The sequence below is a fragment of the Chlorocebus sabaeus genome, chromosome 13 (genome assembly GCF_047675955.1).
Source record: "Chlorocebus sabaeus isolate Y175 chromosome 13, mChlSab1.0.hap1, whole genome shotgun sequence".
NCBI lineage: Eukaryota > Metazoa > Chordata > Mammalia > Primates > Cercopithecidae > Chlorocebus > Chlorocebus sabaeus.
Window position 1 is genome coordinate 88,918,728 of NC_132916.1, and position 72,089 is coordinate 88,990,816.

General features: G+C 39.1%; 2 protein-coding genes across 3 annotated transcripts; both read left to right on the top strand.

Annotated features, from left to right (window-relative positions):
- The first annotated feature begins 8,530 nt into the window (after window positions 1-8,530).
- CGA (glycoprotein hormones, alpha polypeptide) lies at window positions 8,531-25,081 on the top strand. Of its 2 annotated transcripts, XM_073022596.1 has the most exons (5): window positions 8,570-8,640; window positions 18,342-18,529; window positions 22,214-22,320; window positions 24,111-24,295; window positions 24,751-25,081. In XM_073022596.1, exons 3-5 carry the CDS (start codon window positions 22,221-22,223, stop codon window positions 24,826-24,828), a joined length of 363 nt encoding a protein of 120 aa, XP_072878697.1. In that variant the 5' UTR covers window positions 8,570-8,640; window positions 18,342-18,529; window positions 22,214-22,220; the 3' UTR covers window positions 24,829-25,081. The 2 variants fall into 2 exon arrangements, with proteins under 2 accessions (XP_008004721.1, XP_072878697.1); XM_008006530.3 differs by lacking the exon at window positions 18,342-18,529 and having other exon boundaries at window positions 8,531-8,640.
- A 13,943-nt stretch (window positions 25,082-39,024) lies between these two features.
- Window positions 39,025-39,200, top strand: LOC119625374 (small integral membrane protein 30). The gene is given in 2 exon segments (XM_038002241.2): window positions 39,025-39,046; window positions 39,049-39,200. Coding segments are annotated over 2 exon segments (174 nt in total).
- Window positions 39,201-72,089: the final 32,889 nt, after the last annotated feature.

Here is a 72,089-nt window from a genome sequence, read left to right on the forward strand (position 1 = left end):
TATGAATGTGCTATACTTTATATCCACTTTCACTAGTTGAAGAACAATTGAATTATAGTTGGCCCTTGAAAAACACAGATTTGAACTACATGAGTCCACTTATACGTGGGTTTTATTCCACCTCTGTCACCCTGAGATAGCAAGACCAACCCCTTCTCTTTCCCATCTTTCCCAACCTACTCAATGTGAAGATAATAAAGATGAAGACCTTTATGATGATCCAGTGCCATGTAATGAATAGTAAATATACTTTCTCTTCCCTATTATTTTCTTAATAACATCTTCTTCTCTCTAGCTTGCTTTATTGTTAGAATAAAGTATGTAATGCATGTAACATACAAAATATTTGTTCATCAACTCTTTATGTTATAGGTAAGGCTTTAAGTCAAGTGTAAGCTATTAGTAGTTGAGTTTTTGGGGAGTTAAAAATTTTTTTTCACATTAAAAATATTTTCAAATGTGCAGGGGTCAGCACCCCTAACCCTTATGTTATTCAAGGGTCAAATGTATTTTCAGTTTTTGGTTATTATGCATAGAATTACTATAAACCTTCATGTGCAAGTCTTTGTGTGAACATATATTTTAATTTCTCTTGTATAATTACCTAGGAGAGAGATTGCCAGATCATAACAGAAACTTATGTTTATATGCATGTATATTTAACTTTATAAGAAACTGTCAGGCCAGGTTTGCTGGCCCATGCCTGTAATTCCAGCACTTTGGGAGGCCGAGGCGGGCAGATCACCTGAGCTCAGGAGTTCCAGACCAGCCTGGGCAACATGGCGAAACCCCGTCTCTACAAAAAATACAAAAAAATATCTAGCCAGGCATGGTGGCGCATGCCTGTAGTCCCTGCTACTCGGGAGGCTGAGGTGGGAGGATTACTTGAGCCTGAGAGGCAGAGGTTGCGGTGAGCCGAGATAGTGCGGCTGCACTCCAGGTCTGGGCAACAGAGTGAGATATTGTCTCAAAAAAACAAAAACAAAACAAAAAAAACCTGCCAAACTGTTTTCTGAAGTGATTGTACAATTTGCATTTCCACCAATAATGCATGAAAGTTCCAGTTACGCTGCATCCTTGCCAGTAGTGACCGTTTTGGGTGTCTACTCTCTTCCTCTCATTTATTGCTCTAGGGGAAGTCAGATAATGTGTTGTTAGCAGCCCTGTGGAGAGGCTGATGAGGTGAGGAACTGAAGTCTCTGGCCAATAACCAGTGAGGAACTGCGGCTTGTCAGCAACCATGTGAATGAGTTTAGAAGTGCATTCTCCAGCCCCACTTGAGCTTTATGATAACTGTAGCCCCATATGACAGCTTGGCTGCAACCTTTTGAGTGACCTTGATTCAGAACCACCCAGATAAGGGGCTCCCAGATTTCTGACCCTCAGAATCTATGTGAGACAATAAATGCTTGTTGATTTAAGCTGCTGTGTTTGGAGTAATTGGTTGCATAGCAACAGATAGTTAATGCACTGAATGAAGACACTGGCATGAAGCTCAAGGGAGATGTCAGGTCTGGAATAGAGATTTCATGTGAAGCCATGAGACAGGATAAGTTTTGCATGTTTTGTGCTTTAGGCCAGAGCTTCCAACCCAATTTCTGCATCCAGAATGTCTCTGATTATCTCAAAGAATATAAACAATTCTCAAAACAAAATTCACAATAGAAATGCAATATTTTTGGGGTAGGGAGAGGGGGTCATATAGTTAAATAATGATAATGTTGTCTCAATTCTCTAAAATCTAGGAATCAGTCTCCGTATGATTTCTCTCCATCTCTTTATTGGCAAGTTTTATTCTGTATTTTATGGTATTCTATTCCTTTGGAAATTTTCAGATATATACAAATTATTTACCTCCCACTCTTTCTCCTCTTTCTTCTTTTTTTTTCTTGTGGAATCCAGCCTTAGCGTTTCAAAGAATGACCCAAGTTAAAACCACTCCCAGGGAGAATGGATTTAAACAGCCTGATACGGCATGGTGGCCTTTGAAACTGATCAGGCATAAAGAAAAAGTGGGAAGCCTTTATTCCTTTCTCCCATTTGGCCCCCAACTCTCAGAAAGTACATTTATCCTGGAGATGTGAGTGTGGGGAATGTACGGGTATGGAGAAAGTGTCTTAGTCCATTTGTCTATTTGTGTTGTTATAAGGGAATACCAGAGGCTGGATAATTTATAAAGAAAAGAAGTTTATTTGGTTCACAGTTCTGCAGACTGTACAAGAAGCATGGTGGCTGCATCTGCTTTTGGTGAGAGCTTCAGGTTGTTTCCATTCATGGCAAAAGAGAGGGGAGACATTGTGCAGAGGTCATCTGGAGAAAAAGGAGGTAGAGAAAGGGGAGGGAGGAGGTACCAGGTTCTTTTTAACAACTAGCTTTGGGAAGAACTCCCATGGGAACTAACAGAGCAAGAACTCACTCATTCCCATGAGGATGGCACCAAGCCAGTCATGAGGGATCCACCCCCATGATCCAAACACCTCCCATTAGGCCCCATCTCCAGCACTGGGGATTGAATTTCAACATAAGATTTGGCAGGGCCAAACAAAGCATATCCAAACCATAGCAGAAGGACTGCTGGCTAATGGCTCATTCAGACTGCATCTAAAAATGCTGGAGAAATAGGGAGTTACCTTGGTGACAGAGAGCTTCCCACTGTCTGAACAGTGACTGGGACTTGCTGCAGTCCCACTGAGGCCTGGGCTGTACTTAGAGGATGAGGATGGACAAAATTCTCCCACACTCCATTTCAGCCAGAGCCCAGGGATAGGGAGGATATTAGTGGAGAAGGGGTGTTGAGATAATGTTTGTGATTAGGTTTCATTCTTTCCCCTTAAACGTATTTTCCATTGAATAGCAGCCAAGATTTTAGATGAGGGCAAGTGGCACTACTGCCCACTCCTAGAAGGAACCATGGGACTCCTGTTATCCACACTGTTAGAGTGAACTAAATATGGCCTGAGAAGGACTCCGTACTTCTATATTTGAGTCTGTGAACTAACCGTAACCTAGCTTAAAAGACAAGATAGGAAACCTAACTTGGGAATACGCGCCTGTAACAATAAGTGAGTCTTGGCCATTCCCAGTGGCCACACTTCAACCACTCATAGACTGTTGAGTGTTCAAACTGTGTTCAAATAAGGCAAATGCCAACCTGCAAGCAATCCAGCTATTTCTGTACCTCACTTCTGATTCCTGGACGTCACTTTACTTTTTTTTGTCCATAAATTTGTTCTGACCACGAGGCACCCCTTGAGTCTCTCCAAATCTGCTGTGATTCTGGAGGCTGCCCGACTTGTGAATCATTGCTTCTTTTTGCTCAGTTAAACTCCATCAAATCTGATTTATCTGAAGTTTTCTTTTAACAACACCAAAAGCATCATCCAAAGGAAATCTCCTTCCCTTAATAAAAGTGGCTTTGATTCTCTCCCACCAAGTTCTTCCACTATCTGTAAAGCTCCACATGGCCATTTATACAGATACTCAGAGAGAATACCCAGAGGTTCTGAATGTAGTACCCTTACCTCTCATGGCAAAATAGGCCAGCTTTTTAAGGATGAATATCTTTAGGCAAACCCATGCAACATGAAAGATCTCATAAGACTTCCCCTGCAAAATTAGGGTAGGAAGTTATTTCATCATCTACTCTTTCATCTCCCCATCCTGCAATATACATAAAACTGAACAATTCTATCAATACAATTGCTTCTCTTTCCTTCTTGTACACAACCTGTTTCTCCCATGAATCCTTTCATAGTTCATTACTGAACGCTTTCTGAAATGGAAGTGGGAGGAGACATGTGCAAAGCAAAAAGAAATGAAAAAATGTTAAACAAATTACTTTTTGCCTGTGAGATTTTTCTCCCTTTCTTGGCAGTATTATTTGCCTAGTCTATTGACATTTCAGACTGGAGAAAGATTAACTATAATTGTACCAGCAGTTTCTTTATCTCTCTGAGGGTTCCAGTGACAGAGATTGTTAGCTTGAGAAACAGGATGTTTGCATTATTGATTAGACCACACTGTTTTGACTGAAATAGCAGAGAATATTCTTGGCTGCTTTACATGTGTCAAGTCAGTTTGCTTGTTGTCCATCAGTTGTAGGGAGCTTTTGTTGCTGCCACTGTGTTAGACGTCACATCTCAGGTGATTCTTTCTGACTGTCAGTCACCTTATCTGTTGCTGTTGATTAAAAACCTAATCTCAATCAAGAAATTTTCTGTTGCCTGTTTTGGTGTTTGTGACCAGGGGATAGTTGTTTCGGTGCTTTGAGCTGTTTCTCATAGATTCTTAGAGCAGGATGTTTCAGCTGCTTGTACAGAGGGGAGGTTCACAGAACTAAACAAATAACTTTACCATTTTCGATTTAGTTGTGCTACAGGGGACAGTTGAAGATTAAAACAAACCACATTGCTCCTTACTTCATTCCTGTATTGTTTAATAAAACAATGTTATGCAGTCACGGTTCTCAAGCTGTGACCGATGAAATGCAAATTTCTGGGATCAACTGAGAGAGGTTTTGGTCCAGAAGGACCAGGGTAGGATGGGACCCAGGAATCTGTATTTTAAACCATACCCTAGTAGTTCTGATTTTAGACAAAACATGAGATGTACTTCAGGAAACACAGCTACACACCATTAAAGAGTCAAGTAAAGATTAGAAAATTAGGGTGTTACGAGCCTCAGGACAAGTCAAAGAAAATGTTGAGGGAAAATTTCAGTGCTTCTAATTTATAGTAACCAGACTGTTAGCAAGTTAATGATATGATTTATGTCTAATTTCTCAACTTTGGTTGATACACTTAATAAAGAGACACTAGATAATTACAGCTAATAATAATCTAAGCAAATTTAAAATATTTAATTATCATTGATTGAACATTTTTATTAATATAGATCACAACAATAGAGAATCCAAAAATAGACCTCAAAATATTTAGGAAGTAAGTAGCATTCCAGATTAGTGGAGAAAGAAGAGTTGATCATACCCATTATGTTATTACAACAACTGGCTTGTCATTTAGGTTTAAAAAGAAGCTAGATTTCTACTTCATTTCCAAAATAAATTACAGATGAATTAAAGGGCTAACCCTAAAATAAATAAAACTGTGTACAGTCTAGAATAAAGTATGGGCACTTCTTTTTAGTATCTTGGCATTACATAAACTTTGCAAGTCTAAGAGTAAAAGATACATGAATTTGACTACATAAAAACGATTGTAAAACTACCATAAAAGAGTCAAAAGTCAAACTTAAAATTAAAGACAGAATTAAGAACTTGAGAAAGATTTTTGAACAGGCAGTTCACAGAAAAAAATTCACAAATGACCACAACTTATGAAATGATGTTCAGTCCTGCTCAAAATTATTTACGTGCAAATAAAAATAAGGTATTGTTTTTCATCTGTTAGTTCAACAAAAATTAACGTATTTCGTAGCATTAACTTTGAGGAGGGGTGGAGAAGAGTGAGTACTTGAGCAACTTCTACTTAAGTTTAAAATACTCATATTCTTTGATCCAACAATTCCACTTCTAAAAACTTATTCTAGAACTATAATTATATATGTAACCAGAGCAAGATGATAATTATAATATTGTTTATAATATTTAAAAACTGGAAATGATGCAAATGATCATTACTAGAGTGCTAGTTAAATAATTAATGGCCCCTTATATTTTGTAATATTCAAAAGTGGGGTTAGATCCGCACATTTGGATATGAAAGAAAGCACCAAGATACAGTGTTATGTTTTTAAAAAAAGAAAGAAGGCAAGGCACTAAACACTGTGTATCTTGTGTTTCTATTTGTATACAGCAAACCTTCAGAAAACGTATGTATATACATAGTAAATTTCTGGAAACATTAAGAAATTTTTTAAAATAAATACCTTTGGGAATGGAATTAAAGATTTTGGAGTAAGAAGATGACTTATTTTTCATTGTATATACTTTTCTACTACTTGAAAACTTAAAATTGTGTAATGTATCATTAAAACTACCAAAGAAAAAGCCACTTGGAAATGCAAGGATTTTACATACCTGAGCTGTTCTGATTACAGCATAATGTCTGTGATAATCATGTTTTGCTATTAGAAAGTTCAAATTATGTTGAATAAAACAAACCAAGTAAGCATATGAAACATTTACAGAGATAGTTATTTAAAAAAAATTCAGCATGTAAATGACAAAACTTCATTACGAAAAAATTCATGTATTTAGTGTAGCGTGTACATATTTAACTGTGTCATACTGCTTTGCAAGAAGTCCCTGACCTGTATACTCTACAGGGCTCTCAGGACTTTGCCTAGTAAAGGTGCTGAGTTGCCCTGTGTCATCCCAGTTTTTCAGCCAGTCTATCGTTTTGGTGACAGACACTTCAAACTTTAGCTGCTGGGAGGCAACTGTCAATGACTGAGGAGTGGTATTTGTATCCTTCACCTACTAAACCTACTTTTATGCAGAGTAAAGAAAATAGAACTATCAGATATGGGATAAAACTGTCAATAATAAATGGAAGCAGCCACATGAAATAGTGAAACTTAAAAACATGTTTTTGTTTTTACTTTCCCCAATTATGAAAGTAATATATGTTTGTTATAGAAGTACAGAGAAGTCTAATTTATACCATACTAACAGAGATTCTCTAAGCACAAAGGCAGGGGTTCCTCTAATTTTTGTATTCTGTTTATTTTAAGGAGAATTTCAACAGGGATGAGGACTTAAATATAATTTGTTTATACATACACAGAGTACAGAAACGTAAGAAAGAAACTGGAAACATTGCTTCTGAGTAGAAGAATTGAAGGCATGGGGAAGATAAGTCAGGTGTGAAAGGAACTGACTTTTGTGTTATTTATGTAGCCACATCATTAAAAAAAATTAAAAAACACTAAACTGTAAAAACTATAAAAATTTTCATAAGAATTCCCTAATATTCAAAATTCTTATATAGAAATGTGAAATAAAAATAAAATCCACTACAAAATCATAAGTCAAACAAAATAATTTAATAAGAGCATCCTAGAAACAATGTTTCTACATAGTCGTTCAGATAAAAAAGAAATAAAAGGATGGAAAGAAGGCACGAATGAAAGAGAAAGAATAGAACAAAGAAGAGTGAAATGCCTAAATGGAAAGATTGCCAAAATAAGTCTGCTACATTGAAAATATACTGCCAGTTGGTTGATATTTAAATGATAGAAATTCTTGAATAATGGTGACATCAATCATCACTAGAAAGGCCCGGCACGGTGGCTCACACCTGTAATCCCAGCACTTTTGGAAGCGGAGGTGGGTGGATCACTTGAGGTCAGGGGTTAAACCAGTCTGGCCAACATAGTGAAACACCCGTCTCTACTACAAATACAAAAATTAGCCAGGCGTGGTGGTGCACACCTGTAGTCCCCGCTACTCAGACTACAGGAGAAGCGCTTGAACCTGAGAGGTGTAGACTGCAGTGAGATTGTGCCACTGCACTCCAGCTTGGGCGACAGAGCAAGATTCTGTCTCCCCCACCTGCCCCCCAAAAAGAAACATCACTAAGAAAACATGAATGGTCGGGGGGCATACTGGAAGGAAACAATGAAAATCTGAAAAGGTGTAAGAACCTAAACAAATTTGTTTATCACAGAAAATAAATCACAAAACAACTTTGCTTTCTCTGGTAAGTTTCTTTATGTTAAATAAGAGTTACTTTTTGCATCACACAGACCTTCAAACTCTTCGCTGAAGAGGTCCTTGGTAGTTTGTATGTAAGCCAGTTCCTTGCAGAAGTGGCACTGAGCAGAGTAGATAAAGATGGGAACTTTTGAAGGGTTATAATCTTTGTGTGCAAAAAAGAAGCCACAGTAGTCTGAAGAGCTGTGCAAGTTTCAGGATGACACTGGGTTGGGAACCTTGGAACTAAGTGTCCCACACCTGGCAAGCCATGACATATACATTTTCTGTTCAGGCAGAAACTGAGCTTTAAAAGTGAAATGAGAAAACAAAACAAAACAAACAAATAAACAAACAAAAAACAGGCATGTATATTGAAAACCATTCAGTCCTTCTTAGAATTGCTTCATACCTTTCTCATGCATCTTTATTAAATTTAGATGCACATTAATTTTAGAAAAGTCTAAATAGGCGTGTGTTTTATTTTTCTGTTTCTAGTGAAATAGTGGTATAAGCCTGGAAATACTCTATATCTATTTTCTGAAATCTGTAGCTCTTGTTTAGGTAAATATCAGGTACTTAGCTAATTAAATGTCTCTTGTTTATGTGAAAGTGTCAAATTTCAGGATGTTATGTGTAAGGCTCAGTAAAATTACGTACAAAATGACAGTGTACTCTCTTTTCATAGGCTGACCTTGTGGTCACCATCACCTGAAAATGGCTCAAAACAAAAATGAATTAAAGGTTGAAACAAGATAAGATCAAATTGACGTCATGGTAATTACACCAAGTACCCTTCAATCATTGGATGGAATTTCTTGTTGATCCCAGGGCTTAGATGCTGGTGGAAACACTCCGCTGGTATAAAAAACAGGTGAGGATTTCATTAACTGCAGTTACTGAGAACTCACAAGACGAAGCTAAAATCCCTCTTCAGAGCCGCAGTCAACTGCGCTGAACACATCCTGCAAAAAGCCCAGAGAAAGGTAATATGAATAAAATAATTTTGGGGGATTTTAATTGAGGAGTAAAATATTTGAGAATATGAGGGAGATTCCAGAGTCTCTGCATACACCTTAATAAGAAGAGAGATACACTTTTACTCATTCTCTTTTCAGCAGTCATGATTGAATTGGGAGGAAGTCTGTAAAATTTGGCTGTGATCATAGGGTAAGATGCTACCTAACAGAAACCAGAAACCCAGTGTCTCCTGCTGGGATGCTTGAGTGCCTGTCAGGATCTAAAAATTTTCCTCAAGAATTATTGGATGTCATTGGAAAGACATTCTTTCAAATAGCTTCCAGGAGCCAGACAGAGGGCAAGCAGACATTATGATATTGTTTTATTATCCATTTTTAAGTGATGTATAACTATATCTTCAAGCTGGCCCATGATAAAGTGGCTCCCTTGTTTGGCTGAATGACCATAGCTTCTCATTATTTTTTGAATAGATGTTCTCATGCAGACTTGAATAGTAGCAGGGAATTTCTTGAACGTCATTGTTTTCATTTTCTTCTTTAATACAATGCTGCAAAAATCAGAGTTGGTAGTATTTCTCTAGCGATTATTCATGAATTTGCAATGATAAGTCACTTGCCCAAGTCTCACTGAGTAGTTCCAATGAGTTTCTGGAAACTTTTTTGCAGCTAACCTTGGCTATCTTTGCATTAACACGAATTGGTGGCTGATTGGGAAACAGAGACTAGAAAATAAAAGAGTTTTTTGTTCCTCCTTATTAGCGTCGAAGAACAGGATATGGGCACGTGTAAAGAACTATGGGCTGACACTATGTGGGTCCCTTAGCAATGCAGAAGCTGCCTTTCATCCCGCAGGAATTTTGTTTCCTAAGCTCTTCAATCTTTTTCCCAGTCAAAAGTCAGATATTTTGCCTTAGAAAAGGAATTATTTAAAGTTTCTGAAAATATCTTTTAAATAATTACTTGACTTAATACCAATTCAATTATTCATAATATTGGTCAACCAAATTGCATGTAATACATTGCTATATTCTTGAATTATTTAAGAAAGACAAGAGCGGTCCTCATTTATAAAGGGTTCATGGTTTTTCATTTTATTTTCAACTTTGGTTTTCTTAATTTTATTATTATTATTTTTTGCAGTAAGAGTCATTGAAATTTTAAGTGAGTCATATTTCTTACCATTTCCTGCTGAAAAGGGTAGCATGTGAGAAAAATGTTAGAAAAGCAATTAATTATGTTCCAGAGCAGATTTTCAGTTTCAGTGTACATTTCTTTTTAATGTGAGACCCAGATTTACATGAAAACTCAAAGTAAGAGCTGGGTAACAGAAATGGCTGACTTAGAAGCTAATGTACATCTTGCTTAAAAACAGATCAAAGTAATCTACTTTCACAAAGAGAACATTTACAGAAGTGAACTTACATTTCTATTGAGAACAGCATGGTTCATAGCACTAAATTTCATTTTTCCAGATTGTGATTCCTAGAGTAGTTTGCTATCAACTTTTGATCTTTGCAAATTCTGGATTTGGTGTATAATGTTACAGCAGTGCCATTGTAATGTTGCACAAAGTAGTCTAGCAATTTCTCGGTTCATCAGGCTTAGAGATAACATTGTAGAAATGATCCAGCATCTTTAATACTCTGTGATTTAAGGTGGGGCACTTAGGCTGAACTAGGGGTAGAATGAATGACAATATTAGAAATCGAATTAGACAACATAACTGAAACAGCATGATTCATGTGTGACTCCAAGTTATAAAGGAGGACATGGATTAATGGTATACTTTCAGGCTATAGGGGTAGTACAAGTGGAAGGACACTATCTTAGGATCAGATTACTTTCCGAGCAACTTTGGCAAATCGTTGAAATTCTCTAATGTGTCGTTTTCTAACATATGACACAGGTGTGAAGAAAACAAAGCAGGTGAATGTATGTGAAAGCTAACGCTGCTGGGCAGGGGGGCTCTCGCCTGAAATTCTAGCGCTTTGGGAGGCAGAGCCGGGGATATCGCATGAGCCCAAGAGTTGAAGATCAGCCTGGACAACATAGAGAAACGCTGTCCCTACAAACAAAACAAAACAAAAACACAAAAACAAAAACCACGCTCAAATTAGCTGGGCTTGCTGGCACACTCCTGTTGTCCCAGTTACCTGGGAGGCTAAGATGGGAGGATCACCCGAGCTTGGGAAGTTGAGACTGTAATGAGCAGTGATTGTGGCACTGCACTCCAGTGTGATCGACAGAGTGAGACCATGTCTCATAAACAAAAAAAAAAAAAAAAAAGAAAGAAAAGAAAGAAAGCCAATGCTTTTTCCCCTTTCCCTGATCCCCTGCTGTTCCCCACTGCAGACAGTCCTCATAGCTTGATCAGTTACAAAATACCTGAACTTGCTCTCTTTTCTTTTCATTTCTTCTTTTCTTTTCCTTTCTCTCTCTCTGTCTCTTTCTTTCTTTCCTCTTCCACTCCTCTCCCCTCCCCTCCCCTCTCCCCTTCCCTCCCCTCCCCTCCCCTCCTCTCTCCTCTTCTCTTCTCTTCTGTCTCTCTCTCTTTTCGAGACAGGGTTTCTCACTGTCTCCCAGGCTGGAGTACAGTGGCTCGATCTCAGCTCACTGCAGCCTCATCCTCCCAGGCTCCAGCGATCCTCCCACCTCAGCTTCCCAAGTAGCTGGGACTACAGGCCCATGCCACCATGCCCAGCTAATTTTTGCATTTTTAATAGATACGGAGTTTCACAATGTTCGCCAGGCTGGTCTTGAACTCCTGGGCTCAAGTGATCCACCTGCCTTGGTCTCCCAAAGCGCTGGGATTACTGGCCTGAGCCAACGGTTATGGCAGAAATGGCTTTTTAAAGACAGTTCTGTAGAAGGTGAAGTCAAATAAATATGTAAAATAAAAAATACATCGGTAAGTTATATTAAACTGGCACACAATAACGTTGCTCTAAAAAAAGATGTCAGCATCTTATTTAGGGATATGTCATCTGAAAACATCATTTAGGAAGCTCATTGTAAAATGTAAAGATTTAAAAGCAGTACAATGAAGTGGTTCAGAGCTAGGAGTTTGGAATTGTAAAGAAACAGTTTAAAATCTTGGCTCTGCCAGTAACTAATTATGTGACCTCGTATAGAGTACTTCATCTCTATAATTTCTTTACAAAAATGAGAATGATACTACACAGGATTGTCATGATGATTGAATGTATTTGTGAGTTCAAGGTGCCCAAATGAATGTCTGGCACACAAGTGCTCAATTAATGGTAGGTATTATTTTTTAAAATATAAGATACTATTGTTACCATATCCAGTATTACAGATACTGTGTTGAATGCTAACCCAATTTTGTATACTTTGTTACATTTCCTGTAATCAGTTAACTTAATATGTGACCCTTAATATAAAGACCCTCCCCACCCAACCTGCCATATGCACAGAGGAGAAAGTAGAGGCAAGATTGTGGTTCTGTATCTCAGACTTTGGAGCAATGTTTGTTATAAGAGAGTGCAGTTGTACCAGTTATTTATTGTGATGCATCAAGTTACCTGAAAACTTAGTGAGTAAAATAACAAATTATTATCTTTCAAAGTTCCGCTGGTGGACTGAGTTCAACTGTGCAGTTCTTAACTCGAGTTTCTGGTTCAGTGCAGTCAGATGGAGGCTGTGGCTGGGGTCATCCGAAAGCTCAGCGGGGCTAGTCATCCAGGGCGGTTTCTTCCCTCAGATGTCTGGTGCCCCAATACTTCTTGGCCTCTTTCTCCCTCTCCATGTGACACTTTTACTCTCTTCATGTGGCTTGGCTTTCCCATCCTGTGGTGGTCTCAGTGTAGGAGCATTTCTTCCATGGCAACTGATTTCTAAGAGATGGAAAGCAGGAACTGCCAGCTCAGTTAAGGGATATACCTACTACTTGCCCAGTGTCACTACTGCTATATTCCTGATCTAAGCAGTCATAGGGCCTACTTAGGTGAAATGGGGTACAAAGATAGACATACCACTGTTTGATGTGGGAGTGACAAGGTCACACTGCAGATAAATGTAGGCTGAGGGGTATTTTTGTGGCCATTTTTGGAAAGTACAATCTGCCATAGCAGTAAACACAGGGGCAACGAACAAGGGGCTTCACTTTGCAGCTCCTCTGCTCTGTTTTATTACAAAGAAAAAAAATCCTTTTAAAGTAAGATGTCAAGATTGATAAATCAATAACCCAGTCCTGTCGACCTTATTATTGAAAAACTTCAGGCAAATTAAATATGGTTCTATGCTATAGTGCCCTTAAATGAGAATTCTGCTTGGTGTGTAAAAAGATGGCATGAAAATAGCTCAAATAAACATAACAAAATATAATCCACAAATTTTTTTTTTTTTTTTTTTTTTTTTTTTTTTTTTTTTTGAGACGGAATCTCGCTCTGTCACCCAGGCTGGAGTGCAGTGGCCGGATCTCAGCTCACTGCAAGCTCTGCCTCCCGGATTTAGCCATTCTCCTGCCTCAGCCTCCCGAGTAGCTGGCACTACAGGCGCCCGCCACTTCGCCCGGCTAGTTTTTTGTATTTTTTAGTAGAGATGGGGTTTCACTGTGTTAGCCAGGATGGTCTCGATCTCCTGACCTCGTGATCCGCCGGTCTCGGCCTCCCAAAGTGCTGGGATTACAGGCTTGAGCCACCGCGCCCGGCCACAAATTTTTAAAGTTGGAAACATTCTTATATTTCTATAACGATGCACCATATAAAACTTTTCTGCACCATATAAAACGTTTTACTTTTTTGAATGATAAATTGACGCTACCCATCGTTTTATTCCTAGTAGTATTTATTATTATAATAATGTTGACTTTTAAAATTAGGTACTTTTAAACAACAAACACATGTAATTCTCATTTAAAACAATAATTTATGGTGCGTGGAGTTTATCCTATCAAAACTTCTCATTGATTTTTGCAATGTAGATTTAGCATGCACAGGACTTAAAAAATGCTGATGTGCTAGAAAAAACAGAAAGGTAATGAAAAAAGCGAGATTTTAATTCCATAATTGTGTTAGCATTGTAAAGCATATTTAAATAACAGTTAAAATAGAATAAATACATCTATTATAAGTCCCTTAAATTTAGTCAATTAAGAAGCTTCTCAAAATGTGATTATTTTAAGAATGGACATAAAATAATTGATATTGTTTTCACAATTCTATGAGCCCTTCAACTTTCTTCTAAATACTGCTCAATCCTTGTATTTACCTTTAAAATAAATATCGTAAAGGTCATCATTTTTTCTATTATCCTTTTTTTTTTTTTTTTTTTTTTTTTTTTGAGATGGAGTTTCGCTCTTGTTGCCCAGGCTGGAGTGCAATGGCGCCATCTTGGCTCACCACAATCTCCACCTTCCTGGGTTCAAGCAATTCTCCTACCTCAGCCTCCCTGCAAACCTCAGCTGGGATTACAGGCATGTGCCACCACGTCCGGCTAATGTTGTATTTTAGTAGAGACAGGGTTTCTCCATGTTGATCTGGCTGGTCTCGAACTCCCAACTTCAGGTAATCCACCTGCCTCGGCCTCCCAAAGTACTGGGATTATAGGCGTGAGCCACCTCACCTGGCCTTTTCACTTCTTTTCTCTCCCTTTTATCTGGAAAACAAGTTGACTCCCTTTAAAAATTTTGAGAAGCACAAACATTATTGAGTGACTGATAAATAGAAATGTGTAAAATAATATAACTATGCTGTGTGCCTTCACTTGGCCTTATTTTCCTCTGAATACTAGGGCACTTTGTGGATCCTCTCTTTGCTACCTGCTGGGGAAATTACATGGACTGAATACATGAAGCTCCTGCATGAATGTCAAAATAATAAAATATACCTTAACTACTCTGATTTTTTTTTTTTCATCAAGTACATGTTTTTATTCCCATTAATTTTTCCTCTGTCTATTTTCTTGTCCCTGGCCTACCACAAGGCTCCATGTCTACAAATACTTTTATTATAGCAGTTGTCACTTCAGCTCATTTGCTTTTGTACTGGAGCCCTCGTTGTACCCTGAGATCCTCAGATGACAGGACATTTAGTCATATTTGTACCACACATTCTTTTTTTTTTTTTTTTTGACAGAGTCTTGCTTTGTCACCCAGGTTGGAGTGCAGTGGCATGATCTAGGCTCACTGCAATCTCTGCCTACTGGGTTCAAACCATTCTGCTGCCTCAGCCTCCTGAGTAGCTGGGACTACAGGCATGTGCCATGCCTAGCTAATTTTTGTATTTTTAGTAGAGATGGGTTTTCATCATGTTGGCCAGGCTGGTCTCGAACTCTGACCTCAAGTGATCCACTCACCTCAGCTTCCCAAAGTGCTAGTGACCATGCCTGACTTGTATCACCAGTTCCTGGTGATACAATTCTTGACACAGTTCCTGGCACACAGCAGGTACTTATTTAAAGTTTTAAAATCTTCCAAGCATTCAATTTGGAGCTTACATTTTGCACTTTATGACATTTGAACTCCTACCAAATTATCTAAAACTCATCTTTTAATAAGATACACAATAATTATCTGTATCAAAGAATGTATGAATCAGACTGTAGGGGTATTAACCAGTCTCTCCTCTTCCCTTCAATCTTTCAGCCATTCCTTGCCTCCACCGTTGGAGAAAATTATCAGCTAACATGTTAATAGGTCTCAAGATCACGCTAGTGTCTGGGAGCACTGTTTGGGCATTTTTTGAGAGGAAGTGGGAAGCTGGCGGATCATTGAGGTTGGGGGTGTGATGCATGTATCATGAAAGACACTGCTGCCTTGGGGCTCACAAGATGTTATAAGAATAAGATAAAAACCCACTTCCTGGAGCCAGGGCATATGAGGAAAGAAAATCTGTAGCCAGGTAGCCAGTTTCACTCCAGGCTGAGTTTCCTAACCACTGACCTGAGGCTCTTTAGAGACAGAGGTGGTCATTTGGCAGAAGGTAGAGGTGAGCAGGCAGAGCTCCAGGGACTGCTCTGTGGAAGTCGGTGGCATGCAGTCTAAACATCCATTTTCCTTTGAGACTTTCCACCTTCAAATCTTTCGTTAAAGCTAAACTATTGTTATCGTCTCTGGACCACGCCAGATGCTACACTTAAAGGCTTATCCTCTGTTTAATAAACAATGGCTGAACCCCTGTCTCATGCTAGGCAATGCGCTGGGGCTTCAGAGCTTTACCTTCTTTGGGCTTCCTTTCATTAGTTATCATTCACTGAAGGCAGGCTATGTTGCCTCTGCTTGGTAGTTAGCAGGATTAGATGGGGCAAAGAGGTGAAACCTTAGGTTAACCCTCTAGAAGTCAGTTAGATTTAATCTGTTTGACTAACACAAAATTATGCCTCTAATCCTAGCCTAGTCATCTCAAGAATGTGTTATGAGTCATTTGAGCTTCCTGGTGTAGAGAGTGTAGATTAGTCACCATTAGAAAAACCACAACCTCACCACTCTCTGGTAGTGGGGAGCAATGGCAACATGTTTGCAAGCAAAAGGCCAGGGTGTTACATTGTTTCAAGCACTTGTAACCTTCTTGCAACCATTATTAATGTATACATAGGGATGTGTATGTATGTGTATGTGTGTGATACTTGGCGTGTCAAGATATATATTGGTGTATGTATGGATTTAATGTATGTATATGGCTTGTATGGCACACTGGTAGAGTGTTTACCTATTTCATAAATCATTTAATACATTAATTATATATAATCACAATGAATAATATTGTACAAACATATGTTAAATAATAATGGTAAGTTATGGTAATAATATCCTTTTATACTTTTAAGAATGCTATTGGGCCGGGTAAGAGGGCTCGCACCTGTAATCCCAGCACTTTGAAAGGCTGAGGCGGGCAGATTGCTGAAGCCCAGGAGTTTGAGATCAGCCTGGGCAACATAGTGAAACCCTGTCTCTATAAAAAATACAAAAAAATTAGCAGGATGTGGTGATGGGTGCCTGTAGTTCCAGCTACTTGGGAGGCTGAGATGGGAGGATCACTTGATCCCGGGAGGACAAGGTTGCAGTGAGCCATGACTGCACCACTGTCCTTCAGCCTGGGAGACAGAGAGAGACCCTGTCTCAAAGAAAAAAACAAAACGGAACAAAACAAAACAAAACAAAACAAAAACCAAAAAACCCTCAAACAATAACAACAACAACAACAACAAAAAAAACAAAACCAAAACAAACAGTATTGTAGAGGAGCCAGAGATCACCTCCAACCCCCTTTTAGCTCTTAGTTGGCTCTTCAGCTGGATCTGGGAGCCAAATTGTCTCTTACATTAATAAGAGAGAAATACGCAAATTTTATTCATTTTACCTGTACATGGAGATCTTCACAAGAGAGTGAAGTCTGAGGAAGTGGCCAAAGCAAGATGCTTTTATACTTTTTAGACAAGTGACAAATTTGAGAAGAAATGACAATACAAAGAAAATCTGGCAGCTGGACATGGTGATTCAGGCTTGTAATCCCAGCACTTTGCGAAGCCAAGACGGGCAGATCGCTTGAGGTCAGGAGTTTGAGATCAGCCTGGCCAACATGGTGAAACCCCCTCTGTACTAAAAATACAAAAATTAGCTGGGCGTGGTGGCTCGCACCTGCAATCCCAGCTACTCTGGAGGCTGAGGCAGGAGACTTGCTTGAACCTGGGAGGTAGAGGTTGCAGTGAGTCGAGATTGTGTCACTGCACTTCAGCCTGGGTGACAGCGAGATTCCATCTCAAAAAAAGAAAGAAAGAAAATCTGGCTGGGGCAGTGAATTCCTAGGGGAGTCACTAAGAGCTATGTGAGGAGGAGGTGTAAAACAGGTGGAAGATAAGGGTTACTTCATTGAGCATTTTTATTCTGGGTCATTGTAGCCTCTATTTCCAAGTCTCTGGTGATAAGGGCTATTTTCTCACCCTGGCACGGAGAGGGTGCCCCTCCCAGAGGAATTATCATTGCTTGCTGCATGCAGAAAGCAACAGGTTCAGCTCATTCTTTCTGCAACTAACATTTCAGCAATGTTTTCAACTCAAAATAATCAATATACCAATCTGGTGTATTTTGGAATAGCGCATCCCTCACTCCTTCACTATCTTTTCCTCACAGAGTCACATTATTTCAAGAATCTAAATTGTTTAACATGAACTAAGAGACACCAGTTTAAACCCTGAAGCTATTATGTGTTTTTTATTAATGGTTTCTTTTGAATTTTTATGACTTTCATATCTTAGCATAAAATGGTTGCTCCCTGTGACGTATGTAACATTTATAGATTCACCTATTAGCCAGCTACAATTTTATAGCTGAACATACTCTCTCTAATGAAATTACATGAAAATATTTTATTTTACTGAACATCTATTCTAAGTTGTCATTCAAGATTATCTTGTTCTTTAGTGTGAATGACAACTCTATATTAGCAGTTTTTGGTTGATACTATTGTCAGTGTTCTAAAGTCCCAATTCCACATAACTGTATTGATCATTTACTCTGTACAAGGCCTTGTGCTAGGGTAACGGTTGATTAGAGGGGCATAGTTTCTATCTTGAAGAAGCTTTCTCAGGCCAAGCACAGTGGCTCACACCTGCAATTTCAGCACTTTGGGAGGGTGAGGCAGGAGGATTGCTTGAGCTCGGGAGTTCCAGATTGGCCTAGACAACATAGTGAGATGCCCATTTCTTTTCTTTCTTTCTTTCTTTCTTTTTTTTTTTTTTTTTTGAGACAGGGTCTCTCTCTGTTGCCCAGGGTACGGTGCAGTGGCACAATCTCTGCTCACTGCAGCTTCCGCTTCTCGAGACCCCATTTCTAATTTAAATAAAAAGAAAGAAGCTTTCTTTGTGGATGAAGAGATAGACGTGTACATAACCAGCTAGACTGTGGGGCATCATCTAAGAATTATAAGCTAAGTGACAGGTGAGTGCAGTGGAGGAAGATATTTATTTTGTCTTTGGGGTTGGGTGAAAACTTCACAGTGAATCTGGCAGTTGAGCAGCTCCTTAAAAGACTCTGAAGTAGATGAACTGCAAAGGGAGAGAGAGAACGCCAAGTTGAGAAAACTCACATTTTCTTGGACTCATATTATCTTGATGTGGTGGTTGATGGGATATAAGTTAAGGGTATGCTGATGTGTATTGCAGATTAGTCTGAGGTTTCATTTACAGGGCCTATGAAGTTTGGAAAATACTCATGCGGAATATCAAAAGAGGCTGAGATTAGCAAATCTGACTTTAGAGTGAGCATATTTTTGCAAAATAGCATAAATCCCAGCAGAATTTATTTTTTCCCTCTGATTCTTAATATTTTCTTTCAAATTTTAAAACAGAAAAACTTGAGGGTGATTAGGATGATAAAAAGATTTATTAAAATGCTTTCAAAATCACCTAGACTTTGAAGGTTATTCTGTTTTTACTTGGTTATTGTCATCTCTTTTCAAAATAAAGGCAAAGAAAGATAACAGTTTCTGCTACAGCAATAGTGATTTTTGTTTCACTTTTTCAACCTTCTCTTTATTATAAAGGCAATTCTAAAATGCACATTGACTTCATGCTTTCACATTCTGCAATCTTATTGTAAATGTTTCTCCTCTGAATTAATTCTGATATAATTGTTCACTGCATAATGGCTGAATTTTCATAACATATGAGCTGCAATATTAAGGCACAAAGATGATACTAGTTTAAAAAGGAAATTAGTTTTAATTCTGAAAATTTCCTTATGGCTTTGTGTATTCTCAAACTCTGTGACCTCAGAACCTGTTTACACTCTTAAAAATTATTGAAGAGCCCAGGCCGAGCGTGGTGGCTCATGCCTGTAATCCCAGCACGTCGGGAGGCCAAGGCAGGTGGATCACAAGGTCAGGAGTTCAAGACCAGTCTGGCCAATATGATGAAATCCCATCTCTACTAAAAATACAAAAAAAAAAAAAAAATTATCCGGGTGTCGTGGCGCGTGCGTGTAGTCCCAGCTACTTGGGATGCTGAGGCAGGAGAATTGCTTGAACCCAGGAGGCGGAGGTTGCAGTGAGCCGAGATTGCATGACTGCATTCCATCCTGAGCAATAGAGGGAGACTCCATCTCAAAAAACAAAACAAAACAAAAACATTATTGAAGAGCCCAAAGAGCTTCTATTCATGAGGTTATAACCATCAATATTTAATAGCTTAGTGATTGTGTTAAAGTTTAAAAATATTTATTCATTTAGAAAAATCCATCATATGTTAACAAAAATAACATGTATTTATTTTTTTAAATGACAATTTTCAAGAAAAAAATTTATTGATACGAGTGGCATTGTTTTACACTTTTGCAAAGCTGTTCGTTGTCTAGCCTAACAGAACACAGCTAAATTCTCATGTGCTTCTTCATTCAATCTGTTGTAAAATTACATGTCATTTAGCCTCTAGAAAATTTCTCTGAACACCCAAGAGGATGAAGAGGAAAAAAAGACAAACAACATTTTAGTATTATTTTGAAAATCATTTCAACCTCACAGATCCACTGAAAATCTTTGGGGTTCCCAGATCACACTTTGAGAGCCACTAACTTAGAATAATATTTATTCAGTGTTAATTATGTATGAAGATAAATAGAAATCAAAATTACTTACATATATATCTATATCTATCTATCTATCTATCTATCTATCTATCTATCTATCTATCTATATCTCAGGTAGAAATAATGACATACATTTGTTTTAGCCTTCATACTTACACAATCTGAATTTCTATACAGGTTGAGTGTCCTTTATCTGAAATGCTGAGGATGAAAGGTGTTTTAGATTTTAAACTTTTTTTGGATTTTGGAATATTTGCATATACATAGTGAGATATCTTGGGGATAAGACCCATGTCTAAACATAAAAATCATTTGTTTTGTATATACATAGCCCGAAGGTAATTTTATACACTATTTTGAATATTTTGTGCATAAACAAAGTTTCTGTTAAGTATTTATATGTGGAACTTTCCACTTGTGTTATCATGTTGGTGCTCAAAATGTTTCAGATTGTGGGCCATTTCAGATTTCAAATGTTCAGAATAGAAATACTCAACATGTATTATAAACTTAGTTCTGCTGTCTGACAAATTATTCCTAAGAAGTGTTATGGATTAATATAAACATCTAGCAGAAACTCAGCCCTATTATGTCAGTCTACACAAAAAATAACTAAAAGTTTTGACTCATATGTACCTTTAAACCTCATTCTGAATTTTTTTAAAAAAAACTTTTATTTTGAATAATTGCAGATTTAGAGGAAGTTGCAAAAAAATGTACAGAGAAGTCCTGTATACCCTTCAGCTTGTTCCCTCATTGATAATTATCTCGTATAACTATAGTACAATGTGAATATTAGAGAACTGACATTGCTGCCACCTATACAGCTTATTCAGATTTAAGACACACACACACACACACACACACACACAATACTAGTGCCCTGTTATGCAGTTTTATCCCATGTGTAGATTACTGTGACTAACATCCCTATCAACATGCAGCTGTCCCATCACCACAGCTCCCTTGTGCTATATCCCTTTAGAGCCACACTCACCCTTATACACTTCTTTCCCAGTGTTCACTCCTTGAAACCATTAATCTATTCTCTATCTCTATAATTTTATCTCCACAGTGTTATATAGATGGAATCATACAGTATTCAGCTTTCATTCAGCATAATTCTCTCGAGATCCATTCAAGTTGCTGTGTGTATCAATAGTGTGTTCATTTTTTTTTTTGTTGCTGGACAGTATTCCATGGTATGACTATACCATCATTTGTAAAACCATTCTCCTGCTGATGGGCATTTGAAATATTTCCAGTTTTTTGGCTACTTTAAACAAAGTTTCTGTGAATATTTATATATAAGTTTTGTGTGAACATAGTCTTCCGTTCTCTGAGATAAATGCCCAAAAGTGCAACTGTTGGGGCATATGGTAAGTACATGTTTTGTTGTATCAGAAACTGCCAAACTATTTCCCAGAGTGGCTGTACCATTTTATATTCCCACCAGCAATGCCTGAGTTATCTTGGTTCTCTGCATCCATGCCAGTATTTGGTGTTATTTTTTATTTTAGCCATTCTGATAGATGTGTAATATGTCATTGTAGTTTTAATTTGCATTTCCTTAATGGCTGACAATGTTGAATACTTTGTGTTTATCCTCCATCAAATGATTGTATATTTTATATCTCATATATAAGTTTATAAATATTTTCTTAGGTATTATCTAGTTTAAGTTCCATGTTTTACAAATAAGGACATTGAGGCTTTGTAACAGGATGACAGAGAATTTAAAATTTAAATTCTGAAATTTAAATTTTAAAGAATTTAAGAAGAGAATTTATTGTAATTATTATTAAACCAATTTCTAGAAGTTAATGTGAGAAATGGGAAGATTCAGTTATCTATCTCTTTCTTAAGGAGAAATTAAAAAAAATTTACATGGTTTTAGTATATGTTGGGAGCTAAAAGCAGAGAGGTCAAGACACTGATGATTATTATTAGTAGTAATGTTGAAACTACTGGGTGTTGTTGTGGCTGGTAAGCCAATTTTAAATTAACTGTTTTTTTTTTTTTTTTCCATGTCTGTTGCAGGAGCGCCATGGATTACTACAGAAAATATGCAGCTGTCATTCTGGTCACATTGTCGGTGTTTCTGCATATTCTCCATTCCTTTCCTGATGGAGAGTTTACAATGCAAGGTGTGTGACCAAGCTTGTGGTTTGAGTATTAAGGACAACACACATTTCTAGATGTACATCAATAACTCCATTAATTACATTTCTACCTCCTTTTCAAAAGTAATAAACCTTTGCTGCTGGATTCATATCTAGGCTCTTGTAGATTGTGAACATAAAATTAAATTAGGTTCAGAAAATGTGCAGTGAAAACGATATCTTACACAACCATTTATGTAGCAGCCTATGCATTTTCATCTGAAATAGATTCCTTTTTATTCTTTATTTGAGTCTTACAAGAAGAAAACCCTCCTTATTCAGTTAGCTCAGTTAATTTTTACATTTCTGCCAGAAGATTTGAGATTTTAACATTGCCTTTGGAGATGAATTTTCACATCAGTTAATAAGTGAGAAAAGCAAAACCATTTTATACAGTAAATTTGTTTTGCTGTATTGTCTGAAAAATCTCATATAGTAGCTGATATAATTCCTTCTGCTTTGAAATTTGTGAGCTACTATTGGTTATGGTTTTTCTCTAGATAAGTGGTAATATTTTAATCCAGGTCCCAAGTGCAGGCATCTGATCTAATATCAGTCTCTCTGCACTCACCAGACTTTCTTAATTCTGACATATTTCTCTCTGTCAATATTTGGAGTTAGTGTGGGAAAAACAATAGCAGATTCTAAAGGGAAAAATATTCTTCCTCTGTGCAAAATTCTCTTTTCAGATGAACGTGATGTTTTCATCTGACAAGTTTTGTGTTTCCTCTAGGCATACTGTTAGCATTGAGATAGAGAATCTATGCTTGAAGAAAGACTCTAACTGAGATTTTCTATGCATATCTGTGAAAATGTTTGTTTTTAAATTTTATTTCTCATGAACATTAATCAGTATAAATATTAAATAGATATTATAGTTGAAGATTAACATATAACCAAAAAGCACTTACTTAGTTTCCTTTCATTTTTGATGGAAAAATAATATTCACTATCCCATCATAAGGAAACATTCGTAGTTTCTTTCCTTTGTTGCCTTGCCTTGCCTTGCCTTGCCTTGCCTTGCCTTGCCTTGCTTTGCCGTGCTGTGCCTTGCCTTGCTGTGCTGTGCCGTGCCTTGCCTTGCCTTACCTTGCCTTGCCTTACCTTGCCTTTTCTTTTAGGACAGAGTCTCACTCTGTCGCCCAGGCTGGAGTGCAATGGCCTGATCTCAGCTTACTGCAACCTCCGCCTCCCAGGTTCTAGCGATTCTCCTGCCTTAGCTTTCTGAGTAGCTGGTATTACAGGCGCCTGCCACCATGCCCAGCTAAATTTTTGTATTTTTAGTAGAGATGGGGTTTCACCATGTTGGCCAGGCTGGTCTTGAATTCCTGACCTCTGGTGATCCACCCGCCTCAGCCTCCAAAGTTCCAGGATTATAGGCGTGAGCCACCGCATTTTTTCTTATTTATTTTTTTTGAATCAGGGTCTCACTTTGTCACCCAGGCTGGAGTACAGTGACACGATCTCGGCTCACTGCAGCCTCGACCTCCCAGCTTCAAGAAATTCTTCTGCCCCAGACCGCCAAGTAGCTGGGACTACAGGTGCGCACCATCATGTCTGGCTATTTTTTTTTTTTTTTTGTATTTTTTTATAGAGACAGGGTTTCACCATGTTGCCCATGCTGCTCTCGAACTCCTGAGCTCAAGCAATTCCATTTCGGTCTCCCAAAGTGCTAGGATTACAGGCGTGAGCTACTGTGCTGGCCTCATAGATTCTTTCTGAATCTTTTTTGGATTATTTTACTCTGCCTTTTTTTTTTTTTTTTTTTCTGATAGATTGCCCAGAATGCAAGCCAAAGGAAAACAAATACTTCTCCAAGCCGGGTGCCCCAATATATCAGTGTATGGGCTGCTGCTTCTCTAGAGCATATCCCACTCCGGCAAGGTCCAAGAAGACGATGTTGGTCCAAAAAAACATCACCTCAGAGTCCACTTGCTGTGTAGCTAAATCATTGACCAGGGTAAGAACCTCAAGAGCCCCAGAAGTTTTCCAACAGCCCAATCAGAGAAATGTTCATAGAGCCCACCCATGGGATGTAATGCCAAAGGTGTCTAATGACCCAGCCTCTGTCGAGCATTTGTACAGGTGGGGAACACATTTCTACCCATTAATTAAAAGAGTCAATTGTCTTGTGGGTATAGGCTGGATTTATTCAGAGTGAGGAGAATAGGGGTAGAGGTGACAAGGGGCAGGTTGGGAGAAAAGTACAGCTTACTCATGCTAAAAATATCTCCTAAAAAGGAGACTGTGCAAATGTAGTATGCATCTATTTATTTCAGCAGAATGCAGACAATTTTATTTAGTATTCTTCAATTTTGCCTCTATGTATGTATGTATGTATGCATGTATGTATGTATGTATGTATCTATCTATCTATCATCTAATCTATGATATGTTTTTTTCCTTCCCCTTTAGGTCATGGTACTGGGGAGTGTCAGAGTGGAGAACCACACGCAGTGCCACTGCAGTACTTGTTATTATCACAAATTTTAAATGTTTTGCCAAGTGCTGTTTTGATGACTGCTGATTTTCTGGAATGGAAAATTAAGTTGTTCAGTGTTTATGGCTTTGTGAGATAAAACTCTCGTTTTCCCTACCATACCACTTTGACACGCTTCAAGGATATACTGCAGCTTTATTGCCTTCCTCCTTATCCTACAGTACAATCAGTAGTCTCGTTCTTTTCATTTGGAGTGAATACAGCATTTAGCTTGTTCCACTGCAAATAAAGTCTTTTAAATCATCATTCAATGACTGAATTATCATTTTTCTTCAAAGTAAAGCCAATAGCTTTTGACAGCATTAATGGAAGAGAGTGGGCCATTGGGTGAGTTGGGGCCCCATGTGTTTGGTGACTTGACAGTTACCAAATGGTTTGGCGAGCCTTGCTGTTACCACACCTTCTAGTAGCATGTGAGTCCTTTCAGCCAGTGGGCTACTTACAAGACATTTGTTAGGGCAAGAGAAGAAAATATGAGAACTTCTATTTATATTCATTTTATATAATTTTATATATTATATTCATTTTTATATCTTTAAATTTCCATTTTGATGGATTTTATAAAAGCACAGATACATTAGTATAGTAATACATGTATACAATTTATAAATAAATAATTATCCATATATTGGGAACGTTTGATCAGAAACTTTTTACTGTTAGAAGGGTACAATAAAAAACAAACAAAAGAAAAATGGAGAACCCTCCTCCAGGGTTTGGGAAAGACAAAATCACTCCCAGACTGAAGTTTCTATTTACTTGCTTTGTGCCTGACTAAAAAACGCTCATCTTGTTTGTCCCTGGCAGCAAGGCTATAACTGAATAGTGGCCAAGGAAAGGGCATCATTGCACCCAATTAAAACTGGGCATTGCTCTGAAATTCCGGAGGCATCAGACTTTGTTTTTCACATTCAGATCTGGCTAAGAATGAATAAATGATGATCAAAACATTCACTTAGCACTCACTATGGTCTAGGTGGGATGCCTGGCATATTCACTTTGTTTTTTTAAAATGTTTAAGATGGCCAGGCATGGTGGCTCACACCTGTAATCCCAGCACTTTGGGAGGCCGAGGCAGGCAGATCACCTGAGGTTGAGTTTGAGACCAGCCTGGCCAACATGGTGAAACCCCGTCTCTACTAAAAATACAAAAATTGCCAGGCATGGTGGTGGGCGCCTGTAATCCCAGCTACTCAGGAGGCTGAGGCAGGAGAATCGCTTGAACCTGGGAGGCGGAGATTGCAGTGAGCTGACATTGTGCCACTGCACTCCAGCCCGGGCGATAGAGAGTGAGACTCAGTCTCAAACAAACAAGCAAACAAAAATGCTTAAGAGTAGTGCCATGCTTCAGTGCCACATCCGTTGAGCATTTATACTGAGAGGTGGTCCTTACCTTGAGGACAATGGTATTATAAATATTAAATTATATTAGCCATGGTGGAGATCACAGTTACTCAAAAAAGTTCTACTCCTAATGGAGCCTATAATTTAAAAAAGATGATCACACTGGTAACTGGTAAGGTTTTGAGAAAGACATTTTGATCATCACCCATTTGTCAAAATTTTATTTCTGAGTGGCAAGCCAGTTCCTTGTTCCTTAGTAGGCTGGTAAACATATCAGGTGTTAGGGTAAATAAGTTAAAATAGGAAGTACATGTCCTTTTTTTTTTTTTTTTAAACAGAGGCTCTGTTGCACAGGCTGGCAGTGGTGTGATCTTGGCTTACTGCAACCTCTGCCTCCCAGGTTCAAGTGATTCTCCTGTCTCAGCCTCTCGAGTACCTGGGACTACAGGCACATGCCACTATGCCCGGCTAATTTTTGTATTTTCAGTAGAGATTGGGTTTCACCATGTTGGCCAGGCTGGTCTCAAACTCCTGACCTCAAGTGATCTGCCTGCCTCGGGCTCGCAAAGTGCTGGGATTACAGGTGTGAGCCACAGTGCCTGTTTTTTTTTTTTCCAGTACAGACAGGCGTTTTGTCCTGTTGGCCAGGCTGGTCTCTAACTCCTGGCTTCAAGTGATCCCTCACCTCAGCCTCCCAAAGTGTTGGGATGATAGGCATGAGCCTCTGTGCCCTGTTTGTGCATGTACTTTTCAAGAAATGTGAAAGGACACATGAAGATATTAGTGCATTTCTTCATTTATTTATTATACTTTCATTGAATGTATAGTAAATGTTGATGTTGTGTTAGATCACTGGGATTTAGACATCAGGAATCTCTGGAAGATAAGATTGAAAAAATATAAAACTGCTTAATCAGAGAAACAATGGTGGTGATCACTGGTTCATTCAAATATTTAGAAGATATTGACTGAGAACCTACTAAGCGTCAGGTCTGGAGAGCTTGTTTGGAGGGCTCATCAATGATGGAAAGCTTCTGAAACTTCTCGGCTAGAATGTCCTTGTTCATCTGGGACCATCCTATTTGACAGAAAGAATGGAAGAGACACTCGAGGAGTAAAGAGAGAGGAAAGGGACATCCCCATGTCTATTTAGCTCAGCCAGGTCAACCCTGGTGAGCGCTAGGATGAAATGTCATAGCCATACTTACCTCTTGTCTTACCATGTGCCAGGCTGGGTGCTGATCCAGTGATGGCCAAGATGAATAAGACACAGATCCTGCCCTGAAGCAATTCACAGTCTAGTGCAGAATGGTAGCATAAGCAGCAAATTATAATCAAGAGTGATGTACACTATGGGAGAAGAGTGAACTTTGGTGGCATAAAGGGAGGGATGGCTTATTCAACCTGTTGGGGCTTGTCACAGAGAGCTTCACAGGGCAACACAATCCTTGAGTTGGGTCTAGAAGATAAGCAGAGAGATGGGGGAGAGTACATTCTAGTTTGAGGAAACAACATAAGCAATTATTCTGAGATAAGAAACACTAAGATGGTCACAGAATTTCAAGGAGTTCAGTGTGATTGCCCTGCAGGAAGCTGGTTGGAGGACTGGAACTGTAGAGAGAAATATGTACCTGTCAAGAAGGTCCTTGTATAACATGCAGAGAAATATGGATTTTAACTAGGCTTCTAGTTTCTCAAGCTGGAGGGCCTGAGGGTTCCTGAAGCCGCAGAATAAACAAGCACCTTTCTGCAGGATCAATTTTGCTTGAAGACTTGGGGAAATGTTATTTTTACTTCAAAACAAAAATGGATATATGATAGAGTAGAATGCAAAATTGCCAAAAATAAGAAGAAAAACAGTGACTTAAAAAGAAATTTCATGCTGAGGGTGGGACCTTTCAGATCCTGCTCTTCTGAGCCCTCCCAAACCTCCAGTTTCACTCTTGCATTAGGAGTACTTAAATAGAGGAGTTCTGTTAACATTAAAGGAAGGGTAGTTGCTGGACTTCCAAGCTTCTGGATGAGTCTGGCTGAGAAAATAGTCGTCATGGCTTTCGGGACAGTCAATTTGAAAACTCCGATGTGAGCTCTCTAGAGAAAAGATTATAATCTCAGCTATACAAGCAGCAAGGAGGAAGAGATGCAGGTGTGGAGGCTGGCGATTTTGTCTCAGGACCATCTGTGAAAATACTTGAAAGAAATCCTAAGGCAGAGTAAGCACATGTTTGAGGGGGTGCTTCTATCAACAAAATTGTCCATTGTTCACCTCAGCTAGAAAGCTGCTCCGAATTCTCCCCTGTGAGATTCCTTCCTTATGGCTAAAACATGGTATCCCAAGCACCTGATTTTTAAATGACAACACTCCCAGGAGATGCAATGTGGTTGGCCATTAATAGTTTAATGAACTATTACACAAGTTTAACAGACCATTGGTTCTGTCTGCACTGGGAGTTCTGGACCCTTGTTGGCTGGGAAAGGGAGGTGCCTGGCAGGATATTGAAAAGGATAAAGCAAAGATGCAAGACTTCTACTGCTTTGTAATTATGTCAAGATTTGACGACGAGAAGAAACTCCAAAGTGATTATAGGGATATTATTGGTGACTAGGACTCAAGGAGGAGATCAATATAACAGTGATGGCACTTGGCCTTTGGTCCGTCTCCTGGGACTGAGAGGAAAGGGCATAATATGATGAGAGGGAAAGAGAGATACTGGAAAGGGAGGAGAAAGAAGAATGAAGCTGCACAGAAAGTGTGGGGAGGAAAAATGTGTGATGGGAAGAGAGAGAGGCCGGAAAGGCTGCTGGAGAGTCAGTAACCTCAGTGGTGGCAGAGCTGGAGTCAAGCAGAAAGAATAGGCCATTACCCTACTCATTTCCACCCACTCATGCCCACCCCTCTTCCCTTCTGTACGAATCTAAATAATCAAGATCTCTAGGCTATATGCAACTATTGTACAAATTGGAAAAGTATGCCCTCTCTGGGCAGGCATAACACCTTGAGTAAATGGCTACACAATCAAAAGGCTGTGTAGCAAAACATCTTTTCCCTCAGGCAGAGGTGGAGTGGGGTCTGGATAGTTGTTAGCCCTCACTTCCTGGCTGGGCACCTTTGTTCATTACACAAACTGTGCACCCTTACATGGCAGCTCTATCTATAATCTCATCATAGTAATTTGATCATTGCTGCATTTTGAAAAATAATGGCCTAAATTGGTGAGAATCTTGACATCTAAGATTCCAAATGTTGATGTCTTTATTATCCTTATACTGCTTGGGGTGGGGAATCCTGGATAAAATATTGGTCCAAATACAGTTTTGTTTGCTTTTATCTTGTATGGAAAAAGTAGAAGGGATGTCCAGAATCTGGCAAAGGACAGGAAGGTAAAACCAAAGAATACACATGCAAATGACCATGAAGCTGACGTGAGGAAATTGGCTAGGACCACAAGCATCAACAAGACCAGAGAGACTGACTGACTCGACAAAAAGTTAAACAACGTCAAACTGCCTGACATTAATGCAGCTCTTCTACTTTCTTAGAATTTCCCATGTGTAATGTGTCAATGATTTTCACTTAGCCCATTCCAGACTGAAAGTTGGAACATGTGGCGCCATCTTCATTTGACAATTGGATAAACAGAAGTACAAAGCTTTGGTTGTATAGGAACAAAGAATATGTACAGGAAAAGTGGGCATCTCCATTTCTGTGCTGCTCCTTTCTAATTCCAACTTCTTTCCAAATCTATGACATTTTTGTTTTATCTGCAAAGAACCTATTTCCCCCCGAACACTAACGGAAAACTCTTTTGGAGATTTGTCAAGGTTGAAAAGCCATTCTATTAAAAGATCTGATATTTGGTTTGTGAACTGTCTACTAATGTTTTGTCTGGAAGCTTGGGCTTCAGCTTCACCCTTACAGCTCTTCTTCCTTTACTCAATGCCTTCTTCAGATATTTCCCTTGAAACTTAATTCATATCTCAAAGCTATCCTATCCCTCAGGAGGAGAAACATGAAGAGATTTCTGTGTTCTGAAAGTCGACTAGGATATCCATATTCTTCTACTCAAAACTGGGTAGCATGAGGAATTGCAAATTTTAAATGCTGTTTTCACAAGGAACTGAAGCTGAATCTGAGTTGCCTCAGAACAAAGAGAGAAGTTAAATATTGCATTAAACTTCAAGATGAGAGACAGAAAAAGAAAATAACTATTGGATTTTAAAAATGAATTTCCCTTCCGAACTCCAGAAAAGCATACGCTCTGAAAAGCATATACTTTTCTATTGAACGTGACTTCCAGGGCTCGTTCATCTCTAGGACTTGAAAGCTGAGGCTTTAGGAAAAAGAAGGAGGGAAGGAGGGTCAGGAGAGGAGTCTCTGAAGAAGCAGCCAGAATCTTGGCACATTATTGATAATTTGTAAGAGAGTGTTCAACAAAGGCATTCTATTGTTTAAAAACCATTTCCTTTAATGGGATGTTAGCAGAAAGTAGAATAGTAAAGTAAAAGCACTAAAACTGTACCAATTTTCTCCAAATGCTATTGATCAGAAAGTGTGTTTGAATTACAGTCACTTATTTAGCTGTAAATTGTCTGTGAACCGTAATTGATTCTTAGTTAAGTTGACAGCAAGTAGAATTTCAGTACGTGCAAATTTACTTCTGTATACCTTTTTCCCAATTGCAACTCATGTTGAGGATAACGGGACAAGGCCAGCATTAGGGCTAGGCCTAGGAAATGGAGATGAACTGGGAGGCAGGGCAGAAGCAGTGGTTTGCCCAAGATGGCTTCAGAGGGATAAAGGAAGAGGAAGAAAGAAAACCCGGGCTTAACCTAGAAATGTACCGCATCTTTGTGAAGATGGAGGAAGTGGGACAGGCTGTGTGTATAAAGGGTTGCTGGCAGGTGCTTGGGTTGAAATCATGGTTAGAGGAACTAAAGTCTTAACCTTGGGTTTTAGGGAGATAATTTACTATCTAAATTAAATTATGGTTACCACCACAGTTATTCTAGTGACTGCGTTTCTGTGCGAAACACTCTGATATGGAAGACAGTGATAACATCAGAGATGCATTCACTGTTTACATGGGCAGGGTGCGCTCTGAGGGCTCTGGGGTAGGCTCTGTGATTCCTGAAGCTGAAGATACAAGTGCTGGCCACAGCACTGTGAAGCTGAGCTTGGCCAAAGGGAAGCTCTCCCTCACTGCCAGCTACGGATTTCTTCAGTCTGCTGCAGAGCTCACTGCTGCCCCTTGTGGACAAGTGGTCCATGGAGCTTCTGGAAGAGTCAGTGGGTGAGGCTGGGAGTGATGTTGGGCAGGATGGGTCCAGCTGACTGGGCACATTTGTCTTCATGTTTATGGGATCCTTCTGTTCATTTGCTCCTGATGTGCCCTTTTAGTGACATCCAACTACCTATGGGGTGGCAGCTGTAATACTTGTGCACCTGGCAAGAAATATTTGATAAGCTAAAGCTAAATTCCAAAATTCCTTCTGATTATTATAGGAATTTCAATAATACATTTGTCAATGCAAGGAAAGGAAAACCATTTAGGTTAAAGACGTAAGCTCAAATTTCAAATTGAAATATCTGAAAATATTTTATTTGGGTTTCATTCAAATTTGATACCCTGTTTTTTTCTCATAACTGTATTTTTTTTTTTAACCAAGCCCCATATGGATATCCACAAACACCTTCTAGTTCATCCTATGTTTTTTTCTCTGTGCTAGGACATAAAAGGTTTAAAAACAGTTGGCTAGGGGACTAGATATAGATATACAAAAAAAAAAAAAAAAAAAAAAAAAACTCCAACAAAGCAAAATTTAAAAAAACCCAGAAAACCTCTTTGTGTTTGGTTGCCATCTGCAATAAAGCAAGGCATACACTAAAGCATCTAATGAATATTCAGGAAAGGGAGATCCTGAAAAACGTTTAGCAAGCAAAGGATGGAAAATGGAATTAATTATATAGTAACCTGTTATTACTAATTTAATATGTTTGAAATGCCATTAACATTATCTTCATTTGGTTTGCTGTATTTATTGTTTCATATTAGTGAACATAAAAATATTTATATGCATTTACATAGTAACCATTTTACTATCTATATGTATCCCATAACATTATGTTGTATGCCTTAAGTATATATAATCACATTTATTTTTAAGGCTGGGTACACTGGCTTACGCCTGTAATCATAGCACTTTGAAAGGCCAAAGTGGGCAGATCACTTGAGCTCAGGAGTTTGAGATCAGCCTGGGTCACATGGCGAAACCCTGTCTCTATAAAAAGTACAGAAACATTAGCTGGGCGTGGTGGCAGGCCCCTGTAGTCCAGCTACTTGTGGGGGCTGACGCAGGAGGATTACTTGACCCCTAGAGGTTGAGGTTTCAGTGAGCTGAGATTGTGCCACTGTACTCCAGCCTGGGTGACAAAGTGAGACCCTGTCTCAAAAAAAAAAAAAAAAAAAAAAAAAAAAGGCATCTACTCTAAGATACATATTCATTACAAAGAGAAAAATTACAACTTTATAGTGGAGAAAGCTGGTTGACACAGCGACTAAGGTTAACATCGCCAGCAATAAGGTTGGGTACCAACATCATAAGACCCCCCCAGAACCATGCTCTGAGAAGGGCTGAAAATGCATGCACTCCCTCTAATTATGAAAAAGTATCAGACAAAAAAATTGAAGAAAAATCTACAAAATAACTGGCCAGTACTCTTAAAAAATGTCAAGTTTCATTAAAGACAGGGAAAGATGAGTTGCTATCACAGATGAGAGGGGACTAAGGAGACATGACAAGTAATGCAAAGTGAAATTCTTGGATTGGATCCCAGAAGAGAAAAATAATATTAGTGGCAAACTGATGAAATTTACATAAAATCTATATTTTAAATTTATTTTTATTTACTTATTTTTCAAGACAGGGTCTCTTTCTGTCACCCAGGTTACAGTGTGGTGACCCGATCTCGGCTCACTGCAACCTCCACCTCCTGGGTTCAAGCGATTCTCCCACCTTAGCCTCCCAAGCAGGTGGAATTACAGGTGTGTGCCACACACCTGTAACAGGAGCACCCGGCTCCTGTTTTTATTTTTAAAAAATCAGTAAAGAAAGCCAATTAAGCTACTTATATGTTCCTTAATCAAAGTCTCCTGTGACGTATTCTTCCTTGACTTTCAGTCTCATTAAACATTTATCTAACGTAATTTTTCTATGCTTATTAGAGCAGAAAATGAATCTTGTGCAAATCAGCTTTTTGCCCTTTTACTTAGTCTCAAGAAGACTCAGAAGCAAGCATAGGGCCTAATTCAATGCCTTTCCAGGTGAAGAAAGTCTAGCTGTTAGTGGATTTCCAGATTTCAACTGCCTCTGAATTCTTGGTGACCATGTTACCCCATTCATTGTTACTCCATGGTGGGCTTTCCTAATGCCGACGAGCCTTCCCTGAGTAGAGGACATGTTCTTCTAGCCAGATTGGCCTGCTCCCAGGCCCCAGCTGGTTCCCCACCCCAGTGTCTGTTCCATGCCAGGGGCCATGTTCCTGTCTGTTTAGGCCCAACCCATCTAGAGGTCACTTGACATGCTGAGTGAGAAAAAGCCAGCTGGTGTGGCTTGAATGTGTGAGGGCAGGCAGAGGTACTTACATAGGATTTTCACATAGCTTTTATCCCAACTACAAAGAGAAAGGAAATGCCACTGTTCTACCGCCTCACACTTGTGTCAGGCGAGGCCTCAGTAACAGCTGTCTCAGCACTGACTGAGTGGTTAAGTTAAATATTAAAAGCCAGTGCCCTCATACAAAGGCTGGGATGTAACAAAAGCTCATCAAGAGTTTTGCCTAGGTCATTCTTGGGCCTTAAAGCATGACAAAATAATGAAGGAATTCTTACTAGGACCCATTTAGGGATAAACAAGTTTTATTGTGGGTCTGAAGAAACTCCCCAGGCCTCCACAAACAAGTTTATTGGGGGTCTGAAAGAACTCCCCAAACCTCTGTGATTTAGCAGGAGGCAAGATAAGGGTAATCACCACAGCACCTGGACCCATTTAGATTAAGTAAATTTACTGAGGCTCCAGGGAAAGCTCTTCAGGACTCAGACCTTAGTTACAGATTAAAAGAAGTTAATCACATATGTCTTTAGATGAATGCATACTTGCATGTAGACATACAGCTTAGAAGGTATATCAGTTCTGGAAAACTTTGTAATTTTGAGTTGGTCTGACGATAATTTCCAGGTCTTCTCCCTGTAATGGGTTACAGAAATAAAAACTCTCTTCTTCCCCAGTTCATCTGCATCTCGTTATTGGGCTGCGAAAAATAGCAGCCCGACCCTCAGTTTGGTCCAGGAACACACTGACAGTCTGTTCATAGCCAGAGAATGACCATAAATAGTTCTAAAAGTAACTTTGATAAGCAGGATTTAATGATTATAATTATAATACTTGGCTGCAAATAATGGGGACCAATTACTGGTTAAGAAAATCCCACTTTGGGAGGCCAAGGCAGCTGGATCACTTGAGCCCAGAAGTTCGAGACCAGTCTGAGCAACATGGTGAAATCCCATCTCTACAAACAAAGGTACAAAAGTTATACAAGAATGGTGGCTTGTGCCTATAGTCCCAGCTACCCAGGAGGCTGAGGAGGGAGGCGGAGGTTGGGGTGAGCTGTGATTACACTACTGCACTCCAGTCTGGGCTACAGAGTGAGTGAGACCCCGTTTCATAAATAAATAAATAAATAGATAAATAAAAAAAGACAGAAAAGAAAAGAAAGAAAATCCTTGATGCCATTTCAGCTCTGATAGTGACTCTTTCTGTGGTGGTGGGAAATTGGTGGCCTGACTCATTTTTCCCAGATGGATAAATGGACGCTACATTAATGATTCCAAATTCAACTGGAGAATAGAAGGCAGGATTTCCTGTTCCTTTAGGGAATAGAGAGGTCTTACCTTTAGATATGTGCTTCCTAATAAAAAAAATCATATATTTATCCAAGACTTTAAACATGACAGATGTACTGAACGTTAGATCCAGTGAATTGAATCCCAGTGCTTGAGCCCAAGTTTATGTATACTTTAAAACTCCACAGTTGTTTCTAATATGCGTCACTGATTGAGAACTGCTGTGCCAGATGATTATCAAAACCCTGTTTAATTCGGCATAAGATCTCAAATAAGAATGGGGACTGGTGACATCTATTTTTGCTTTTGAAATTGCTTTCCCTAAGGTCTTAATTTTGAAGCACTGCCTGAAAATCCTGTATTTTGCATTTCTTTTCCCTTTAACTCTTGAATAAACATCTTGAACTGAGCATCAGCAAAAAGAAGCAATGATGATTATTGTCTTTAGTCCCTGGAGTTTTGCCTTCACTTAAATTAGAGGAATTTCCTGATAGATTCATTTGTTATGTCACTTCACATTTTTATGTGAGGGAAGTTGGTTGTGGGGTTCTTCTCAGTGTCCAATCTTTTCCATAGGACAAAGGCAATAAAAATCACCAGCACAAAAAACAACTCCATGAAGCTACAGCACAGTGAAAATGTTGTCTTTAATCTTTCTCTTGGCCAAATTCAAATGTTTATTGTCTGTGTATTCTTTACTCAAAATAGAGAGAAGGTGTTCTACTTAGTCCTATGCCATCATCGTTCCATTACTTAGAAGTATCGAAGAAAGCCTGGATGACAGTTTTAAGTCAGAGAGATAGATGTTAGTGTGGCTCCGAAAGAATTTAATTTCCTGATCCAGGAATTAAACATATGGAAGTCATTTGCTCAGACTATCTGTTCTCTCCATGTGTTGACTTAAATGTAAGCACATTATTGAGTTTCCTACACCTTTTATAGAAGCAATAGATGCCAGTATCCATTAGAGGAGAAATGCTGTTTTGGATAAATTCAGGAATGCTCTCACCAAGAGGTTCATGTACATTTCCCTTCTTACAGATAGGTAGAACCATGTGACCACTTTTGGCCAATGAGCTGTGAGCGAAAGTGACTTGTCACTTCAGGGCTGGTATGAGTTCTCTTTGCCTCCCATAGGCACTGAGGATGTTCAGCTAATAGCGCCTGCAGAAGCTTGGGTCCCCAAGGGACTACATGCAGCAGGGCTCCCCACCTGCAATGGACACGTAATGTGAGTGAAAAATTAACCTCTGTTCTATTGAGCCACTGAGATTGCAGTATAGCCTGCCCAGACTTGACCAGTGCAGGCATTAAGAAGTATCAAAAAACATCCCAATACAGGGGCTCCCTTGCTATGTTTTCTTCACAATGATCCGTGTTTGGAAGATCAAAGTCAAACTTGTGGGGAGAGGCATGGATGGGAGCAAGTATACAATTTATTTCACAGACTTTTTGGCCAGAGTTTTTTGATGCTTAATTAGAGAATAGCTACTTATTCAGAAATGTTAAAACTATTTTACAAATGTGTTGTATGTCCTTTGTTGATCATTCTTAACGTTTCTTGGTAATAGCAGTCTCCATTATGTCCTTAGAAGTGGCTGGAGTGAGGAGGGCATGGTGGCTCACGCCTGTAATCCCAGCACTTTGGGAGGTTGAGGTATGTGGATTACTTGAGCCTAGGAGTTTGAGACCAGCCTGGGCAACAGGGAGAAACCTTATTTCTACAAAAAATACAAAAATTAACTGGGCTGGTGGTGAACACCTATAGTCCCAGCTACTCTTGGGGCTGAGGTGGGAGGATCACGTGAGCCCAGGAGGTCGAGGCTACAATGACCCATGTTCACACCACTGCACTCAAGCCTGGGTGACAAAGTGAGATGCTGTCTAAAAAAACAAAAACAAACAAAAAAAGAAGTTGTTGGGGTATTTTGTTGACCAGAGCCTGGAGGAAAAATTGACCTGGCGGTGCTTGGTGCCAGTCTGGCTTCTACTTTCTCCTTTTGGCAACACCCATGATACTTTACTACCTCAGGAAATCCAGAAGGGCTGAGTACCTCACACTCAGCTTCTGAGAAACTGCTTAAGCTTCCACACCCTCAGGACTACAGTTACAAAGACCTGCTAGGCTGGGGGAGGAGTTCTCTCCAGCTTTGCTCTGGTGAATAATACCTTCAGAGCTTTTATGCCAGTCCAGGACCTTTAGCTACAGAAATTAATATACACCTTTCAACAATCCCTGCCTTCAATCTGCTTATAATCTACCTGAGGAAAAGGACATAAAAACAAGGGTAGAATAACAAAACGAGTGAATAAGTACAGAGAAATAAATGAGTGGTCAAAAAAGAAAGCAGTGGAGATTCCTACTCAAAACTGACTTCAGGCTGAGGGAAAGGAAAATATGACCTATGTCTGAAGTGATAAGTCAACTTTTGACAGATGGAGGTGGACATACAGACAAGTGGAATGGTATGCAGAAGGGCATGGAATGGTTATGCAGGAAGACTGGAATAAAGCAAGACCTGGGAGAAGTTGGGGAAAAGCCTGGAAAGATAGGTTGGGAGAAATGCCCCACAAGTGTTCCCAAAGCTGGAAGAGTTTACAGTGTTGCTCGGCATGCTGTTAGCATTGCTGTAAACACACAAGTTAAGGGCAAGATTCTTGCCAAGAGAATTACTGTGCATATTGAGCACATTAAGCACTCTAAGAACTGAAATAGCTTCCTGAAATGCGTGAAGGAAAATGATCAGAAAAAGAAGGAAGCCAAAGAGAAAGGTACCTGGGTTCAACTGAAGCGCCAGCCTGTTCCACCAAGAGAAGCACACTTTGTGAGAACCAATGGGAAGGAGCCTGAGCTGCTGGAAGCTGTTCCCTAAGGATTCATGGCGTAATAGGGGTTAAGAAAAATAAAAGACCTCTGGACTGTAAAAATGTTTCTCTTCATTGAGTAGAGAAGTGTGGTGTATCCTTCCCCAAATAAATATTTAAAGCAAATTTTAATTCTGTCCTAATTCATTGTGTAATGTCTTTACTATTCAAATTTAATATATTTCTTGCTGAAAGATATGAGGTGGCAACAAATTACTCAATTGGTTAGAAATTGGCCAGGTATTATTTATGAAATGTTTGTGCTGGTTTGAAGATAGTCCCTCTAAATCATCATGGAAGAAATAAAATAATTTCCAAAAAAAAAAAAAAAAAAAAAAAGATAGGTTAGGAGCAGACTGTGGAAAGCACTGGATACTGGACTAAGGATCTAGAACTTTTAGCTTTTAGATAATTGTCAGTATCTAGCCATGATTTATTTATTTATTTATTTATTTAAGACAGAGTCTTGTTCTGTTGCCCAGGCTGGAGTACAGTGGTGTGATCCCCACTCATTGCAACCTCTGCCTCCCTGGTTTAAGTGATTCTCCTAGCCTCAGCCTCCTGAGTAGCTGAGATTACAGGAGCCCACCACCACACCCAGTTAATTTTTTTTTTTTGTATTTTTAGTAGGTACAGGGTTTCGCCATTTTGGCCATGCTGGTCTCGACCTCCTGACCTCTGGTAATCTACCCACCTCGGCCTCCCAAAGTGCTGGTATTACAGGCATGAGGCACCACTCTGGCCTCATTTTTTTAAGCATGGAGAGTATCATAATCCTAGTGGCGCTTAAGTAGCAGTAGTCTGTCCCCAGGAGCAAGGTTCATTGGAGGGGAAGGACTTGGAGGTGAGGATACTTTCAAGGCAGACTGGTCATGTGTGGAGATGGGGGGAGATAAGGAGGTTGTGATTACAAAAGGGGGTGCAAAGTGGGTTCCTGTAATGGCTGCCTCCTGGAAGGCAGTGTCACAAGGAACCTCTTAGTCTCAGCATCTAGAGCTCCAGGAGGGAAAAATTTCAAGTCAGATAGAATTCTATATATACCATTTCTTTGGAACCTTCAGCCCTCAAGATTCCAACATCATGACCTGAGTTTCAACACAGCTGACTTAGTCCTCATGTCACTATTTTGGTGCTGCCTGTGTGAAGCAGTAGAAGCCTGTGATGCAGTCGCTGTCTTGTTAGGTGTGGTTCTCAGCGTTACAGGCATTCTTGCTTGCTTGGGGGTATATGCACGAAAGAGAAATGGACAGATGTGACTTTGAAGGGCCTACTGAATCATGCCTCACCGGGAAAGGCTTTGTGCTATTGAGGCTAAACCTGAACTTTCGTGAAAGTTTCCAGGAAGAATCAGCAAATAGGGGAGTTTTATATTTTTCATTGTTTCCATGAAATGGGAAAAACAAAAAAAATTTTCTTTACAACAAATAATGCACAGAAAAACGCAGCCTATGATTTGTATTTGCTGGTTAGAAAGGAGGTCAAGGAAGTAAGATGTTGAAATTTATATAAGTAATATTTCATAGTTTTAAAATTCTCAAAGCATATGAAATAGGAAGAAGGAAGTTCTTGCCCAGAATCCTAGAAAATCACCAGTATTCAGTTATAATCACCACTTCTTGAATCATTGAGGAGTCTTTTCTCCATATTTTTATTTGATTTTTGTTTTGTTATCTCCCAAGTTAATATTGTATTTAGATATCAAATAGTCAAAAAGGGAAACTTTTATCTCTGGGGAAGAAACATTTAGAAAAATGTATTCAGTGTGATACTGAAATTCAGGAAAGATTTAATGTAAAAAAAACTATAGACATTGACATGGAAAAGATTTAATGTTAAAAAAAACTTTATGTCAACTGAGTAATATCCTTCTGATGAGAAATATTATATTAAATATAAACTCATTATGTTGTAAAAGAAAAAAAAGGGTGGGGTGCAAAGCTGACAATATTGCATCATTGATAATGATAATGGTCAATGTGTTAGCTTGCAGAGAGTGCCAGACACTATCAAAAGCGTTATATACTTTAACTCATTTAATTCCCATAGAAACCTGTGAGGAAGGTATTATTATTTGTATTTCACAGGTTTAAAAACACAAGGGAATTTAAGTCACCTGCCTGAGCTCTCACAGGTGGTAAGATTTGAGGTGCTCTTCAGTGACTGCCAAGGGATGAAATTGGAGAGCCATGGTAGAATCCAGACATTTGGCTGAGCTTCTCTGCTGAGAGGAGAGGGGATGCTAAGCCTATTTTGGGTGAAACCTCCCCTTGGGAAGCTAGAGCATTGCCTCCCTTGTTCCCCAGATCGCAATGCTGCTGGGTGGTACCTAGGAGGTAATGGGGCGGGAGCAAGGTAGGTCATAACCGGGATATCTTCTCTCTGACTGAGTTTGTTTTTAACTAGGACATCCTGAGATTTCAGTGGAATGTGCTGATGGGAGAGGAAGAGAATGAGTTTTGGTGCAGAAAGGCATCTGAGGTAGGTATTGCCATTTCCTAGCTGTGTATCATTGCACAAGTTACTTAACTTTGCTGAGGCTTTTTTTCCATACCTGCAAAGCGGAGATTATAATAATACCTCCCTCTCACTCAAAGGGCTGTTGTATTAAAAGGGGTGAGGATATAAAATACTCAGCATTCACATATCATAAATACTGCTTTAGTGTTAGCTATTTTGTTATAACTCAATGAAATTTTGTTAAACATGTACTATCAGCACAAGAAAAGAAAACTGGAAATTGGAAAAATGCTAATATAGCTACAAAAGAAAAATGCTAATATAACTGGAGCCAGTTGAGACACATCCGATTTCCCTCCTCTCTTTGTCAAAGAACCTTTCAGTTCATGTTCTGGAGGTAATGAAAAGCTCATTATTATTTTCTCTTCTGGTTTGCAACTCTTCCTTTCAGGGGCTTGACAAAGGGGGAAAGTGCAAGTTGCCTTATCTAAAACAGTGTGATAATCGGTTTTCTTAGTGGCATTTCATGTTTTATTTTCCCAAGGGGATGGTTGCAGGAGCAGATGGACTGTCTGGCCCCGAAGCAGCCTCTGGGCCTTCTTACAGGAATGCATTTAACCTATACTCATAATATGCACACATTCACACAGTGTACATATGCAAAATAAAGCTGCTAAGCTGCCAGTGCCTCTGTGCAATTAAAAAAAAGGTGATTAAAAAAATAAAGCAAAACAAACTCTCTATGCAAGGACTTCAATTCGTTATGATCGTAAGCCTCCAATCTCACTCTGAGCTAAAGGATATTGCACATTATTGATCTCTGAAAACCACTTCAGCAATCTCTTTCTGAGCTGGCTGTTCTTTTTTTTTTTTTTTTTTACTTGCAGAGATGCTTTCTTTCTTTCTAAAAGATGGCCACTTCCTTTCATTCAGTGTTTGTGCTTCTTCACGTATCAACACAAGAGAAAAAAATATTTTCAATGTTATGTGTCTGAAAATGAGTCCATGGCTGGCTGCTTTTTATTTACTTGCTGGTTCCAAGATGCTTTTGTGGACTTTGAGCTCCACCCAGTGGCAATGTGTAGCCAAAAACCTAAAAAAAAAAAAAAAAAAAAAAAAAAAAAGACATGATTTGGAGATGAAAGAAAATATCAGAAGCGATTAATTAGTTTCCTTTAAATGACCTAGAGTACCTGGTGCTTCAGAAGCAAATATGACCAGGTCATTGCAATCAACATCATTGTAACGCTGACCTTTTCCTCCTTCTTGCGTTTTGTTCCTTTGGTTCTTTTGTGCAGTTTTATTATTAGGGTTGCTCCCACGTGTTTATAAAAAGAAACCAAATGAGTTTTTGTGATGGTTTGTAACACCTATTCCCTGAGGCTGTTAGAAATAGACATGTTAGTAGTTTAATATTGGATTGATAGCAATCTAATTCAAGTCTGCATGTTCCCACTACCACGCCATAGGGGTCTCTGAGACATGTAATGGTACTCTACTGAAGAGAGAGCTGCCTTGTCTCCTTATTGTAACTGGGGCTGGCCACATAATTCTTCTATGTTTTTAAATTCAGGGTACTTCTAACCTTGTCAGGCAAACTAAATTCGCATGTGTTATAGACACTCACACACTGTTAGCTCACACCAAACTCACAAACAAGAGAGTCCTTTAGATGCTATCATTGCTTGTCCTGTGTCAAGTGCAATGTCAAGGAAATCCAACACAGGTCCTTCCTTTTGCTGACATCAAATTTCATCCTGTTGGTTTTCGTCCCAGTGTTGTTGGGGACTACTGAAGTGTTTTAGTCATCCGGTCTAGTGTTATATTATCTAGAAATTAAATAATCATTTGGGCTATGTCTCAAGTGATTGAGAAACATTTGAATAAAACAGGGATAACAAGTGCCATGGCAGCACACCAGCATTCTCTGTCAACTGTTAATCAACATTTTGGGGGTTGGTTTCAGGAGTTTAGCTGGCTACTGTGAAGTTAACAAAATAATCACAACTATGACCATTTTATTTATTTATTTTTGAGATGGAGTCTCGCTCTGTTGCCCAGGTTGGAGCACAGTGGCGTGATCTTGGTCCACTGCAACCTCTGCCTCCCAGGTTCAGGCAATTCTCCTTGACTCAGCCTCCAGAGTAGCTGGGATTACAGGCACCTGCCACCACGCTTGGCTAATTTTTGTATTTTTTAGTTTCACCATGTTGGCCAGGCTGGTCTTATACTCCTGACCTCAGGTGATCCGCCCACCTTGGCCTCCCAAAGTGCTAGGATAACATGCGTGAGCCACCACGCCCAGCCAACTATGACAATTTTTGATCATCTTTTATACCCAGGCTTTGAGCTAGGTTCTTGACATGTAGTATTTCAAGGGCTCACGTTTCTGCAGAGTACACATTATTATCCTCATTTTGTAAGATGTCAAATAGAAGGCTGGAGAGATTAATTGGTACACTCAAGGTCACACCCAGCTTGGAAGTGATGGAGCTAAAAGATTCCAGCTACTAGGGAGGCTGAAGCAGGAAGATTCCTTGAGGCCAGGAGTTGGAGACCAGCCTGGGTAACATAGAGACCCAGGTTGGTCTCCAAATTCTAGCCTCAAACAAAAACAGAAAAAACCTGGTACACGCCTGGGTCCTAGCTACTCAGAAGGCTGGAGAGGGAGGATTGATTTAGACCAGAATTTCAAGGCTGCAGTGAGCTATGAATGTGCCACTGTACTGTATCAGCTTGGGTAACAGAATGATAACCCATCTCTAAGGCGAAAAAAGTTCTCTTTCCTGCTTCTACTTTTCCTGCTAATTCCTAATTATCCCTCAGGCTCTGGTGTGGATCCTAGTTTCTCCGAAAGCCTCTCCTGAGCTTCCTCTAGAGGATTTTATTCCCTTTCTCTGTGGCACTATAGCATTCTCTGTCTTACTCTGTCGTTCTATAGTAACTGAGTGTATTGTATTAAAATAATCTGTAACCTCATTTGGATTAAGCCCTTCTTATGAACAGGAACTTTGTCTTATTCACAGTTGTATCTCAATAACCAGTCTACTTCCTTACACATCCTAGATGCTGAATAATTATTCTTAAATATATAAATGAATGAATAAATGGAGAAATTCTTTCACAATAATTTATTCGATTTAATGATGTCATAGAAGTTATTGAATGTGTATTAGGTTTTCAATTTTTGATGATCTGTTTCATCCCATGATATCAAACTGCTGTCTGTTATTCCTTGTAGGAGTTTTGTGTTGGCCTTCTCCTGCTTCTAACCTGTTGAGGACTTGGAATGTAACTTTTGCACTTGGTAGAGTTTCGCATAAAAAAGCTAAGTGGGCCGGGCGCGGTGGCTCACACCTGTAATCCCAGGACCTTGGGAGGCCAAGGCAGGCAGATGACGAGGTCAGGAGATCGAGGCCATCCTGGCTAGCACGGGGAAACCCTGTCTCTGCTAAAACTACAAAAAATTAGCTGGGCGTGGTGGTGGGCGCCTGTAGTCTCAGCTACTTGGGAGGCTGAGGCAGGAGAATGGCGTTAACCCGGGAGGCGGAACTTGCAGTGAGCCGAGATCGCGCCACTGCACTCCAGCCTGGGCAACAGAGTGAGACTCCGTCTAAAAACAAAAAACAAAAAACAAACAAACAAGCAAACAAACAAACAAAACCTAAGCGGACACAGCAAAGAACCTGAGTCTCTTCTCTGAGCAAGTGCATAAACTGTAGTAGACTTTAACAGACGATCTATATTGGCTTTTCAGTCAGTTTTGTTTATTTCCTCATTCTTAGCTATGTTGGGAGTTCGTGCTATATTATTCTGTTCTGAATTGCCATTTTCAGTTCTACTCTCCATTCTTAGTTCCTTCTAAAACTTGTAATTATGGGCTGAACCCATCAGCCCCCCTGCTGAGTGATAGAAGGGAAGATGCTGGCATGCCTGGAACCATTCTGGTCGGGACCCTTTTGGGACCAATCCCACGGAAAACACAGCCTCCTTACCTTGCTCCTCCTGTTCCTGCGTCTTTTCCTTCCCTTCTCTCTTAAGCAGCAGGGTTTCTTGTGAGTTTTGAATCTAATTTAAGACAATACAAGCCTCATGTAGGACTGTAGTGTCCTCCTCCCTGCCCTGTGCCCCATGTTAGTCATTCCTGTCTGTTTTCCACCTTCCCTGCTTTCTCTTACCAATTAGCAGCCACGCTTCCTGTCCAGTAGCTCAGCCGCTAAACCAGGCTTCCCGTGCTGTACTCAGGCATGATTAGCGACCTGAACAACTATCCTTGTTAGCGAAGATTAACCAAATCTTGACCTTCTGGGTCAAAAAATACATACTGGGTCTGTGTTAAAAAATACATATTCCCATTGGCTTTTGGAGACACGGTTCTAGTATTTTCCAAATCCGACCTCTTTGGCAGAGAAGTTTAGGGTGTTATTTCTGAATACTTAGCTTGGAACCTGATTCTCCAGCTCTCCCATGATTCTGTGAACTACCCCCAATCATTTTATATAAAAATTCCTGGCAGGGTGCGGTGACTCATGCCTGTAATCCCAGCACTTTGGGAGGCCGAGGCAGGTGGATCACCTGAGGTCAGGAGTTCGAGACTGGGCAACATGGCAAAACCCTGTCTCTACTAAAAACACAAAAATTAGCTGGGTGTAGTGGCTCGTGCCTGTTATCCCAGCTCCTGGGGAGGATGAGGCAGGAGAATCGCTCGAACCTGGGAAGTAGAGGTTGTAGTGAGCCGCTGCACTCCAGCCTGGGCAACAAGAGTAAGACTCCATCTTAAAAAAAAAAAAAAAAAAAAAATTTTCCTTTACTTTCTTAATCAGTCAGCAATAGAAGTTTGTAATTGATAACCTAGACAACAGAGAAAGATCTTCGGCTTCCTGTTTTTTCTCTATTTCTCTTTGCTTTTTAAGGACTTTACCTCAATTCTTCCTTCTCCTTGTACACAGAGCATCATAAGAAACTACATCCATTGGGAGAACTTCTCAATGGGACCTGTGGCCTCTGCTGACTTCATTTCCTGTTTCTGAGCATGCTCATTCCTTCTCTATATCAGCACTTGTCTCAGATCAAATTTCTCAACATGAATTCACCTTTAGATTCCCAGTGAATATCCAGGGTGCTGCTTATCTTTCCTTCTTTCTCCACAAGCAAGATTCATTCTTGTCTTCTGCATTTTGGGGTCTGAATTCTAAAGTTGCCATAAACAAAGCTAGTTTCTCTACTGGTGTTTTCTTGTTCAACAGAGAATATTTAACATATATTTACTGATATATACTATGTACCAGACATTTTTCTAGGGACTGGGATTTCAGCAATGAGTAAAGCATACAAATTTCCTGCCCTATGATACCTTATATTTTAGTTAACAAGTATATTAGTTATATGTTTAGTTTATATATAATACAGATTAATTATATTATATATTTATTATATATAATTTATTGCATATACAATATATAATTTATATAATTTATATATGCATATTATGAAAAATAAGTAAATATATAGTGCAGCAGATGGAGATGAGGGCTGCAGAGTAAAACAAGCAGGCGAGAGGGTCAGGGGAGGATATAGGAATAGAGTTGTGTTTTACAATATGAGGTTTGAGCAAATACATGAAGAAAATGATGATCTGTATAGAGAAAAGTATTCCATGTAGAGAGAACAGTAAAAACAAAAACTCTGAGACAGGAACGTGTGCTTGATGAGATGACAGCTTTGCCCCATAAATCATTTAGAATGTTTCTCAATCTGCAAATGTTTCTAAAACATTATGTGGCAGAATTTCTAACCAGAAAGTACAATCAGCCCTTCCTATGGTTTGAATGTATCTCGCCAAAAGCAAGCATTGGAAACTTAATTTCCTATGCAGCAGTGTTGGGAGGTGGAGCCTAATGGGAGGTGATTAGGCCATGAGGGCTCTGGAGGGGATAATGCCATTTTCGTGGAAGTGGGTTTATTATTATAGGAGTGGGATCCTTATAAAAAGATGAGTTTGGCCCCCTTTTCTCTTTCTCTCTCTAGTCCTTTTTTGCCCTTCTGCAATGGATGACACAGCAAGAATACCCTTACCAGATGCAGTTCCTTGACTTTGGACTTCCCAGACTCCAGAACCGTAAGTCAATACATTTCTGTTTATTATAAATTACCCAGTCTGTGGTATTATGTTATTGCAGCATGAAACGGACTAAGACATTTCTCTTTTACGTTCAGTCTAACAAGAGGCAGAACTAATGTGTTCTTCCTGGGTTTTAGAAGGTGTTGTGCTTGGGCTTAGGGAGTTTAAATGCCCCTTTGTTTTCTGTGTCACCCTGTCATCATGATACTTGAAGACACATTTCTGGGATTCCAAATTTAGGTAGTCTTAATTTCTTCCCCGAGTGGAGTGGGGTTTGGGCAATTATATATTTAATGAGCCAGGTTTGGAAACCCCTGGGATATTGGGAGGAGGACAGGGTCAGGATTTGAGTATTGATTCTCTTCTAGATGGTCGTGATGACTGAGGAAGGCATTATGGTACTCTGCCAAAAGTCAGGGTGCCAAACATGGACTGCTGGGTTCTGCCACTTATAGCCACCTAGTTGTGTTCCCGATGTAATCCCAAGGAGGTTGGGCAAATACAAACACACTGCATATAAACCACATATAAGTCACATTTTGCTGAGATAAACCCAAAAGACACATTTTAAGTAAAGGACACTAGTGAATATCAGTCTGGGGCCTATTCAGTGTGTCTTTTTCGTCAGTTAGTAGAAAACATATTTAACATGGCAAGGGCGTAGACACCAGCCCATCAGTGGTGTCTCCCAGAGGCCCCTTACAGTGCCAGGTGTTAATTCTTCAGTTATCGATTTTTGAGGAGTTGAGACAGGGAACCAGGGGAAGGGGCTAGGGCAGTGTTCATTTATGAAACAAGGGTGTTATCTCTTTTTAAAATTACTTCAATAAGAAAATCATCATCTTCATCGTACCAAGGATTACACGGGCTGTCTCTGTGAAAGGGCAGGATGGGGCATCTTGAGGACTACGCTATTAGACTTGTTTTGAGGATTAAATGTGTAATAATGTATGTAAAGTACTTAGAACATTGCCTGGAGCAAAGTGAGTATAAAATAAATGTTACCTACTATTGTTATTATTGTTACTAAGTCATTAATTTCTTTGAGCCTTAGTTTTCTCATCCATGAACTGAAGATAAAAATAGTGAAGATACTATAAGAATTATGTGTAACAATGTAGGTGAATACACTTTTATAGTTGTCAAATGTAATGCAAATGTTAGTTGTATTAATCATTATGCAGGGAGGAGAATGGGAAGAGGGAAGAGACAAAGTCTTCAAGGACTTTAAGGGGAGCCAATGTTTCTGGACAGTATGAGTCTAACTTGCACTGAGTGGGCCAAGGGCAGGAATAGGGGGTGCAGGGAGGGTTGGAAACGCCCTACCTCACTTTTGAATCTACTGAGTACCACGTGCTAAAATTCAAAAGGATGATTCCTATACCCTGAGTACAAGGGGATGGGAACTAAATTTTATTTGAAAACTACTCAGAGGCAGGTACTGGGTTAATAATAATTATAATAATTATTATGGTACTAACAGTATTGAAAAATAGGCTGGGTGCAGTGGGTCATGCCTGTAATCCCAGCATTTTGGGATGCCAAGGTGGGAGGATTGCTTGAGACCAGGAGTTCAAGACCAGCATGGGCAACACAGTGAGACTGCCTCTACAAAAAATAAAAATTAAAAAAAAAAAATTAGCTGGGCATGATGGTGAGTGCCTGTAGTCCCAGCTACTTGGGAGGCTGAGCTGGGAGAATCACTTGAATCTAGGGGGTCAAGGCTGCAGTGAGCTATAATTGTGCCACTACACTTCAGCCTGGGTGACAGGGTGAGACCCTGTCTCAGAAAAAGAAAAAAAAAAGTGAAAGAAAAAAAGGAAAATGGAAAAAAAATGACATTGAGTGCTTAGTTTGTGGCAGGTGTTTCATTTATGCCATGCACTATAATTCTCTCAAAATCCCTGTGGAGGAAATAGAAAACCCCATTTTGCTGAAGAAGAAACTAAAACTAAAACGAAAATAGTTCCTTTTCATCTCGCTTTTGTGTTTAGTGCTTCTTACCCTCAGCATACAGCCAGACTGACTGACAAACACAACCCTAGAAGTTCACAAAACTTTTGTTCTGCCATTTCTTTTGGTTTAAAACATTTAGAAGTTGTAAGCAAGCTGATTCACCCCAAGTTCAGTTAGGTTGGTAGTAACTGCAGTTTTCTCTGCACGATGTTTTCGTTTCACCTAAACAGAAGAATTGAGGCAAGTTTTTTTAAACTGCTAAAATCTTGATACATTTATAGGCATTAATAGGAATCACAAATGAAAAAGCTCAAAGATAGTTATATATTGAAACATATGCAATATTCTGATATCTCAGAGTAAAAACTCCAACTGTCTTCAAAGACCTTCAAAGAGATCAAGGCTAGAAGCATTGGAAATGTGAATTACATTAAGACTGACTGCTAGCTATGAAAATGGCTTGAAATAGCAAGAAAATAGAACCAGCATGAACAATCATGTCCAGCAAGGCCAGAATGCTGCCTGCCACTTTTCTTGGACTTACTGAAAATTTTTGATAAGATAGATTTGGACATTTCTTTCCAATGGTGGGTCTTTGATAAGCAGCCTGGAACATGAACAGACAGAATTCATTAACTTTCCATTCAGTCCATTTTAGGAAAACTCAGTTTGTTCATTTTTATTTATAAAATAGTTCTTTTAGGGTAATACACTGTGAATGAAGTAGATGAATTAGATTTCACACAATATATGCATGCTGTTTTTTCTATCTGAAAATGACCTGAGTGTCTCAGCATCAATTGCTCTGTGTTAGCATCTCGGTTGTGATGACAGCTTTTCTGTGATTGAACAGCATTCTCATTTTTGGCCTCTGGTCACCATTCATATGCTTGTGAAAGATGCCTGGCTGGCAATAGGGCACATGGTAATGAAGAAAAAGATCAGAGACATAAAAACGTACAGCTGGAAAACATTCTAGACATTATCCAGTGTTTCTCAGACTGGAGTAAAATATGGACCTCTTTTAAGGGCAAATTTCTAGGGCCCTTTGTATTAACCTACATTATTTATAATATTTAAATATTTACATCTATAAAACCAAGGTTAAGACTAATTATTTAATGTGACATAATATTTTGCTAAAAATTTATAATACTGAATTTAATATAAAAATATAAAAAATATTTGGGCTTTATATGTTATTTGAAGATCTGATTATTTTGATCTTGAACATAGTGGACCATCATCTGAGTCCTTCTTATTATTATCTTACCTTTAAAAAATAAATTTCTATTAAACCATTAATCTATTAAATGGACTTATAAAGGTATATTCCAATATTGAAGATTTAAAAAGTTTCTCTGTCTCCTAGACTGGCATGATTTTGGCTTACTGCAACCTCTGCCTCCTGGGCTCAAGTCATCCTCCCACCTCAGCCTCCCTAGTAGCTGAGACTGCAGGTGCATGCCACCATGCCTGGCTAATGTTTTTGTATTTTTGGTAGAGACCGGGGTCTCACCATGTTACCCAGGCTGGTCTCGAACTTTTGGGCTCAAGCAATCCACCCTCCTCAGCCTCCCAAAGTTCTGGGATTACAAGCATGAGCCACCATGCCCAGCCTATCAAGTTTATTTCAACCAACAAAACAGGTAGGTATTGGGTGCCACATTTATCCTAATGAACTGTTTCAGCTGGTGTATAGAAGCAGTATGTTGGCTAGCAGAGTGAATATGGTTCTGACTGTCACAACGTTGTTGTTTTTGTCAGCATGTTCAATATGCTTTATGGTACTTGAATTCTATCACCTTTATTCTCTATTCAAACACTCTGAACCCTTCATTTAACAGTGCCACTGTGATACCATGTAACTTACCTTGTTATACGTTTAATCACTTATTACATTTATATTTTCCCGTTTCTCATTAGCCAGTGAGATAGAGCACATTATTCTGTTTTATTATATTCGATTGAGATAATTGAGTAAAACATGTAGAACAAAGCCTGGCACCTAGTACGCATTCAATACATATTGCTCTTATAATCCTTTGCAGAGTCTGAAACCTAAATTTATCTAAAAGATGCAAAGAAGCAGCAATGACACCCTTAGTATAAGAGATAGATACAGCATCCCTATTGCCAAGCTTTGTTTTGCAATGAGCTGGGATCACACATTTAATGGCTACATACGTTTAGGAAAAGGAAATTCTTACAGAGATGTTTTTTAAAGTTACCACCGTATTTATTTTGATGTAATGAAGTCTCCTCTCCCCATTTTTCTTAGATTCTTTGGCGACAGTGTGGGGAACTTGGAGCTTCTGATAAATAGTAACCCCAATACTAATTCAATTCTAATTTTGGGGTAGGGTCCAGCCAGGTCTGTTTTTGTTTTTATCCTTTAAATCAGCCAGAGTCGAGAACTACAGAGTTACATAATATACGCATTCAGCCCATTATTAGCAAAACTGACATAATCTTTGTTTACCTCAGTTTTTTCATAGGTAACATGTGAAGATTGGGTGAAGTACTCTTTAATTAATTTTTTTAGTTCAGGTACCACAAGTTTGGCTAGCAACTGTTCTTCTATGCATAAACATTTCAACAAACTTAACTCTCAAAAATTATACAAGTAATTCAGTTTCATTGTAGAAAAATTAGAAATAAAGTTAAGCAGAAAGGGAAAAATAAAAGCCATTTATTGACATTTTATAATCTTTTCATACTTTCAGAGTGGGTATATTGTATGTGTGTGTGTTAAACTTATTATTATAATGAGTGTTTGAGAGATATTTTTAAACAATATCTGTCTAATATGTTAGCTGAAAAACTGAGCAGAACAACATATCAGTAGTTTCTCTTGTTGTTTTTAATGTCAAATAATCTTTCTCCAAAGATTCAAGGACATTCAATAGTATGTTGTATGTAGTAGTCATTCAGTAGTCTGTGTTTTTAATTATTTGGTTTACAACAAATAATTCACAGTTTTATAAATGATAAACTTATTTTTACCCTCATTTATCACACTCAGTTTCTTTATGGATTAAGGTAGCACCTTGATTGTATTCCACATCTTCATCATTAGAATTTTCTCTCCTCCCACTCCCTTTACTATGTGAGTTTCTAGCTAATGTGTTGCATGTTAGATTTTATTTTCCAATTTTTTATTTTGGAGGTAGAGTCTTACTCTGTCACCCAGGCTGCAGTGCAGAGGTGTGATCATAGCTCACTAACCTCAAACTCCTAGGCTTGAATGATCACTCTGCCTCAGCCTCCTGAGTAGTTAGGACTAAGGCATGTACCATAATGCCTGGCTAATTAAAAAAAAATTTTTTTTTGTTGAGATGGTGTCTATGTTGTCCAGGCTGGTGTCAAACTCCTGGCCTTAAGCAATCCTGCTTGCGTTGGCCTCCCAAAGTGCTGGGATTGCAGGTGTGAGCCACTGCACCTGGCCCTGATGTGCTTCATAAACCATGTGGGTGAGAATGTTTACTCTGAATTTTTGGGGTTAAATCGGTAATCAAAGAACTATGCATGAGACAAGATGGGTGCAACTTTGAGAAATTTAGTTTAATTCCACTTTTTGAAAAAAAGTATGGTATACCCTTCATAATGGCTTGAGGCATGAAACTTTTCAAGGGAATTCTCAATTGTGTCTTTATTCACAAAATCCATTGGAGTGAAACTATAAACATTATCACTTACAATATTTTCTTCTGCTGCTGCTTCTTTTGTGTTTGATCTCTAACTAGTATGCAATCTGACATGAAGACGCTTTCTACCAAACCTGGAATATTTGGATTGCATTATTTCCCTGCTACTGCTCTTTTTTTATTTGTAGATCAATTTTGAAAACTGGGTTTCAAGGGGCTGATAGTTCTTTGATAAAAATATTATATATTAGTGCTATCCGTCATACATGACACACTTTTTTCTCCCTCACTGCCTAACTAGAACTTGCAAACATTATTTAAGTTGGAGATAGGGCTCTGGACTAGAATTCGTGTTATTTTACTTTACCGTTTGGCACAGTTATCAGTTGAGAGCTTGGAGGTACCATTGTAAAACATAGTAGTTTATGAGTTTAAGGAAGACCATGGGCCTTCCTGGCTCCTGTCATTCTGTTAGCATGTTAATTCAATGAGGTTGCTAGAAAGTGTTAGAATATGAAATTCATAACTACTTATACAATAACCACCTAGTGAGAAAAAAATGAGTGTTTAATATGAGATGAAGATGCATTTTATTACTTGCTAATTGACCATTTAAAAACGCATACAAAGAAATAAAATTATAGTTAATAACGCAAGTGTAAATATAGGTCCAACTTTAATAAATGTATCACTTCCTTTTTCAGATGCTGCCCACAAGTCTGTGCTATTCATATTTTTAAACCTTCTCTTGTACCATTCACATCACCAAAGCTTCTCTTGTTGAGGTCACCAGTGACCTTTATGTTGCTAATCCCCTGGTCAATTCTAGGTTTTCATCATCTCATCAGCAGTATTTGCAGAGCTGATCATTCCTTTATTCTGGAAACACTTTCTTCATTTGGCTTCCGGAACCACACTAACCACTTTTTCTCCGTTCTCTTTTGGTGACTGCTCTTGTCTTCCCAATCTTTTAAGTTTGGTATTTCTCAGGGTAAAACCTTCGTTATTTTCCTCTTCATTATTTTTACTCACTTCATTGACAATTTTACTCAGTTATATACTTCCAAATATCAACCATATTCTAACAACACCTACATTTATCTCTCTAGTCTGGACCTCCCTTCTCAATACCAATTGGAGATATAACCAAACATCATCTCAGCATAGTTATTTGTAAGTCTAGTAGAAGTCCAAAATCAAACTGCCCCCTCACTGATCTTATTCCTCTCATGGTTTTTTCTGTTTCAGTTAATGGAATTCAGTCCTTCTAGTTGTTCAGGCAAAAATCCTTAGGGTTATTCTTGACCTCTTTTTTCTTCATATACCCCACATCTAATCCCCCATTAAACCTCATTGGCTCTACTATCTTTAAAAATATGTTATTTATTGACCACTTTTCACCACTAGTCCCCTGGACCATATGACTATTATCTCTTGTCTAGATTATTGCAATAGCTTCCTAACTCATCTTGTCTCCCTACACTGTATTCTTAACACAGCAATCAGACTGATCACTCTGTTAAACACTAAGTCAGATCATGGTGTTCTTTTTAAGAACTGTCCAATGGCTTCCCCATTTCCCTTAGAGTGAAGTCGAAGTCCTTATATTATGCAGCAAGGCCCTATTTGATCTGATTCCCATAATCCCTAAAACCTCATCTCTCACTATTCTGACTGTTCTGATATCCCCGATGCTGCCCCTCTATTCCTTGTCAATCACACTTCACACTTCTTCTTGTTTTTGAATAGTTTGGGAATGATGCCTCCTCAGTGCCTTCTTACTTGTTGTTCCTCTGCCTGGATTGCTCTTCCTTAGCCATCTATAGGACTCTCTCCATTATCTCTTTCAAGTCTTTTCTCTAACACCACGTTCTCCTTCAGGCCTTCTGATATTATGCTATTTAACATTTTAATGCACACTTCACTCAGTGCTCAAGGCTGTAGCATTCCATCCTATTTTTATGCTTTGGTTTTCTCTATTGCATTTATCACTTTCTAACATAGTATGTAATTTACTCATTTATTTTGTCTAGCATCTGTCTCCCCATACTAGAACATAAACTCTATAAAAGCAGAGATTTTTCCCTCAGTGCATCAAACTATGCAGAGCATGTGGTAGGCTGTCAGTAAATGTTTGGTAAGTGACTAAATGATTATGGTAAGTGCTAATAATGCTCTAAAAATTAAAAAATACTTAATATTTTAGAAAAATTCATTTTTTTCAAGGTATCACCTAGAATTAGGGATGTCATAGAGGAGGGGGAGAGAAAGAAAAAATCTTTAAAAGTATTTTAAAGGTTTTATTTTATTGGCAGAGGTTAGAGATTAGGGAGTTAAATAAGATGCAAACAAATGGAAATTTATATCTTCTTACTGAATTGAAAGACAATGTTATAAAATGTCAATTCTCACAAAACTAATAAGTGAATTTAATGCAATTCCACATAGAATTCTGCATTAGTCCATTTTCACACCATTATAAAGAACTTTCCTGAGACTGAATAATTCACAAAGGAAAGAGGTTTAATTGACTCACAGTTCTGCATGGCTGGGGAGGTCTCAGGAAACTTACAGTCATGGCAGAAGGGGAAGCAGGCACCTTCTTCACATGGCAACAGGAGAGAGATGTGCAAAGGAGAAACTTCCAAACACTTGTAAAATCATCAGATCTCATGAAAACTCACTATCATGAGAACAGCATGGGGTAAACTGCCCCAATGATCCAATTGCCTCCCTCCATGAGCGGATAAAATTTAGGTTTCTTTAGTTAATGAAGTTATAAGCTACAATTATTAAAAATAATAGCATATTAAAAATTATCCTGGAAAATGTCCTGTAGATAGGATTTTTGTCTCATTAGAATAAGCTTGCTAGAATGCCAAGTCCAGGATTGGCAAAAATTCCGCCTCTCTGCAGTTTCTTTCAAGTCCCTGTTTTCTTTTTGTGTTTCACATTATGTTAGCTTTGAAACCAGGAGAATTAAGTTATTCTGAGCAGTTACCAGGTGAGTACAGATGGTTTTGTATGGTTGCTAGGTGGAAAGATCTGTGGTACAAATTTATAGTCATAAGTTGGGTATGCCAAAAGAGTGGAGGATATCCACTTCTTTGCATGAGATCTATTTCACCAACCTGTTTTTCTTTTCTCCCACTCATTCATCTACAGGAAAGCAGCTGAGTGAACTCTTATGTATCGTGATCAATAATCTCTCACTTGTTCTTAGAAACAACATATTGTTTCTTCTGTTTGTTCCTGGGTACTTTTCATATTTAAAAACCCCAGATGACATATGGTTCCATTGATTAAGAGCGTCAAAGCTTAGTGACTAAGGGCACATAAGAAAATATCTCTGGGGGTTCAGATCTAATATATTGCATGGGTTTATTTGTAGTACCAGTCAATTGTTTTTGATTTCTCTTTATGGACCAAATAAACTAGCTAAATATGAGTTACAGTTACAAAGTCAAGGGTCTCCTAGTTTGGTCTGTTCATCGGAAGAATATAATTCTGTTGTTATTTTATGAAACTTCTAGTTTTCACAAAATCCAAATAAATAGCTGGCCTATAGTCAGAAATCTACCACATTTAACTGACCTATCAACCAGACATCTGCATTTTAAAGGTGGCATTTCTTACTCCAGTTCATTGTGGCATTACATGAGCAGTTTCTGAAACTCTGGTGGAAATGCATTCTTCAGAGAAGATGTCCGGTGTCTCACCTAAGACTCCACTGAGACTACCAAAGCTCTTTTATCTTTCAATTTCCTCCAATGAAACAAGCATAAAAATGGCAGCAGGTGCAAACTCTGTGTGGGCCCATGGCAGCATCCAGGTGGGGGTGCCTGTGATCCCTGAAGCCACGGAAGGCATGTTACAGTGCTGTTTCAGCTCTGCCATTCGTGGCTGGCTTAAGTGTTAACAGCTCAGTGGGCCCTTTGCCTTGTAACGTGGGGCAGTTGCCCTCCACCAGTGAGGGTAAAGGACCAGTGTGACAACCTCTTTTTTTTGGGTATCCACACTCATGGCTCCTGAGCTCTTGTCTGATGTCCAGGAAAAACGAGGTTACATGAATGAATTGAAGGATGGTAAATGTGGAGGATTTTATTGAATGATGAAAGTGGCTCCCAATGGGAAGGGGAGCTGAAAAGAGGATGGGGTGGGCAGGTAATCTTCTTCTCAAGTCCTCCGAAGTCAGGCTGTCAAGCTGTTCCTCTGAAGTCAAATCACTTCTTTCCAACGTTCAGCTGCTTCACCCCTTCTCTCTGACTGAGTCTGGGGTCTTTATAGGCACAGGATGGGGGGCAGGGTGGGCCATGAGTAGTTTAGGCAAAGGCAACATTTGAGCAGGAAAACAGGCATAGAAGTTCTGCTTTTGGGCTGTGGGTTTTAGGCTTTTTGGTTTGAAGGTGGGGTTTTGTCAGGGACCCGCCCCTGTCTGCCTAAAATTTCTTTGCCTCCTGTTGCTATCGCTATCACATACTCGTTGCTCCAGAATTGGCTGTGATGTCAAGTTTAAATAAAATCCAGATGCAGACCAGTTTCAGTAATTAATGTTATTTGAGAAGGTTGATTTGAAGGAGAACAATATTTGGGAGGGTTGATTTGATTTGAATTCAAGTCACTTTGATGAGAAAAATATTTATTGAATTATGCTTCCACAAAGTGTTGAGCTCTTTTGATGTTAAAAGTCAATAGTACCTCCATTGTAGGAATTTATACTTCATTTTAATATCTGCTTATGAAAAAGAACTAGAACTAGAAATAAGGGTTGTACTGCATAGCTAGATTGGGTAGCATGGATCTTGAAATTAAAGAAGAGTAATTCCACAAAAATGGCTAAGAAATAAGAGTTCTTCAAGAAGGTGGGACTTGAAATAAGACAGGAAGTGGGAACTCTTGAAATGGAAGTCACTAAGGAATGGAGACTCTAAATCTTAGATCGAGTCCTAAGCATGGAAGAGTCTCTAATTTCTAGATTCTACTTTGTTAAAATTCACTCCAAAGTGCAAGGTCCTGAGGTACCAAGAACAAAAGGAGCAATCCAAGAATCGAACTTTCTTTTTTTGAGACAGAGTCTCGCTCTCGCCCAGGCTGGAGTGCAGTGGCGCGATCTTGGCTCACTGCAAGCTCCCCCTCCTGGGTTCATGCCATTCTTCTGCCTCAGCCTCTGGAGTAGCTGGGACTACAGGTGCCCGCCACCACGCCTAGCTAATTTTTTTTTTTTTTTGTATTTTTAGTAGAGATGGGGTTTCACCATGTTAGCCAGGATGGTCTCGATCTCCTGCCTATGTGATCTGCCCCCCTCGGCCTCCCAAAGTGCTTGGATTACAGGAGTGAGCCACCGCACCCGGCCCCAAGAATCAAACTTTCATGGGATGCCCAGAGCCAAAAGAAGAGTGACCGGGGGTCATACTGGGGAGTAATGAGAACCAGGGCCAGGTTCTTAAATAAAGATGGATTAAGGAGGGCCTTGGCTATCCAAATAAAGACTTTTTAGAAAACATTTATTTATTTTTATTGACATGTAACAATTGTATATATTTATGGGGTACATGGTGACATTTTGATACAATTTATAATGATGAAATCAAGATAATTAGCATATCAATTTCAAATATTTATCAGTCTTTATGTTGGAAACATTCAATATCATCTCTTCTAGCTCTTAGAAAATACACAACACATTATTGTTAAGTTATCCTACAGTACTACAGAAAACTAAAACTTATTGGTCCTAGCTAACTGTAATTTTGTATCCTTTAACAAATCTTTTCTTATCCTTCCCTACCCCCTACCCTTCCCAACTTCTAGTAGCCTCTGTTCTACTCTTTATTTCTATAAAGAAACTTGGGTTTGACTTGTGCAATCAGAGACCCAGAAATGTTCAAAAAGAATTTTTTTTTTTTTAAGATTTGAGGACTGAACACTATTTGTTCAGTTATTTGGTTAAAGATGAATGGTGTCTGAAGGAAGAGCCTGCCAAGCTGCTCTTATGGCCAGATCAGGGCAATTGGAAACCAGCTCATTACTTATATACCAGTGGTGGCAACTGATTTATTTTCTTTCTTTTTTTTCCCTTTCTTTCTTTTCTTTTCTTTTCTTTTTTTTTTTTTTGAGACAGAGTCTCACTCTTGTTGCCCAGGCTGGAGTGCAATGGTGCAATCTCAGCTCACTGCAATTCCCACCTCCTGTGTTCAAGGGATTCTCCTGCCTCAGCCTCCCGAGTAGCTGGGATTACAGGTGCCTGCCAGCATGCTCAGCTAATTTTTTTCTTTTTTTTGGTATTTTTAGTGGAGATGAGGTTTCACCATGTTGGCCAGGCTGGTCTTGAACTCCTGACCTCAGGTGATCCACCCACCTCGGCCTCCCAAAGTGCTGGGTTTACAGACATGAGCCATCATACCTGACCAAAATTTATTTCCTTTTGGTACTCCAATTCTGCTCCACTAATGGTATATTCCTTTTGGGTATATGGTACAGATAGATGGAAGGTTCAGATTCTCCAGTTGGGATAACACCAATATCAAATTAATGGCATCTGAATAAATGATACATTATTTTGAAGAAAGCTGTCTTAGAACTCAGAGAACTTAGAGGAACTCAGAGCTAGAGAAGAGAATTAAGCTCTGTATTTTTAGTCTGGCCATTCTTACACTAATCAGGGTGCTCTTATTCCATAAAAGTTGGTATTATCGACTAAAATGTGATCCTTTCAAATCATATGTCAAAGCCCTAAGCCCCAATGTGACTGCATTTAGGAGATGGGGATTTTAGGGAGGTAATTAAGGTTAAATGAGGTTATAAGCGTGAGGCTCTAATCCTGTAGGAGTGATGGCCTTATAAGAAGGGAAGGAGACACCAGAAAGCTCTCTCTCCCTCCACCCAAGCACAAAGGAAAGGTTGTGTGAGGACTTAGCAGGTGGCCATCTGCAAGCCAAAAAGAGAGACCTCACCAGAAACAGAATTTGCCACTACCATGATCATGAGAAAATAGTTGTTTAAGCCAGGCTGTCTGTGGTATTTTGTAATGGCAACCTGAGCAGACTCATTCAGATAGTAACCTTCGAAATGAAAGACATTAGGTCATTTGGGCTGTGGCTTAGAGCTCCCTAATTTGCCTTGTCCATAACTAAGTTCTACACATGGGAAGTATCTAGGGTTTTCTAATAAAATTGCTGAGAAAATTACTTTAGAATTTCTGATAAAATTTTAATAATAATTTTAAAATTTATAATAAAATTACTTTTAAAAGTGTGAGGTCTCAGATCTTGACTTTTGTCATCCTGGTGTACATGCAGTTCTCAAATTTTAGGGAAGAGTTTTTTGGCAATACTTTGGCAAGGACTATTATAAATCGTGGTCATGGATGAGAAATTTGTAAGACAATTTCCTAAAGAAATCTGCACTGTTGTGCTGGTAAGAGTAGTTGTGTTTCTTAATACAGAGTGTTGATTCATGAACTCTAATTGAAGTTTGTGAGTGACTGAACTGTTCACAATAGCAGGGACTGACACATATATTTGTGTAGTGAGGAGATTGTTATTAGGTTGCTGAGCATTATTTAACACTATGCCAACAAGCTCTTTCTCCTGAATAATTCTGTGTTGCAATGTGTATTTATATAACACTTGGTTTCAGGCAGAATCAATATGATTTTGACTTAGGTTTTCTAGGACTGTTTTAGGTTTTGCATTCTCTTAAATATCAATTTGTGTGATTCTAAAATTAAAGCTGGTCTGCCAGACACTATTTTTTTGCCACAGGATGTGTAATAATAACAATAATATTCCCTTCCTTCCTCCCTCCCTTTCTTCCAAAATGCTACCTGCTTCTAACCTTGTAGTCACAGAAAAAAATCTATCAATTCAAAGAGAACCCATTAAGATGTTTTGTTTTCAGGTTAAAATATCTTTTAGTAGGAGAGTTGCTGTAGTTTCGACATCTGTTCTGGTCATGGCTAGCAGAAGCAAGTCTGCATCGGTTGGTAGGGCTTGTAATCTGGAATTGGTGCTCTCTGGGTGGCTCATGCCCAAATGCTGTTTCTTTCTCTCATGGAGCATTTTACGGACTTTTAAGAAATACCGGCTTCCTTTCCCTTACCAAAGCCTTCAACATTTCCCTGAAGTTGGTGAGGCATTCCCCAGCAAATGGCTTCTGAGGTCCCTTCTAGTCTACACTATGCAGTCTCTTTCTGCTGGGCTCACCACATCTCTCCAGGCAGTCCTCCGGGATAAGGGCCCTTAGAGGTCACTCAAGCCTGACTATCTGCTGCTGTGCTCACCCCAGGCCTTTGGAAACATTCTTCCTCAGATGGTGCAAGTGCAGCTTTCTCACATCCCAGGTTTATCTCCTGGCTCCTAAAGCCACTCCAGGCAGCTTCTCATTTTAAGAATTTCTAGATAAAAGGTAGGCCCCAGTACCTACTCTCCAATTCTGGAGGATGCAGGTTAAACTGTCTCTCATGGCTGTGCCAGGACAGAGTAACAGAAGCCTGCAGCTCAGTACATGTTTAGTTGGGCGCTTCCTTCCTCATTGCACACCTTTTATCCTCCTAGAAAACACCACCTTTCTCTCTGAGCATTCCTTTGAAAGCCCTGTCCTTGAGCTAGTGGTACGGGAAGGCGCTTAGCTAATCAGGGTGGAGTTTCGGGTTGGAATGCCCGACAGGCTGACAATTCTGTTCCAAGGACTCACCAATAACTTTAAGTCATTTCTTAGCTTTCTCTCCTGTATCCTGGTAACGTGCTAAGGGTTGTAATCTTGATTTTTTTGGGTGCTTTTTAGCCAGTCCTGTATTTGGCCCCTCTCTAAAATGTTGAGATACCTGTTATCTGTTAGTTTCTGCTGAAACTAGATTAGATTAGGAAATGTCCCATTTAATATTCAATTGTAGGAAGAATAATCGGAATTGCGATGAGGAAAGAAATCTCATAGAATTAATAAAAGTGAAATGTAAATATGTCATCAATAACTTACAATCAAGGTAGAAAAGCATAACAGGAAAATGTGTTTTATAATTGTGAGCATTGCAATGTGAGATACTGCAGACAGTTAAGCACAGATAGTAAACACATCGAATGCTATCTTAGGCATCTATTTGATTATATGAGCTCTTTATAGGGTATGCATATGAAATGGCAAACTACAGGAAACACATTAGAGAGTATAACTTAGCAAAGTGTTCACATCAATAGTACAGCATTTGATTCATGGGTTTGTTAAGTATGACATGTAAGAATAATGAGATTGTTGAAATATATAAATAAAATACACAAAAATTTAAATAATTATGAAAATTTGATAGAGTGGTAGCAGATAGTCTTTTAAAATAATTTTTAAATTTTAGAATAATTTTAGATTTACAAGGAGTTGCAGAATAGTATGGATCATTCTCATGTACTCCATACCCAGTTTCCTCTATTGTTAACATTTTAAAAAAAGAGGTTTTTTTTTTTGAGACGAAGTCTTGCTCTGTCACCCAGGCTGGAGTATAGTGGCATGATCTCAGCTCACTGCAACCTCTGCCTGCCAAGTTCAAGCAATTCTCCTGCCTCAGCCTCCTGAGTAGCTGGGACTACAGGCCCGTGCCACCACATCCGGCTAATTTTTGTATTTTAGTAGAGATGGGGTTTCACCACGTTGCCCACACTGGTCTCAAACTCCTGAGCTTAGGCAATCCGCCCACCTCAGCCTCCCAAAGTGCTAGGATTACAGGTGTGAGCCACCCCACCCTGTTAACATCTTATGTTAGTATGAAACATTTGGTGCAACTAATATATGCATAATGTATATAATAATAATCACACATTATTAGTTTGTTAAAGTTAACACTTTATTCAGATTTCCTCAGCTTGTTCTTTTTTCCAAACCTGTTTGTTTTTTATCCTGCTATTCTTCTTCTGTCCCAGGATCCTATCCAGGAAACCACGTTACAGTTAGTTGTCATGTCTTCTTAGCTCCTCTAGACTGTGTCAGTTTCTGACACTTTTTTTTTGATGACTCTGACAGTTTTGAGGAATACTCATCAAGTATTTTGTAGACTATCACTCAATTTAGATTTCTTTGCTATTTTTCTCATGAAGAGAATGGGGATGACATGGGTGTTTGGGAGGAAGACCACAGAGGCAAAGTGCTATTCTCATCACATCATATTAAGGGCACATGCTATAGTCATGATTTATTACTGTTGATATTAGCTTTGACCACCTGACTGAGGCAGTGTTTGTCAGGTTTCTCCACTGGCACAGTTAGTCTTTTTCCTCCCTTTCTGCATTGTACTTTTTGGAAGAAAGTCATTTTTCACAACCCACACTAAGGGGCAGTATCTACATTATTTGGAGAGCTTGATGGGTGATTTTTCTATTTATCCCATTTATTTATTTAATCATTTATTTATATAATTATGGACTTATAATAGTTATTTTATTCTTTAGGCTATAATCCAATGCTATGTTATTTTCTTTGTTGCTTAAACTGGTCTAGGTTTGGCCATTGGCAGCTCCAGTATCATTGTGTTTTTTTGGCACATTTTGTTTTCTGGAACTACAAGATGCTTCAGACTCATCTTATATATTCCCTGACCCAGCACTAGTACCAGTCATTTCTTAAAGGCACCCCAGTTCTTTTTATTAGAGGATGTTTTTAGGAACCAAGATCTGAGCACTGAGTGTGCTCATTGTTACTGGTGACTAGTTGTATTTTTAAACTTTGGAATTTCTATACTATCAGGAAAGAAGTAAACAATAACACTTGTAGGTTGTGTATATGCATCTATCTGTGTGGGCTAGAGATTAATGAAGAAATTTCCAAAAACACGGAAAGCACAATCTGAGAGAGGTTTTAGGTTTCAAAAGCTGAGGACTTTCAAGTCAATGAGGATAGATTTTTCTGGATGAGGGGTGGAGACTTTTGCCTTGAGGAGAAGTGGCATGTGTTCTAACCTTCAGGCATTGCATTTCCTGAGACAGAGGGTATAGAGATGATTGTTTTCATGAGTGTTCGTCTTGTGTCTTCCTTGTGGGTAGCACCCTAGTAGGGACAGGAACTTTGGTGGATAACTGGGTGGGTACTCTACTAAGTGTAGGGGACTGGGTACCTCAGGAGAATTTTCCACAACAGAATTTAGCATCAGGGAAATACAGAGACAGCAGATGAAGATATCTTTAAATCATCCATATACTCTAAAAAACCAGAATGGTCTGAGGATAAGGGCTCTCTCCCATGATTTTCTGGAGTGCATTTGCCCTGAGTCCATTTATGCTTTTCGTGTGCTCATTCCAAGCAACAATATTTTATGTATTGCTTTTTAAAAAGTAAAAATCAATCAACCTAAATTTTCAGAAATGTGTCTATGTACTTCTGTTTCAGTTTCATGAATTTTTTTGTTTTCTATGTGCCTTTGTTGGAAACTTATCTAACAAACATCCAAACCACAGTTGGATATGATTGTTAGGGCTCTCCAGTGTTTAGGATACTGGGACAAAGTCAGGAGCTTAGGGTAGCAAGAAAAATAAATATTTGGCGGCGGAGGGGAATACTCTGATTACTATTGCTGCATAAGAAATTACTCCAAAATGTACTGGCTCACAACCACCATTTATTTGCCCACAAAATTGTGAGCAATCAAGAAGAGTTTGGTTAGGCAACTTTTGCTTGGGATGCCTCACACATTTGCTATCAGATGTCAGTTAGGTCTGCAGTCCTCTGAAGGCTCAATTTGGCTTACAAGATGGCTTATTCCCATGGAAGCAGATGCTGGCTGTCAGCTGGGAACTCATTTGGGACTGTCAATCAGATCATTTACACCTGGGCTCTCTAGGATGGTGGTCTCAGGGTAGGTCGACTTACATGGTGGTGGCTTCTTCCAGAGCGAGCATTCAAAGAGCAGATGGAAAATTGATGGTCTTTCCTGACCTAGCCTCAGATGACAAAGTATAATTTTGTTTTATTTTATTGGTCTAGTCAATCATAAACTCATCTAGATTCAAAGAAAAGAGACATAGCTCTCACCTCAAGATGAGAGTAGTATCATATAGTTTAGAGCTATGTTTTAAAACTGCCAAAGCAATAAAACGCTTTCAATCTTAAATATATCTCTTACCCTGTCTATGTAATTGTGCTTGTCTAGCACTTGAGTTTTGATTTTGAAAGTCATAGAACAATTTTTACTTGTCCCGTATCTTTGAAGCATGAGCTAATGTTCAAGATTGAGTCCTAAGGAAAAAAGACACCAGATGGCTTGGCTGCTGCAACTCTGGGGATATGCACAAGGCATGGCAGTGCATGAGGCATGGTGAAGAGAACCAGCTCTGCCATTTGCTGGTGACAGGACCATGAGCAAGCTGCTTAGTTTCTAGGAGTCTATATATCCTCAACTATAAAATAAGCACAATGATAGCATTCATTCATTAATTTCTTCATACAATTATTGAACATCTATTATGCATAAAATTTACAGGATTATAGTGAGGATTATGCATGAGAAGTGCTTGTCAAAATGTCTGGGACATGGTTAGAACTCAATAAAGGTTTTAACACCGTTATTATAGTAAGTAGTGGTAATATTTTGTCAAAATGGTATAGGTGAAGTAGATGAACCTGTGATTCAGCCCAAGACATATCCAATAGACCAGAAAAAATGGATATATTTAGTGGTCAACATTAACTGTGGGGACATTTTCCAGGCTGATGAGATTCTGTGTTTGGGGAAGGAGAAACTTGGAATAGAGCCAAGCAACAATCAGAATGTCAGCTTTCAGCCAGGCATGGTGGCTCATGCCTGTAATTCTAGCACCTTGGGAGCCCAAGATGGGAGGATCATTTGATGCCAGGAATTTGGACCAGTCTGAGCAATATAGTGAGACCCTGTCTCTAGAAGGAAAAAAAAAAAATTAGCCAGGTGAGGTGGTGTGTGCCTGTAGTCCCAGCTACTCAAGGGGCTGAGGTGGGAGGATCACCTGAGTATAGGTGTTTAAGACTACAGTAAGCTATGGTCATGTCACTGCACTCCAGCATGGGTGACAGAGTGAGACCCTATCTCTAAAACCAACCAGCCAACCAACCAACCCACCAACCAACCAACCTACCTACCTCAGCTTTCATCCCAGATAGGAGGCACTCAATCTATGGGCAGGGCAGCAGGGAAGGACTCCACACTTACCACATGGACACGAGGTCCTACACCATGAGGCCTGTTATTAGGTGTCCATTGGTATTATGAGCTACATTGTGGGCTTCCTATCTCCAAATTCATATGTTAAAGCCACAAGGCCTTACAACTCAGAAAGTGACTGAATTTGGAGAAAGGGCCTTTACAGAGGTGATCAGGTTAAATGAGGCTGGTAGAGTGGGCCCTAATCTGATCTGACTAGTGTCCCTACAGGAAGAGGAAATTTGGACACAGACACCAGAGTTGTGTGTGCACAGAGGAAAGACCATACGAAGATGCAGTGAGACAGAAGCCATCTGTAAGCCAAGGAGAGAGGCCTTAGGAGAAACCAAACCTGCTGACATCCTGATCTTGAACTTCTGGCCTCCAGAATTGTAAGAAAATACACTTCCATCATTTAGGCCACCAGCCTGTGGTATTTTGTTATGGTGACCCTAGAAACGAATACAGCCATAGGGCTGGGATGTGAGGGACAGGTAGAAAAAGGGTGGGGGGTGCAGAAATCAAAAGAGAACTCTGGAATGAGGAGCTGGGGTCCTCAGGGACAGGAAGAGGTGTGATACAGGGAGCATAAAGTCTCAGGTCTGACTGCAGCAAAGATGGCTCAGGAATCAACACAGGCGCCCTTTAGGATGTTCAACATGAGTAGATGGTGGGTCTCAAAAATGGTTGTTTGGGAAGTAGGGCCTTGTGGGTCTTCATATGAGGAATGTTTTGATAGACTTGTCTATGAGAGGCTGGGAAACACAGGGGCTCCAGAGATGATGTGTTGGTGGTGGTGGGATTCGGTCATGGAGGGCTATCAGGGATTTAATTGGTTATAGCATTAGGCTAACCATAATTTGGTTTATTCTAGGGGTCGTGATTTTTCTTTGGGTCAAAAGTATGATATTTATGCCATGCAGGGTGTTCAGTGTGTGTGCATGAGTATGTGTGTATATAAAATTGTATGGGAATTAGGAATGTATTTTAGTTAAGTTCACTTAGATCTTAAGGTTATCTGACTGGTTAGGGCATTTACTCGTATTTTTTATATTGCTACACTTCTCAATAGACCATTCTTATAGAGTCTGATGCAATAGGAAAATTTAAAAATAAGAACAAAATTAACTTCATCATTATTATGTTTCATAAATTAAATATTCAGTGAAACTGGTTTACACCGTAATTTGAAAATTTACCTAGTAGTGATTTGTTTTGGGTTTATATTATCGGCTCAATGTTTTTGATACATTTTTGTATTTTTTATATCCCTTTATTTACTTATTTTATTCCCCAGGTCAGCCTTCCTAGTGTTCAGGCATATGATAAGCAGATTAGAGGGTCATGCAGAAAGAGTTCATGTTGTACATTGGATGATAATGTTATGGCCAGTAGGGGGCATCAAAGAACTGTCATAAGTACAGGCTTTGATTAAAAAATACTTGCATTTTAATTGCCAAAGCATCTGTTCTAAAATAATTCCAAGACATAAATGTATATTTAAATCAATGTTTACATTACTGAGTGATAATTTGGTCCCAATCAGTATAGATACACCTTAATTATACATTTTAAATAAGAGTGGATCTTATTTATATCAAAATGGTAATTGCTGAATATTGATACTCAGGAAAAATATAAAGGGTGAAATTTCAAAACAAATAGTATGATTTTGGCTTCTGAAATACTGTATGTATGTATAGCCCCTTGGTGCCTGTTTCCTCCTCTCATAAATGTGGGAATTGAATATACGCTCTCCAAGGTCTAGTTTCAGTATAATATGACAATAATTTTTTATTCTTTTTTCTGGGAACAGCACTGAAAACAGGAGGATTTAGATGCATACTGTATCAAACACTGGAGGGCTCTGAGATCAAATCAGAATTTGGATTAAAAGTGCTGGGCATTTTCTGGATAGACATAAGTGTCTGACTTCTTAGCATTATTTATCAAATTAGAATCCTTTTAATATCATTGCATTATCTAAGGCAATTTTAAAGATTTTCTGACTTTACTTCCCATCCCCTTCAATCTCTTTTTCTGTCTTTCTATTTTACTTTCTGGCTTTGTAGTTAACTAAAGCACTTTTTGAGTACTATATAATTTAACTCTCACAATAATCTGGGGAGTAAGTATTTTTACCTGTATTTTGTAGAGGAAGAAACTGGATTCTGAGAGATAACACTGCTTTCCTGATACCGTTCAGCTAATAATTTTGGAATTGAAATTTAAACATAGGTTGTCTTACAGCATATTCAGTATTCTTTTCAGTCTACCAGAGTAAGTCTCAAGTTAATTTCAAATATATTACTTGAGAGAAGTAACCTATTAAACTATGATTATTATTGCATATATTTTCAAGAATCATAAGAGTTAGTGGTGAAATTAACTGTTCTGATTTCTCATTAGCAAAAATGCTATGGCTTCCTCTATATCTCCAATTCTGATTTTATCTTCTGTCTCTGTGTTGGACTCATTAGCTTTGGTGCCTTCAAATAGTAGAGCATATAGCCACTTGCACCTCTGGGCTCCCATTTTAATAATTCTTGGCAGCATCCATAATCCCAGGAAAGGACCTGGATTGACCAGACCTTGGTCACGTGCCCACTCCTTGCTGGGACTGGCATTCTGTGATGGAACGCCTCCTTGGAGCCATATGAAATGGGGATGGGGGAAAATTTCCTCAGCTGTTGCGGGAGCTGTTTCCAAAGGAACAGAGAAAGAAAATGGTTTCTGAGCCTGGGCTATTGGTCCAGAGTGGGTGCTACAGAGGTCTGTGGGCAGCTGGGAGCAACAGGAGGACTCTAGTATCTGATGGTTGTCAGAAGAGTAAAGAGCACAGAAAACAAATTTCACTTATTTAATTCCTTTACTGGCGTCGAGTCCTGGCTGAATGCAGGCAAGAGCAAGCGTAGGAAAGGCCCAAAGAGTATAACAATGTTAAGGGTTGAACTTCAGAAATACCCCGTAAGGTAGTTTTTGATTATCAATATAACAAAAGTCAAGGAATGCAAAACTATGATTCCTGGTTTTTCTTGATAGTCTAGGGCCCATCCTCAAAATGAGGAGGTGTGATGTGCCTCCTCACCTGGGGTGACTCTCTGTATTGAGGCTTTTATCAGGACACACAGCCTGAGAATTCTAGCTTCCTGAAGGGCAACAAGGTGTAAAGCTCATGGAATATAGTCAGGTGGAACTCTGGCAGTTAGGCGAGCCATTTTTCAGATGCTGACTTAGGTGCACATTTAAATATCTTGTGTTAATGGTATACACACATATCCTGAAATTTAAGCACACAGTTTAGATTCCTTATATTGTATTAAATGCAAAGTAAAGAACATTCTGTTGGGAAAGGGTCTTTTATTGATGTTTCCTTATTGCTTGTTTTATGGTTTTGTGTCTTGCTGGATTTGCAGTATCCTATAATTCAGGTGTGACAGAGGCTAACTGAATAAACAGGAGCAGATTCCTCTCTTTCCCATTTTCCTTCTGCTTCTCTTGGCCTTTTACTTGCTTTAAAAGACAAGGTAGATGGTCTCAGGATCCCAGTCAGCTAAATTCTCCTAGCTCAGGTACTCTGTTTAATCTTGCCTGAAAAGGATGTTTAAGATCCAGAAGTTTTATTAGGACAACAGGAGAATTAGTTGAAAACATATGAACCCAAATAATGAAATACATTTATAAAATATTTAATTTGAAGCATAAATGCACATAGCAAATTATTTAAACAGTATCATTATAACTTAATTTTGGGTCAGGTATTAAATGCTAATCCCTCTGCACTGGGCTATGGGCAAAATGAGTGATGCAGTGAGAACTCTGTCCTGGCCCTTGTTTTCTACCTTCATGGCTCTGGTTCTACATGTCTGCTTGCAGTCCTAAGTGTGGACACTCATCTCCATTGTCTTTCTGAACCAACTTGCTCAAGGGTCAGTTGGATTTTCTGCTATAGTTGCATTAGAGTCCTGCAAGTATGCCTGTATTTACCTGCTCTTTCTTTCTCTGTTCTTAATTGCTATTGCTGAAATCATGATACACACGAAATGCAGATTTCATCCTCCTGCCAATTTCTCTTCAAATGATTTTGAGTGAGAATGACTTACACTGGGTTATGGGAATCTATGCCATTCAAAGTGTGGTCCCTAGACTAGAAACATCAACATTACCTGGGGATTTTTAGAAATGCACTCTCTCAGGTACTACTCTAGACCATAAAGGAAATACTTCCCTTTATTGCACTTTAATGCACTGTATTGAAAATGCTACTTAATTTGTCTCTCACTTTCATTACAATGAAATCTCAGTCAGGGAAGGAATCTGTACTGTCTAGTTCACCACTGGATATCTAGGACCTAGCATAATTCCTGGCACATAGTAGGTGCTCAGTAAATGCTTGTCGACTGATAAATGAATGGATATCTGCTGGTGTGAGGGATGTTTGCTTAACCATGTTGTGAAGTAACCAATGTGTTTAGAAGGGCTCAATGAAAGAGTAGTGCTAGCAGTGGAGACAAATGAGGTATGTAATTCACACCTCTGATTATATTGCTATTTCACAGAAAGATTTTCTGCCCAGTTGACTATGATTAAGCAAGGATGGACAATCTGCAATGTAGAAAAAGAATTCATCCTTTTGGCAATAGTGACTTGGTCTATTCTACTATATTCTCAAATTGTGAGATTTATGTTCTGCTTCTGCAATTACTACATGGTCCTTTTTGCAATCTGAAACTTTGCTCTCTTTCAATTTAAAGAGTTTATCTTCTAGTTAAATCTACTTGTCTTTCATTCTTCAATTTTATTTGTGAAATCGCTCTAGCATCTCCACACCTTCCCCCTCCCCTCACTTTCTTCTTCTTCTTTAATGTAGACCCTCCGTTATTTCTCATTGGCTTCTTCTAACACGTGTTTACCCGGTCATCATTCTTCCATCTTCTATCTTTCATTCAAGAATGCTTTCAAAACTGCAGGCCTGATCCTGTTCTCCTTTGGTTAAAAAACCTTGGGTGATTTTCTGCTGTCTGTAAGGTACGATCTATTATCCTTAGCAAGGCATTTGAGGCCCTTTGTGGACACTCTTCCCTGCCAGCCTCTTCTCATGCCATTCCTCTTTCTACCGCACACTCTGGCCGCCACAGGCTACTTCTCATTCCCTGAACACCATTTATATTTCAGCAACTACATGCCTTTGTTCATGCTGTTTATCTGAATAAATGGTCAGTCTAGCAAACTCATATCATGTTCCAGTTTAAAATGTGATTATTACAGGCTCCTTTTTCGTATGTTTCACATAAATTTTTATTTAGGCTTCTGTGCTCACATAATGCATTGTACATATCTCTATTATAAAATGTGTCACATTCTATTGCAATCACTTATTTACTTGGCTTTCTCTTCCAATAGACCATATGTTCCTTAAGGGCTGGGGCTCTGCCTATTGACAACACAATGTGTTGCAAAGCTTTACACACAGAGTTAACAAATGTTTGTTGATTAAACTTTATCTTCAATTTATTCTCTAGTAGATTGAATCCTCTCCTCCCCCCACTGGATTTTAGTAATTTCTCTTGGTTACTTCTATTCAGAAAAGACTTCCCTAACTAGAAATATGTCTGTTTTATTTGCTGGAGTATAGTCAGATCTGTAACATATAGATCTATAGCATATAACATCTATTTATAAGATAAGAGGAGGTGATTCTGTCCCCCTAGGATGGCTGTGACTGGGCTAAGCCTGGCTGAGCACATGGTGGTGGTTAATATCATGACTGTGCTCTCCAAATCCCTTGAAAAACCCAGAGAGGATGCTAATGGGGCTGGTGAAGCCGGGTCCGCAATCCTTGTTCAGATCCTGTTAGTACTTTCATCCCTCTGCCCAATACCCCTCCCATCCTTTCTTCACTACTCCTTCTCACTCTCAAGGCCAAAACTAAAGAAAAGTCAGTTGTTCCTTACATCACTTCATCCTAGGAACCAAAGCAAAAACAACAACAACAAAAAAAGGAAAGCAGCAACAACAAATAATGATAAATAAAATCGAAATACAGGTAGTAAAAAGTAAATGGAGGAATTTAATTTCACTGAGGAAACTGAAGTGTATCAGGGAGTAATAAAAACTCTGTACATTTCCACAATGGAAAGGTCAATAGAAATGAAAATCATGACTTGAATCTGGCCCAACTGCACTTATTGTTCTGGTTTATTGTAATGGTAACTGGTGCAATGAGAGTAAAAGGAATCTCTGGACTATTCTTACAGCTAAACCTCAAGGATCTGGGAATAGTTTGGTACCTGGAAGGCTGTTTGGTGTTGGAAGAGGCACTCTAGGGAATAAGTGAAATTGTTAGTTTCTCAGCAGCAGGAATTAACTGTGTTCATTTTTGTCCTGTGCGTTGAATGTGAGTGAGCTGGGGTTTTAATCAGCCTCTGTTTGCTTATCTTTCTCTTTCTGATCCGTTGACAGTGGTATGTCCTTTGTATATTTTTAGTTCAAATTCTTGAGAGAGTAAGAATGTCACCATCTCAACGAGTCACCTTGTGTTTGGGGGAAGCTTTTGTATCAGACCGTGTCATAGCGCATGGCCATCCTTGGGCCAGGTGCTCAACTCCCCACGACCAATCATCTGCAGGCAGAGAATACGGGTGGGGCGGGAGGTGGCACATAGCGCTTCATGGTGCTTTGTGCTTAAGGAACCAGCTAAGGTTGCTTTTCTCATGGAAGCTGTATGTGATCATCCATTTAGAAGAAGTTTGTGGGCAGGGCAGGCATTCTAAGGCAAGATCTTTTCAATATAGAACACATTTTGGAGACTCTG

Bases quoted from the DNA above. Each gene is read 5' to 3' on its own strand.
- CGA (XM_008006530.3), top strand. From the start codon at position 22,221: ATGGATTACTACAGAAAATATGCAGCTGTCATTCTGGTCACATTGTCG. The intron at 22,321-24,110 runs GTGTGTGACCAA...TTTTTCTGATAG, and splicing joins TGGAGAGTTTACAATGCAAG to ATTGCCCAGAATGCAAGCCA. The intron at 24,296-24,750 runs GTAAGAACCTCA...CTTCCCCTTTAG, and splicing joins TAGCTAAATCATTGACCAGG to GTCATGGTACTGGGGAGTGT.